This window comes from Sycon ciliatum, chromosome 3, assembly GCF_964019385.1.
Source record: "Sycon ciliatum chromosome 3, ocSycCili1.1, whole genome shotgun sequence".
Lineage (NCBI taxonomy): Eukaryota > Metazoa > Porifera > Calcarea > Leucosolenida > Sycettidae > Sycon > Sycon ciliatum.
In genome coordinates this window covers 10,767,066-10,836,331 of record NC_088645.1, presented here as the reverse complement: position 1 = coordinate 10,836,331, position 69,266 = coordinate 10,767,066, and the positions used below count along the sequence as shown (strand labels likewise).

The 69,266-nt window shown below is 47.1% G+C and overlaps 3 protein-coding genes across 3 annotated transcripts in view; 2 read left to right on the top strand and 1 right to left on the bottom strand.

Moving 5' to 3' along the window:
- The window catches only part of LOC135811410 (coiled-coil domain-containing protein 96-like), a 16,302-nt gene extending 4,914 nt beyond the window's left edge, over positions 1–11,388 (bottom strand). The window contains exons 1-10 of the mRNA XM_065324646.1: positions 10,777–11,388; positions 8,257–8,533; positions 7,277–7,371; positions 6,019–6,105; positions 5,521–5,599; positions 5,037–5,230; positions 4,308–4,361; positions 1,965–2,030; positions 1,434–1,532; positions 245–324 (exon numbers count right to left, since the gene is read on the bottom strand). Coding sequence (XP_065180718.1) covers positions 292–324; positions 1,434–1,532; positions 1,965–2,030; positions 4,308–4,361; positions 5,037–5,230; positions 5,521–5,599; positions 6,019–6,105; positions 7,277–7,371; positions 8,257–8,533; positions 10,777–11,169 — 1,377 coding nt within the window. The 5' untranslated portion in view covers positions 11,170–11,388 and the 3' untranslated portion in view covers positions 245–291. The remainder of the gene's footprint in view (positions 1–244; positions 325–1,433; positions 1,533–1,964; positions 2,031–4,307; positions 4,362–5,036; positions 5,231–5,520; positions 5,600–6,018; positions 6,106–7,276; positions 7,372–8,256; positions 8,534–10,776) is intronic.
- A 7,876-nt stretch (positions 11,389–19,264) lies between these two features.
- Positions 19,265–56,208, top strand: LOC135812841 (uncharacterized). The gene is made up of 12 exons (XM_065326056.1): positions 19,265–19,440; positions 21,095–21,130; positions 24,064–24,087; positions 25,533–25,562; positions 29,043–29,078; positions 34,587–34,778; positions 41,191–41,220; positions 43,094–43,117; positions 46,001–46,183; positions 50,256–50,291; positions 55,103–55,581; positions 56,197–56,208. The coding sequence occupies exons 1-12, from the start codon at positions 19,386–19,388 to the stop codon at positions 56,206–56,208; spliced, it is 1,137 nt and encodes a 378-aa protein (XP_065182128.1). The 5' UTR covers positions 19,265–19,385.
- LOC135812457 (uncharacterized) lies at positions 51,369–53,706 on the top strand. Its single transcript, XM_065325816.1, has 2 exons — positions 51,369–53,080; positions 53,179–53,706. The coding sequence occupies exons 1-2, from the start codon at positions 51,608–51,610 to the stop codon at positions 53,179–53,181; spliced, it is 1,476 nt and encodes a 491-aa protein (XP_065181888.1). The 5' UTR covers positions 51,369–51,607; the 3' UTR covers positions 53,182–53,706.
- Positions 56,209–69,266: the final 13,058 nt, after the last annotated feature.

Sequence of the window (69,266 nt, the reverse complement as noted above, 5' to 3'; positions counted from 1 at the left end):
TCTTCGCTTCTCTCTCTCTCTCTCTCTCTCTCTCTCTCTCGCTCTCTCTCGCTCTCTCTCCTCTTCTCTCTCTCTCTCTCTCTCTCTCTCTCTCTCTCTCTCTCTTCTCTCTCTCTCTCTCTCTCTCTCTCTCTCTCTCTCTCTCTCTCTCTATCTATCTATCTATCTATCTATCCATCTATCTATCTATCTATCTATCCGTCTATCCATCTATCTATATAACTCTCCCCTTTTCCCCACTGACCTGTACACTGGATTCCTTCTCGCGGATATGACTCATCGTGTTGACATTCAGGATATCTTGCCCTCTAGTCTCTTCACATCCTGACAGAAGACACAAAAGTTAGGACACAAAGTATACCTCGTTTTTCCAGGCAATCCGAGACCTGGCACTGCCCGCAACCTTGAAATGTTCGTAACTCCAAATCGCACACATTCTGATGGCGAAAGGCCGTGGATATGGCATACTGTAGAACGGGTAATTTTAGCGACTATTTATTTTAGCGTTTTCCCATTGTCAACCGGTAATAGCGACGTTTTATTTTAGCGATTTTCAGCGATTTTACTCACGGATCACCAGTGCACTACTAACTTCTCAACGGATTAGCGAGTTGAAACTTTAGCGAAAATGAGTAGATCGCTAAATTCGCTAGGGTTTTTACGTCGCTAAAATTACCCGTTCTACAGTAATGGCGTCATAATTTCCACAAAAAGTGACTAAAGAGTAGGGGTGAAACAATTATACCGAATATTCGAATACTCGTTTGGATTTTTTTTTCTCGAATATAATCACTCGGAATAAATCAGAGTGCTCGCTCATACACGGTACATACATTTACCACAGAAGTCTGCAGTTTCAGAGCAGCAGTCAGCAGATATTGATGTGCAGACTGTGTGGTGAACATTTGTACACGAGTAGAGAGAGCCCAAATGACCCACCGACCAATACACCCGAGAAAAGAACTGCCAATCGGTTCAGTCAGGGTTGTATCATGAGACTTTTGAGGCGGTTGGTGTGCGATTTTTAGGATATCAAGAATACTCGAATACTCGAATATTCGATCGGAGAAAATCAGAGTACTCGAACTCGGGATCTCAGTGCCAACTTTCACCCCTACTAAAGAGTAGTAATATGTCCACTCAAACTCACCCAAAGGGTACCCAGTACACTGAACTGATTGTAACTTCGGTGGTCCCTGTTCCAATCGAACAAATGTGGAGTTTTCGTGCCAAAAAGGTTGATTGGCAAAAAAAGAATCAATTGGATCCGTAGAACCCTGCTCCCCAAGGTGGTTTGGCCGGGTCAAAGTCCGTCAGATCCGAATCCGCATTCGACCAATCGAAAGTGTGCGAATCCAGTGGATCCAGTTCATCTAGATCCGGATTCTATCGATCGAACATACCCTAGGGGGATCGTAATGAGTCAAACTTACTGCCGATCTGCTCTCCGTGGTCTCAAACAGTGATGCATTCTCCACCTTCAGCTGCTCAAAGTCGATGATGTTGAGACAAGTTCCATCCGGTAAAACCTCCTGTCCGGCAGAGGAACAGACACACACCGCAGAGAGGGAATTCAACTTCATGCCTTCAGACATGTGGTAAAGTTATGGAGTTTGCAGCACGCTCATTGAAAATGTGCACTTCATCAGTTGTATGAAGCGTAGGAGCAGCAAAATCAGTAGCAGCAGCAGCAGCAGCAGCAGCAGTAGCAGTAGCAGCAGCAGCAGCAGCAGCAGCAGCAGCAGCAGCAGTAGCAGCAGCAGCAGTAGCAGTAGCAGAAGCTACCCTGGTTGTTAAGACGGTTCAATGACGTTGTCTTCTGTTTGCTCTTTCCTTTGTGTTGGTGATTTTTTTATCACTACTGATTACTCAGTCTATTTCTTTTTGCTTCTACAAGTAGCTTTGGCAGCAGCAGCAGTAACAGTGACAGGAAACACAGCTCAGTCCGAGCCGCTGATACGTACATGTTGTTGGAGTACAGCCTCACGCTTGGCCAACTTGATACGCTGACGGATGGTCTCTAACCGAATCTAAGCCAGGGAGAACACATGAATGTGGAATATATAAGCACACAATTACCAAAACGGACACATATGTACACACATACACATACATACACACAGGTATATGCATGCAAACATGCACACAGACACAAGCGCACACACATACGCACACGCACGTGCACGCGCACGCTCTAGCCATTCGCTGCGCGCTGACATGACAGTAAACCAGAACATGCTCTTTAATTCTTCATCAGCAGAAATGTCTTCTGGAAAAGCTGCTAGTTTGCCAGTGCATGGCTATTTGGGGTGTTTCAAGTGGCAGATCGTCACTACATAAGACTGGCTGTGATTGACTTGAACTGGACTGCCGTATTTCCTCGGATATAAGTCGCACCTTTTTACACAAAAAAATCAGGGTCAAAAAAGGGGTGCGACTTACAATCGAGCATGACTTACTACTGAACTCAATATATCAAAACGATATTGCTCAAACCTGAAAATGGGGGTGCGACTTATAATCGGGGAAATACGGTACATAGGACTGGCGCTGGATCTGATTGTCTTGGAACTAGACTCACACCGGTTCTAGCACTAGGTGTGGACATGGTAATATCTCTGGTACAGCACAACAGCGTAATCATTCTCACCATCCCTGCCCCTCTAAAAAAATGCGCGTGTGCACACACAAACACACCACACTCACACGCACATTCTGCGCTGAAAAAGGTGTAGGTCAAGGAGGGAAATGCACATTGTACTCTCGTGCGTGGTTGCTTGGTGATACTGAGAACACATTGCATGCAGTACAGTTGAACACCGATTATCCGACCACCTCTGGGCAGCGGGCCCTGGGAAGGTGTTCGGGTAATGAAAATGTCCCGGATAAGGAAAATCTCGCCACAGGCCGATACCTGTGTTCGGTATACAGTCGACTCCACTTATAACAAACTCGCATATAGCGAATTTCGTGATATAGCGAACCATTGTCAATGTCCCTGTTTGAACCCATACAAAATTGACCCTGTATAGCGAACAGGTTTCGTTTATAATGAACCAAATTGTGTAGGCCTGCATGTAAACCAAGTGCATTCATACTGTCATGGGTCACTTGCCAGTCATGACTTGCTGCTTCCATAGCGTGAGTGCATTTCTGTTATAACCAACTTTGGCTATAAAGAACTAATTCCCCTGCACTATGGTGTTCGTTATATCAGGAGTCAACTCCTTAACAGAGCACTGTGGAACATGTAATTTCGGGCGTAGTAACATTTCGGTACATAATATCAGGGACCTGCCAGGTGTCAGGTGTAATTAAAAATTAGGTGACCAGCGTTCCCTGCACCTGCAGTGTATACTCCAGTGCCATTTAGGTGTAATCTAAATTTAGGTGCCAGGTTTTCTCTACCGAAATGACCGAAATTAATGTTACACCAGGAAGAACGTGTTATACAGTGCCCGCAACAACAGTCATTTTCATGTCCAAGTTTTTGTAAGTTTTTGCAAGTTTTTCGTAAGTTTTCGTAAGTTTTCGTAAGTTTTTGTAAGTTTTTTTGTAAGTTTTTGTAAGCTTTTGCCTGTACAGGCTGTACACAGTGGTACAGGCAATGAGTGAGCGCTGCAGCAACTAACGTTTTGTGCAAGCTCCCGTACGAAAACGTGCAACCGGAGCCACGTGCGGTTCGAAAACCCATTCCGGATAATCGAGTGATCCGAGGTGGTCGATGTTCGGATAATCGATGTTCACCTGTACTTACAAATCTGTCACACCCGTCACACCCGTCACACCTTGATAGACTTGGTCGCCTAACAGTACTGTTAACAGAGTATACTGCCCAGTCGGAACGTTGGATCATCTAGGGTACTGGCCAGCGAAATCCAACCTCAGAAACGGAATACGCTGCCCTAGCACTACATACACCGTTCCGTGCAGTCGAATGCGGCGCTATTGTCTTAATGAGGTTGGCCTTCTCTGGGTAGGACGGTACACCGGTTTCCTGCCCCCCCCCCCCCCACACACACACCTACAAGTTGAGATGAACCTCCCTTTTCCAGAAGTACGGGTACCGCAACCACCGTAAGATATGACGTCACTATTTCCACAAAAATGTGACAAAGGAGTAGTATTGTTTTCACTGAATTTTGCCCAACGGATGCCCTCACTGAAATTCTCCCCACGGGTACCCGGTAGGCCGCAGTGCCCGTGATTTCGGTGTCTACATAACCGAGGTAGGAGTGTATTACATTAAAAAGTTTGCCCAGGGATTACAGGTTGGAGTCCATGTGATTTCGCAGAACTAAACTTACTCTGCGCACTTCATCCTCCTTCATCCACTCGTCAACTTCATAGGCCTCCAAATCCTGTGCACAGAGAGGAGAAAGGAGAACCAAACTCCATTGACGTGCACGGCAAGAGGGAAAGTGTGAACTTCATCACACCACATCGATAATAACATAAGGATGATGCAGTGCGTGTAGTACAAAAAGTAGTGTTGTAAAAAAATTGCGATGCCCAAGTTGAATCCACTTCTATTCACTGAGTTCTCACAAGGATATCACAATCGGTCGCACACACACACACACACCGTGAAAATGGGTGTGCCATTTGCCAAGCATAGGTTACGCACGCACACGTGAAAACAATACTCGTGAAATCGCAGGTTGGGCTATATAGAACACGTTGCCACACATGTGCAAAGGTACGGGTATATTAATAAAATGCTGTCTTACACCAGCATGGCCTGTGTGAATACACTATTGTTGGTCGCTGAAGAACTGGGGGGGGGGGGGGGGGTCAGCCTCCTAGCCTAGACTGTTGCTATTTTCATGTATTACAGACTATGGATGGTGGAGTCAATGTTCTTCAGCGCCCGCCTGTACTGTAACATGTGAGCAGCACGGGGGCATGTGCACCCCCCCCCCCCTCCGGGGCATCTGCCCTCCCCCAACCCCGGGCATATGCACCCCTCCGACATGTGCACCCCCATCCCCGGGCATGTGCCCCCCCCCCCCCCCCCCGGTGTGGGAAAGACTCACGTCCAGCTTGAGCGGTTTGCCGGTGGCGGAGCTGAAGCTATGCAGGGCAACGTATCTCCGCTTCTCCTTCAGGGCGCTCATCTCATCACTTAGCTGCGTTCGCAAGTCATGAACTTCGCTCTGAAGACCAAGCAGCTGTGCCTCATACAGTCGCTTCTGATGCAGCTGCGCAGATTTTATGTCTTCCAGCATCTCTGCACAAAGCCACAGCAAAAGAGACAGCAATTCCATTCGACTCAGCACCCCGAAGACTACAACTGGTGAATTTTCGATTTTAGGCTTAACTTCCCCTTTAACACAAGCTCACACCCAATATCCTCGATGAAAATGTAGTGATCCTAGAAGTATGGCTTTAGGGGCTGCATCTGCCCCTCCATAGAGGGCGGTGGCGTTCCTACAGTTGTGGAAAACTCGGCCTCCGGAAAAGATAGGCCTACAGCCGAGTCAAATGCAAAGCGAGAATGTTTTTAGAGGTACGACTTACCAAGGTATTTAATGAACCGTGTCGTTTCCTCAGTCTGAGAAAGCTGCTGTTGATGTTTTAGTTGCTTTCCATCGTCGCCCTGCATGGGTGAAAACAGAGTACCTCTGTGTTAATGTATAATCATGCTGTCATTCCGCAGCTGAAGTCAACATGTGGAGAGCCCAGGATACAGCACAGGATGTATTGGTGTGTGGGGGTGTACGTATGTGTACGTGTGTGTACGTGTGTGTGTGTGTGTGTGTGTGTGTGTGTGTGTGTGTACGTGTGTGTGTGTGTGCGTGCATGTGTATGGAATTATGTCAGTTTGTGTGTGTCCGTATGCGTGCGGGTGCATGTGCATTTGTTGAGTATAAAAAGCAAACATGGATCTAGCTAGGGGGAGAGACAGAGGAACAGACGGAAACCAACAGATACACAAACGGATAGACAGATAGACAATGAAAAAACCAATACACAACGCTGGAGGTTTTGAGTGCACACTCTTGCGCTGCCCCTTACGCGTTTCTTTGTGCGCAGGTATTCTGCAATCTTCTGCTGTTCCTTCAGACACAGGGTGGCCGCCATGTCTGCTTCTTGCGTCATATGCTGCACCACATACACAACAACACAGAGCACATGCAAATCATGACTTTCAGACGAGAAAGAATACCGTATTTCCCCCGAATATAAGTCCCACCTTTGTACACTAAAACTCAAGGGTGAAAAAGGGGGTGCAACTTACGATCGAGCATGACTTACTACTGAAGTCAATATATCAAAACGATATTGCTCAAACCTGAAAACGGGGATGCGACTTATAATTGAGTGCAATTTATAATTGAGTGCGACTTATAATCGGGGAAATACGGTAACTTGAAATAACTGATGTGGTGCAGGGACTTCAGCGGAAGCTAAACGAGAGAAAGAAAGTATTCATAAAACATTTCAGCTTGATTTGCAGTCTCATTAGTACCACACACGGCTCAATTTTACTGTGACTTTCGAATGACAGTTGTGAGTTGGTCAGGTACGAAAACTACAGTATTTGCCGGAAAGTAAAGCTGTGTTCACAACTGGCGCGTGTACGCGTGAAACCACGCGTTTGTGCATATTTTCCTTGGCTTTTGGGGTGTCATGCGTATGGAAACGCGCCGAAATTGAAATTCCAACATGCATTTTTCAGAGCGTACCAGGCGCGTACCGGCGTGAATGCCAGTCACTTTCACTGGCAGGGTAAAAAAATAGTACTCGAAGGCGTCACACGCACTAAAGACGACTCGAATTGCTGTTTTTTGCGAAAGCCTGAGCGCGTGTTAGGGCACGCATGAACCGCAAGAGTACCGCGTCCACCAGGACCATGGGATGCTATTTCAAGTCAAATGGCACTGGAGAAGGAGACAACCCGGTTACATAGACAGGGAATTTTCTAGAACCGCCCCAACCGGTTTTCGACTGGTTGAAATTGTTGGCGACCGGTTGAAAAGTTACAAATCAGTTCCAACCGCCCGTACTTTTCTGTGGGTGAATGGAGCTGCTTATATCTTTGCTACACTCCAGCACGAAGAAATCTGTTAAATTGCTGTCCAGTGCCATATTTGGGTTGTATTTTGAAAAAAAAATTCTGTCTTAGGCAAGTTTCACTGTACTGCAGTCTATGCACAGTTGAGTCACCGTGTATACATTGCTATGCTGTGCGGGGTGAAACCCCCAGCCTGTTTGTTTGTGGGCGCTCCGCTCCGTACTTCGGCGCCCAACAGTACTGTAGTGGAAATCTTACCATGATTTTCTGGCTAATCTCGTCTCTGTTGATGGTTTTGACCTCCTCCGTGGCGCCTGTCTGCTGTGCTGGCGGAACTGCGGCGTCAGTGTCCGCTGCCACATCAATGCAGGCAGCACACCGATACAGGCACAGACGGAGAGTCAAATAAAAAAAAAGGCAGACACACATACCGAGAGATCATGGTTAAAACGTGGTCTTGCCATGCGTGTAGCTAGTGTATAGTCAGTGTTGTCTGGTCATCACAGCAGCAAACACAGCCCTCATACAACGTACGTACTACACAGTCAAAATGGCGGCTGTGAGGTTTTAATTTTTTAATTTAATTTAATTTTTATTTCTTTTACTAGGGAATTCCCAACAGGCGTCATCGCCATTGTCAGTGCGACATGATCGCCACACAACGATGTGTGAGCTATGCCCCTGTTCGCTCATTTTAAGAACCTGATTCACGATGTCCCTCTGGGACAGCGACAAGAGGACCAGAAGAATGATTCAATCGCAGACTACCGTATACAATACCAAACGTCCAACAGGCTGGATATGACTGTGCAATTACATGTCCAGTTCTAAATCGCATGCGATATAGCCAGCCTTTTTTTTATCTCCCAACTGCCGACCTATCCAAGGCTAAGTCTATGGATATTATTATGCAGTTGCCACTAAAGCCCATTACGCCAAAATAGCACAGTGAGACTGCAATCGTCTCCTTTTGCTTTGTAATGCACAACGCAACGACTCGATTATCTTGGGAACTTAAGGATAGACTGGGATGGAGAGCCAAGGATAAATTTATAGGAAAGAAAAAAGGACCAAGACACTACAAGTTACGCTATAATGTCCACCAACACCGCCAGTTACTACACAATCAGCTCATGCGATAACATTGCACGACACTGACCGACGGTACTTACGTTCTACAAGTTAAATTCTTTACCATAAACTTAAGGATATTAGAAATTGACAACAGTGCAACTAACCTATGGGTTCTTCTTCCTTGCCATTTGCTTCTCCTTCATCACCACTCTCACCATCTTCACCAGGGCTTTTCTCGTCAGCGGCAGACTCTGTAGCACCATCTTCTGACTCGGTACGCTCAACTTGATCTTCAGCAGCGGCTACAGTGGCAGCATCTGAGTCGACACTCTCCGCTGCTTGTTGAGCTGCTTGTGGTGATCCAGTCGTTGCTTCTTCAGCACCTTCATGCTGCTGGGCATCCTCCGGTGCATCACCGTCAGGCGGAGAGGCAGCTGAGTCCTGCAGAGCGTGCGGCAGAGATCACAAGAGCGAGGTTACCGACTCTCCCTGCAATATTGCCATGCTATGTGATATCCGAGTAATAATGTTGGCGAGCAAATGCTAAGTGGTGTCATCAATGCACGGGTAATGACATGCACTGCACTCTGAGCAGTGAGTACTAGTACCTAGTTCGTCGCATGCAAGGTGGCTCATGCATGCAAGGTGGTTCATGCATGCAAGGTGGTTCATGCATGCAAGGTGGTTCATGCATGCAAGGTGGCTCATGCATGCAAGGTGGCTCATGCATGCAAGGTGGCTCATGCATGCAAGGTGGTTCATGCATGCAAGGTGGTTCATGCATGCAAGGTGGTTCATGCATGCAAGGTGGTTCATGCATGCAAGGTGGTTCGTGCATGCAAGGTGGCTCATGCATGCAAGGTGGTTCATGCATGCAAGGTGGTTCATGCATGCAAGGTGGTTCATGCATGCAAGGTGGCTCATGCATGCAAGGTGGCTCATGCATGCAAGGTGGTTCATGCATGCAAGGTGGTTCATGCATGCAAGGTGGTTCATGCATGCAAGGTGGTTCATGCATGCAAGGTGGTTCGTGCATGCAAGGTGGCTCATGCATGCAAGGTGGTTCATGCATGCAAGGTGGCTCATGCATGCAAGGTGGCTCATGCATGCAAGGTGGTTCATGCATGCAAGGTGGTTCATGCATGCAAGGTGGTTCGTGCATGCAAGGTGGCTCATGCATGCAAGGTGGTTCATGCATGCAAGGTGGCTCATGCATGCAAGGTGGTTCATGCATGCAAGGTGGCTCATGCATGCAAGGTGGCTCATGCATGCAAGGTGGCTCATGCATGCAAGGTGGCTCATGCATGCAAGGTGGCTCGTGCATGCAAGGTGGTTCATGCATGCAAGGTGGTTCGTGCATGCAAGGTGGCTCATACATGCATCGCCTCATTTGTTGACACAGTACATGCACATACCCACTTGGGTGTCGAACTAGGGACCTTGTGATTTGCAAGCAAGCCCATAACCACTTAGCCTACAACACACTGTTACTACTCATGGTCGTGATTCAACACATTACTCCAGCCTGGCCAGCCATGTCCATATCATTCTGAGAAATTCCAGGCTAGCCGTTCTTCGGCAATACAACATACTTGTACCATAGCGAACCTCGAGAGTAAAGACCTCGGCTATTACAACGCCTCGCGAATAACGACACAATCGTCAGGCTGAGCGACTATTCAACTGCAGACTTCGACCTCACGAATAACAACACAATCGTCAGGCCAAGCGACCCTTTGACTGCAAACTTCGACAACTCACAAACAACGACACTTTTCTCCTGCATAATCGAGGATCATTATTCGCGAGTTTGAGTGTACATGCATTGCAGTGGCCGTTGAGGGGCAGAGCTGCCATTGCTTTTTTTGTTTCTTTGTTTTACATGAAAACCATGCATCCAGCTCGTAAAAAAATGAAAGAAGGAGGGAGTGACAAAAACAACAGGCTAACAAGACATTGCCTGAATGGGGCTGCAATGCAAGGCAGCGGTGGCGATGGGGTGCTGTAGGCTCCGCTGATCAATGGTCTCGGCATCCGCGCCTACTTTACACATCAGACATGTGGATCATACGACGATGGCACACACCTGCTCACGACCTTTGACCGTGTCGTTATCCGTGAGGTCTGGCTGTTCATGAGGTTGAGAGCATGCTGCCAAACAGTCGAGACTCAATAGAGATTTGAAGCGTCTGTGTTGTTATTCGTGAGTCGTAGCCTATACTGGAGAATGGTATTCACGAGACTGACAGAACTCATACCCTACTATAGGTGCATTCGCTTATAAGCGAAAATTTGCTGCGACACAGATTTTTTTTGCTGTGTAAAACTGTAAACATGTCCGGGTAGAAGAAAAAGCGTTTATAAGTGCAATGAAGGTTTGTCTGTATCCTAATCAATGGTTTTATCACTATGCTTAGTGGTATATTCAGCTCACGGGTGTTTCAGCAATAGTGTTCACATATAAGCACATGTGCTTATAATTGAGGGGTGCGCTTACGTCCGGACATAAGCACATGCGCTTATATGTGCGGACGTACGGCAAGCTGGTCATTGCCTCAACATTAGTTTTCGTCTGCAGCACATCACTATTCTATATTTTCAAATGATTACATTTATTTCCAAATATTTCTTTTTTGAAACGAATACATTGTACATGTATTTTATATTCACGGACAGCATCCTACCTGCTGTTCTGTTGCGTTATCTAGTACTACGTCGATGGCGCTGGGGCCTGCGTCGTAATCCTCCGTAGCTCCCGGCGCAGCCTGCGCATCTCCAACATCGTCGCCCGCATCCGTAGCCGAAGCTCCATGCGTTTGCGACTCATTGGCGGCTGCTTTCTCGCCGCCATCCGCGCCCTGGCCCTGATCCGACTCTGGGTTCTCAGCGGACGTTGCCTCGACACCAGCGGCATCCTCGGGCTGAGGTGTTCGTGTCCCTGGCTCGGCGTTTGCCTCGGAGCTGGCATCGCCTGTCGCCGCCGCAATCTCACCTTCTGCTGCCGTCTCTCCGGCATTGCCAACCTCAGCAGCGTCGTTGGCAGCGATGTCCTCAGCCGCTGACTCTGGCTCACTCATAATAATTATTAGAGCTGGATGTCTAGGTCAGCAGCGCTCAGCTCCGAAGACGACACACAAATTTCTTCATTATCTGACTGTGAGGCTACCAGAACACGTACGTAGGCAGGACACGCGAGGATGAATGTCATCCAATGAAAATCGGAACAACAAAAAATTGAATAATGAACAAGAAGAATCGATACAGCAGCGCTGCCGAATGCCGATGCATGATCGAAGCTGTGCTACATCATGTAATGACATCGTAGAATCTACTCCACGACGCGACGATAGTATGACTCGAGTCGAGTGCGAGAATGAGTGATCATCTGAACCGTCGACGCGTCACTCATGCCTGCACAACTCACGATCACAAATCCCGCTCACCGTCGCCATGGGGTAACTAGAGGTTTGGCGTTGCCAAGGCAGGCGACGCGGTATGCACCAGCCTGACCAGGCCTGGCTGTAGTGCTAGTGCAGGGCAGGGCCAGGGAGTCAAAACGTCATCAAGGTCATTGCGAAATGACAAGTCAAAATGAACGTGCTAGGACATTTCAGTGCACGATTTTGTTGCCGCTTCATGAAGAAAACATTCGTTCTGTACGGTTCATCCTGGCAAAATGACATCTAAACGTGCGAGGAAACTTCAGAGCACGACTTTGTTGCTGCTTGATCAAGAAAACATTCGCTCTGAACGGTTCATCATGGCAAAATGGCAAATGAACGTGCCAGGAAATTTCAGCGCACGATTTTATTCTGAATGGTTTGTCATGGCAAAAAGACGAAATGAATGAACATGCAAAGAAACTTCAGCACACGATTTTGTTGCCGCTTCATGAAGAGAACATAATTCGTTCTGAACGGTTCATCATGGCAAAATGGCAAATGAACGTGCTAGGAAAGTTCAGCGCACGACTTCGTTGTTGCTTGATGAAGAAAACATTCGTTCTGAACGGTTCATCATGGCAAAATGACAAATGAACGTGCCAGGAAATTTCAGCGCACGATTTTATTCTGAATGGTTTGTCATGGTAAAAAGATGAAGTGAATGAACGTGCAAAGAAACTTCAGCACACGATTTTGTTGCCGCTTCATGAAGAGAACACAATTCGTTCGGAACGGTACATCCTGGCAAAATGGCAAATGAACGTGCTAGGAAAGTTCAGTGCACGATTCTATTCTGAACTGGACGCGCTAGGAAAGTTCAGTGCACGATTTTGTTGCCGCTTCATGGAGATAACATTCGTTCTGAAAGGTTCATTGTGGACAAAATGACAATAGAACGTGCTAGGAAACTTCAGAGCACGATTTTATTGCCGCTTCATGAAGAACGCCGTTCTCGCGGGAGAGAATGGCAGAACAATCCAGGAATGTTTGATGAAAAGTGCTAACAGTTAGGGGCGGATTCTGCCGGCAGAAAAATTGGCAGAATTTGGTACTGTTTCTGGTAAGTAAGTAGTTTCATGCATGTTTAGTATGTGGATAAAGAAATGGAGCAGAATTCGAGGAATTGCCCGCCATAACTTATGGCATTAGGTTTGTATGGCCTATGGCCTGGGTCTGCCAATTAATTATTATTTCACTGATTTTCGAGCCGAATCTGCCACCTTTTCGAGCATAATCCGCCGGTCCCTAAAAAGTGCATGTCTACTTTGCGAAACCTTTAGGTTGTGAACAGGAGATCCCGAAACGTGCTAGAGATGTCTATGAGATGTCTAGAGATGGCACGTTGGCTTTGATTCATATACAGGAACCTACGCGGCAACATTAGTCCATTGAAAAGTTTGCGGACTGGAAAATAATTGAGTACATGTACACCACCACAGTGGTTATACAACTCGATCTTCTCTGATGAAATCTCAATGACCGAAGCAGCTGTCAGAAAGATGCACAATGTACATGTACCGTGTGGTACATGTATAATTTCAGTACTCCGAAGGAACTTTACTGGTCCGGTATTGTGGGTATCATTGCAAAAAACATCCATGATCGTGCCAGGTGAAGTCAGCGCACGATCCGTTTTTGTTGACTCTTCAGAGAGAAACCGTGTTCATTATGAGACGGACTATGAACCATGCCGGGGTAGGAAACTCCATGTGAAAGCAATTTTAAATGTTGTTGTTGCGCTGACATTATGCAAACCATGTACATGTACATGTATGATTCTACATCTACATGTACAATGTACATTGTACAATCAAGTCATGTACACGTACAATGTACATTGTAGAAGAGTGCGTAACAGAGTTGCGGCAAGCGTGCCACAAGAAGGCAGCGCACGATTTCCGGGGGGCTAGAAGCACGCATGTACATATAAATGTGTGGAAAGGACGTCGATGATGGATCCCTATGTTCATTGCGTGAATGTACAATTATTATTAATTATTATTGTACTTGAACTACACTCTAGCAGCGCTTGAAAAGGTCGAGCTGGCGTGTGCATGTTGTTGCTCAATGAATCAATCTCTAGACAGCTTGCTGGTTTCAGAGATCTCGTCGACAGAGCTCAGACTCAAAGTGACTGGCCAAACTGACAGCAAAGTCAGAGTGCTCTACATAACAGTAAAACCAGTAACTAAACTAAAGACCACGGTGACTAACGACCAGCCTGATACTTCAGATCACTTTGCCAGGCGCTAGGCTAGGCGCAGACGGTCTCAAACCTCTAACTAAGGACCACCTGCCACTAAAGACCGCTTTCTATGGCCCCAAGGCCAAGGGGTGGTCGTTATTTACAGGTTTTACTGTGTATGAATTGCGATAAACACAGCGAGCCTAGCTAGCCCTACTAGTGTACATGTATGTTAGACTTTGGCGGATATTGCAGGCAGAAAAAAATTGGCAGTATTGTTTGGTACTTGCGGTTTGATGTTTCTTGCCGGACATACCGGATGTGAATCATGTGATCCGCTGTGGCCAGTGTGGGCTAGGTACATGACTGCACACCGCACAACCAGTCATGTACTTGTAATAGTTGTATGATTGTAGGGGTGTAGTGAGCTGCTTCCTACTCCGTCAACATGGTCAATGGGCAGCTACAATTTTATGTACATGTACATGTACACAGCCATTGCAGCTGACAACGCCGCCACTCGCATTAGCAATCAACGGGAATAACGCACTTCTCAATCTGGCAACACTTGAGATCTGGGAGTAGTACTACTCCCTGCTCGAGATGATTGATGACTAGTCGACTGGACATCAAGTCCAGGGCATTCAGGACGCAGAACGTAATAATATTCGCGGGATCCGCGCTAGCATCACTTGAATGTTCAGAAGCACACAAGATAGCCTTCGCAGAACGACGTACTAACATTTAAAAAAAGGTCCAAAAAGCAAAAGTAGGCTGACACTGACTGAGTCTGTTACACTGACAGCTACATTAGCTACACGTCACGTGCATGTGCTAAAAAGGGACAAACACTTGAAAAGGCTAAGTGCTGCGGCTATCGCCTATCGGACCGCTACACGTCAATCTGATGACTGGTCGCACTCACTCTGCCCAAGGGCAAGGCGGCAGCCAAGCCGGCATGAACCAGCCACCCCTGAAGTAACTGTAGTTATGACTGTACTGTACTGGTACTGGCAACTGTACTGTACTGTATTTAGTATCATGCGCCGATGAGGGGCTTTCCCTAAAAAGAACCATCCGTTGTGAACAGGAAGCCACGCACTGACTGTATGATTGTGTAGCAAAACGCGAACGTGCCACGACTGCGCTGAGGGAACTGCACATGCACGTTTTGTTTGGGAAAACAATAGAATAAGTAAGTTCTGAATCTGAACGGGATGGGGAGATTATGGCAGCACAATCTCTGAGCGTGTCAAGATAAATCACGGCACGATTTTGTTGACGCTTCAGAAGAAAACTGTCCGTTGTCAACAGGAGACCATTGGGAAATCAATGAATGTTCCAGGAACCGTTTAGCGCACGATATTGTCAGGTCGGCAAGAAACGTGCGAGGTCCAGCGCGATCGTGCGAGCAACTACATAAGTGTGTACCAGTGACTGGCTTCTTTGTTTGCACCTTCAAACAGTGGACAGAACGCTATTAAATTGAAACTCGAGGTTTCATGCAATCAGCAGATAACAATAGTTACACACGTACATGTACATGGTGTACGTGCACAATCGCACAAGTTGAGAACCCCCCTCGATAGGCTACCTGCCTCTGGGTCATCCTTCAAATAAAGATAATAACAACAACAGCAGCACTCGCCGGCACGGCACAGGCAGCATTCAGTTTTATTTAGCGCGATGGAAATACATGTATGCTTGGTTGAAAGTGCCAGTCAATGTCCGTATTTACATGTAAACGACCAAAGTCAATACCACCAGACATGGCCAAATGTTGGCTCCTTCTACATGTATTCCTGGGTGGACCTCGTCCCATCTGCTATGAGAGTTTGGTCCAGGGACTCTTCGTTGCTTGGATAGCGACCAAAATCGAAAAAATAGCCCTTTAAAGTATGCATTGAACAAAGGTGTACATAGACTCGGGTGGAGAGCCAAGGATTAATTTGTAGCTCTTTGGTCCTCTTTCCAGCTTACATGTATGAAAAAGGTACAAGAGCAAGGAAAAAACAAGAACAAGGGGCCAATGCTGCTCACAACAACACAGCGCAGCCAAACCAACTACAGCTTTACATTGTATGCTAGCACGCCGATCCGAGTTACCTACAATTGTAGTTACCTAGCTGTGGTCTTGAATCAAGATATTCACTAGAAATCGCTAGGGAAATAATCCTTTAATTTAAAAAAAAGATTTCCAACAGCGATGCAGTTGAATGCACTAGCCGAATCAGGGCCAACCGCGTGACAGCCCGGCAAAGCACGCAAGGAGCGTCTTCATAGTCTGTTCGCTAAGCTACCAACACTGATACTTGTATGTCATGGGAACACTAGGGTCCGGCGGATTCTGCCGGCAGAAAAATTGGCAGAATTCGGTACTTTTTCTGGTAAGTTTCATGCATGTTTGGTATGTGGGTAAAGAAATGGAGCAGAATTCGAGGCCCGCCATAACTTGGCATAAGGTTTGTATGGTTCTGCCAACTTCACTACTTTTCGAGCAGAATCTGCCACCTTTTCGAGCAGAATCCGCCGGTCCCTAGGGCACACTGAAATCCCTGCCCACGCAGAAACTCAGAATGAAGGCACCACGAAGTGTGACTTGCTGACCACTGGACATGTCGAGAAAGAAGACCTGGTCCACAACGACAAACTAGCAAGGTTGCAATAATTATTATAAACACCCTCTTTTAAGTTTTAGGCACCGGTGGATAATGCTAGTTACATGTACATGCAACAAACAAATAAACAAACAAACAAACAAACATGACGGAAATTGTGCTACTAGCACTGCTACTGCTAGTTATTTGCAGCGATTATGCTAGTTATAAGGCTAGTAGTGCTGATAGTGCTGCAAAATGGCAATCCTTGCGGTGGGAAATACTGACTTCCGTATGCAGTCACTCGCAATATGGCCGTATCACAGCAGGGCGAACAAGGTGAAAAATGCTTACACTTTCATTATAATTATCAGTACAGAGGGCTGCCAGCGTCGCAGGGAGCAGCAGTGTGTCTCTCTCCGCTCTAAACATAGCGCTGCTTTTCATGGTGGTGCCAAGAGACTGGACGTAGTGCTAATTTCACACATCAATTGTGCCAGACAAGGTCACATTTGGAGACTTTATGCTAGAGCAGTGCCGGTCTTCCCCACATGGGTCATTATGCTAGTTATTAGGCTAGCATTATCCGCCGGTGCCTACCTTCTTTGCGAAGGGTTTCCCAGCATGATGTCCATGTTCTCACCTACCCTTCCCCACCCATTGTACGACAGGATTCCCTGCACCACCCGTAGACTTGAACGACTGGGTCATCTCCATCATTGGCGTCAATTCAGCTAAGTAACAAGGAAGGTGATCATTTCGAACATACTGCCATGTGGAAAAAGGTCTTGGACGCAAACCCTGCAGTAAAACCTGTCAAGGCGACCACTCGGATAAGGCGACCACCTGTCCCAGAAGACCACTGCAGCCAGGACCAAGGGACGCTATTTCCAGTCGAATGGCACTGGATAAGGAGACCACATTTTGAAGGTCCCTTGCGCAGTCGTGTTAGACAGGTATCACTGTACATGTACATACACATGTATCTGTTCACATCAAAGAAGAAACATTTTTTTGTAGTCTGTTCGTGCGAGAATGACGTTGAAGACACCACTCCAGCTGTACTTATCGTTAATATGGTTGTAAAGACACACCTGGCGGTAAACACACGCCTGCCCACACACGCTCTCCAAGCAGCAAAGTTCTGGCACAGAGCTTTCCCTTCTCACCACCACGACCACCAACAGTTCGCGCCTGGCGCCTAGTCTAAGCTATGTCGGATACCGCCAACCATGCATCGACTAGGCGCCAGGCGCGAAATGATGGTGATGGTAGTGAGAAGGAAAGCTCGGTGTCAGAACTTTGCAGCTTAGAGCTCTAGAGAGCGTGTGTGAGCAGGCGTGTGTTTACCGCCATAATTATTATTATCAACTGTTCGTGCGAGTACTACAGTATGACCATGCATGCAGCATAGAAATAAATAAATAAATAAATAATAAATAAATACGTACAAATTTCTAGATCATAATTATTATGATGTAGATTATCAAGCGAGGTATATACATGTATGGAGGGCTTGATCAGTCACCAAGCCCGACTGTACGAGTACGTCCGGATTACATACAGACGTACACTGTAGATCAGAGTTGATTCGCATGAAAATTCATCTCGCCTTTTTTTCAGCCGAAGCTTGAGCCTCTTGTACGGCCAAATAATTTAATTTACACATTAGTTTTGTGATATGAAGCATCAACGCAATTACCGGTACATAAAAGGAATGATACAGACTCAGTACGATCACTGCAGGTTCACTGGATGCGTGCCTCGGCGCAGCCACCACTACTAGCAACGCAGGGGCCGAGGGGACTGAGCGCAGCGCCCGGGCCTGGGGTCACCAGTTATTTAGGTTTACGTCGGGCCCTAGTCGACGGCTACAATGGCCAACCGGACAACAAAGACGTCGTTGAGGCCAAAGAGGTACGACAGGATCCTAGGAGGAAACATGCTCTTTGAGCCACACAGGCACATGGCACCACAACAAACCAGGGCAAACCCAAGGCGGCAGCGCAGCAAGGAGACAACCCGCGCGTATGGCTCCTTGCTCTTCTCAGCCTAGCCATAGAGGCGATCCGAACCACGAGAAAATCGCATTGGCATGCTTGCCATAGCCACCAGAGGCAGAAAGCACAACGGGCCGGCACGAAGGAATTCATCTCGCCTGCTCTTTACCGTAGAGCTACATGGCTGAATTCATCTCTCTTTGGCCAACAGCGCTAAAAGCCATAGGCTTCTGCTGAATATACTGCATTAGTACCAGGTATGTGTATTGTGGCCTTGATCCTTGAAGGGTCGTGCTTGCGTTCCTTCGGATGAGGAAAACTCGGCCTCTAGCCGAGTCTGACACGAACCATGAATTTTTTTAGCCTGGGCATTCTCCGAGATACGTGTACTACATTGTGTAGTCTCCACCAGGCGCCATGCCAGCCCATTGACGACATGACAGCAACAACACACGTTCCCAGACGGCAAGCCACTTGTTTCGACTTGCCCAAAAAACAAATGCGAAATTTCGGATTGGCCGCTTCGAAGACCACGATGCACGTACATGAGTTTGTACGGGGTGCGGTGTGCAACATGTTAACAGTTACATCATGACATAATCATGTCGACATGATCCGGCCTGTGCAGCTAGCTGTGATACAAGCAATACTTCTCGTACAGTCGCGAAGATGTTGCAGCATTCGAAAATATTCCATTACAGGTGCCTTGGGTACTTATCTGGGGACGTAGTCGCCAGCGAGTGTCCAGCAAGAACTACCAATTTAGGAATATTACAGACGTTGCACCGTACACTGGTGTGTGCAGAAGGCACACGTGTACGGTATTGTGTGTAGCTAGACACCATTTTGGGCGTCTGGGGAGTGGAGAGCACAGCCATAACGAGTGCAAGTTGCGAGTCGTTGAGTGTTATAAAAATGTTGTTGAATTCCAGTCATATTCACAGGACGAACAGGTGGCGAAGTTAGTAATGAGTAACGCCTTCTTTGATTCACGAGTAAATTGACAGGACCGTTTCACGTTTCAGCCTCTGTGCATGTGGGATAGTATTTTCTCTGCCAACTCTCAGTATGGCTGCCCGGGTAGTACTTCTTCTGACTGTCCTCATCGGCGCTATCTATTTCAGTAAGTGGAACTCGGGTCGGACTTGTGGTTGCTTAGTTAGCTGTCATTTTCTAGTCTGAAATCCTTCTGTCTGTGTCAGACTAAACATTGGTTGAGATAATAGAGCTTTCATGTCAACATTCCGTTGAAGAGTTTCAGTCCTGTCAAAACCTAAGCCCAGCGAAGTGCTTTGCTGCTTGATCGCCAGTTCTCTGCACATTTCCATTCCCGTGCGATATGTTGATAAAACCTGCTCGCCGTGGCTGCAGAAGCCCCAAAGCAGTGACAAAAAGAAAAGGGATGGCATGTAGGGTGCTGCACAGTCTGCAGCAATGACATGGCCCACATTGTTGTCTTGATTTGAGTTCGCAAACCACACGGACACACGTGTCAACTGTCCAGTGGCAGGGAAGAGAATGGTTAGCGTAACATCAGTGATCACTATGCGACAAAAGACCTCAGAAGACAAGTGAGACAGGAGTGTAACGGAATCTCAGCCATTCCGTTCCCCGGGACGCAGGACACAAAGGACAAGACTAGTTTGTTACATTATTTATATTGACAAGACGGAAAAGCAAACTGCTCTGACAGAGACGAACAAGAAGACTGACAAAAGGACTCTCGACTACAAAATCGCGCATGCTCATATCACACATCCACGCGACTAGACGAGACAGTTTGGGGAATGCCATCACACAGGAAAACAACACATCATTTTACAACAGTAGAGTTTGTACAGTATTCGTAGAACGCTGAGGGGAGGGACAAGGACGTTGTGTTTGTGGCATGCAGTGATAGTGGGGGAGGCAACAGCGGTGGTGGTGGTACTGGTGCTGGAGGTGGTGGTGGTGGAGTTGGTGTGTTTCGTTCGACTTTACTCTTCACTCTGATGATCTACACCTAGTAGTGAAACCGGTCAGCCAAAAGTAAACTTTCAAAGAATGTCACACTTGTTTGTGCAGTTTGTGTCGGGGGTATCACTTCATTAAGATTTTAGCCAAAAGTAAACTTTCAAAGAATGTCACACTTGTTTGTGCAGTTTGTGTCGGGGGTATCACTTCATTAAGATTTTCTACCCACCTAGTGGGAGCATAAAATTGTGTTTCGTTCGACTTTACTCTTCACTCTGATGATCTACACCTAGTAGTGAAACCGGTCAGCCAAAAGTAAACTTTCAAAGAATGTCACACTTGTTTGTGCAGTTTGTGTCGGGGGTATCACTTCATTAAGATAAGTGTTTCGTTCGACTTTACTCTTCACTCTGATGATCTACACCTAGTAGTGAAACCGGTCAGCCAAAAGTAAACTTTCAAAGAATGTCACACTTGTTTGTGCAGTTTGTGTCGGGGGTATCACTTCATTAAGATTGGTGGTGGTGGTGGTGGTGGTGGTGGTGCTGGTGGTGCTGGTGTTGTTGGTGCTGGTGGTGCTGGTGGTGCTGGTGGTGTTGGAGTTGGTGGTGCTGGTGCTGGTGCTGGTGCTGGTGGCACTGGTGTGGGTGGACGCAGCTGGTCTCAAAAGGCACGATCGTGCTATATCCAGCCAAACTTTTTTGGCGAATTATTCAAATTAAAAAAATGGTGATCACTGATGATTGTGCCTTTTCGACTCTCTCCAATGAAGGAATAGCAAACTACGGTTATATAGATTCTTGATTTCTTTTTTGATGTTGCAGATGCCGAACCTGCAAAAGCTAGTCCTCATAATATAGGTAAGTTCTCTGTGTTCAGTGTATCAGATCAGACTTCGGCGTTTCTATGTAAGCACATACGGGTTCGATTCACCACGCGATACTAGTGTGTCCATCTGTCTGTCTGTCTGTCTGTCTGCCTGTCGGTCTGTCTGTCTGTCTGTCTGTCTGTCTGTCTGTCTGTCTGTCTGTCTGTCTGTCTGTCTGTCTATCTGTCTGTCTGTCTGTCTGTCTATCTGTCTGTCTGTCTGTCTATCTGTCTGTCTGTCTGTCTGTCTGTCTGTCTGTCTGTCTGTCTGTCTGTCTGTCTGTCTGTCTATCTGTCTGTCCGTATGTCTGTTTGTCTGTGGGCAGAAAGCTGAAACACACTCATACGCACACGCGTGCGCGCACACACATACACACACACACACACACACACACACACACACACACACACACACACACCTGCACAGTGTCTGCTCCAGGATTTCAAACAAACAGGGCACGCGTGTCCCTGGCATGACTCTCGCAACCGGGTCAGAGCCTGGTCCGTTCGACTGCGGCCACTGCATGTTCATGCACATGGACATGCAGTGAGTCTTAAAGTTAATATGTCACTACCGTAGAATACCGTTGATCCACCCCCCCCCCCCCCCACACCATGTCGCTTCCCAGCTGAGTTTTCGGCAGGAGGCGGAAATTAGATCAAGGCTGTCAAGTGCAGTACGATGTACAACAACGTGGAGGATAAGACTCGATGCGCTAAATTGTGCACACTTTCATCCTGGCTTGGCACGTACATGTATTGCATACAGTAATGCAAGCGTCGGTTCAACATAGTATTTCGTTGTATACGCCGAAGTCGCTTCACAAGTAGAAAATCGACTGGGGCGGGAATTAGAGAGGGGGCGGATCAACGGTACTTCACGGTGCTCCCTGATGTACTTATACGTATACATGTACATGACCGTGTACAGTCGACTTCGCTAATAACGACTGTGGATATAGCAACAATTCCCGAATAACAACAGAATGTCTATGCCCAGAGCAAAGTCCATTCTACCTGTATACATACAATGAGACTTCGGGTATACGGACACTTCGCGAGTAAGGACACTTTTCTGATGCCCGGCCGAATGTCGTTATACGCAAAGTTGACTGTACATGTACGGACAATGCGTGCTGGGTACTATGTCCTTGTGCACCTGCAGGCGTGCCTGCCGCCTGTCAGTGTGTACCATCTTGAAGTACAAAATAAGTACAGTCGAATGTCACTTATCCGGTCGCCAGTTATCCGAGCACGTCGGTTATCCGACAAGCCCGGGAGTGGTAATTTTATGACTCACAACAGTAAAATTCTAAAAAGAATTTTTTTGTATATTATACGGTGTAATAATTATTATGCATTTACTTGAAGTAGATGCGCTTAAACATGTTCAACTGTCTCATTTTGCCAGTTCTTCTATATAACTGCGCGCTATGGACTCTAACAAAAGCCTTAGAAAGCAAAATTGATGTATGGCACCGCCGTAAACTCAGATACATACTTGGAATCATCTTTCCCAATAAAATTTCGAATAATGCTCTTTATGCTAAAACTGCTCAATGCCCAATAAGTGCAGTCTGTAGACGCCGGCGCTTATTATGGTTTGGACATGTCATTCGTGAAGGGAAGGACGCTGTGTCGTACAAAGCCCTTCACATGGCAATGAATATAACAGATATAAAGAAGCCCAGAGGTCGCCCAGTGACCAGATGGGTAGACAACATTAGGAATGACCTTTTACTTCTCAATATGTCTCTTTTGGAAGCGGAGCAACTTGCCTCAGACAGAACGCACTGGCTCGGCGTTGTCGACAGATGCATGACCCTCATTTGATTTTTCATATGAGCTATATGCGTGCTGTATTATTATTTATTATTAGATGTGGTCAAGTATGCTAACATGTATGTGTACATGGAGCAATTCATGAATATGCATGAATATAATTGTGTACATAAATCAGTGAAATCCAGCCATGTATGCACATAAAAAAGGATATCAGTTATCCAACATATCCAGTTATCCGACATGCCTGATTCCCGAAGTGGTCGGATAAGTGACATTCGACTGTACTCCACATGAGCATGTGTACATGTATTATGTATACGCCTATCGGTACTGCGCTACGTCAGTTGTGGCAAGCAACATTAGAGGAACCCAGTGCGTGGTTACTCGTTAGGTTTGGAGATCTCGAGTGTGGACTTGCACACACCACAATAGGGCTTCCAACAAGCCAAGTTTAGTCATCACTTGCTCTTGGGGGGGAGGGGGGGGGGCAGTTCAGTGTGTGACCCAAGAACAGGATTTATAACCCCCCCCCCCCCCCCCGGGAGGGTGTGTTACCCCAGGGGTGGATGTGTAACCCCAGGGAGGGTGTGTTACCCCACGGTGGGTGTGTAACCCTGCGGAGGGCGTTTAACCCCAGGGGAGGGTGTTTAAACCCAGGGGAGGGTGTTTAACCCCATAGGAGGGTGTGTGTAACTGGGGATGGTGTTCACAATCGAAAAAAAAATGTGGGTCAGATGGTGGTGCTGGTGGTGACGGTGGTGGTGGTGCTAGTGTTAGTGGTGGTTGACGGCGTCCGCATCGCAAATCCCTGGTACTAGGAGCATATAGGGTAACCCGTAAGAAGGCCTTAGGCCTGTGGGAATGCCCTATTCAAAATGTAATAAAAAATAATAATAATTCCACTGTGCATGTAGTCTCTGATACACATGTAACCATACACACATGTGCCTCCCCCCCCCCACACATATACATACCCACACACCAATTGTTTCAATAACCGAATCGGGATGCTCTCAAAACGCTTGTGCAGGCAGCGTTTCCCGTTTTTGGTTAGTTCACATGTAGACCCAGAGGCTCAGCACAGAAGAAAATGATGTGTTCTAATTTGCGTTGCTTTCTGTTTTCTTCACTGTGATTACAGTGGTCAAGCAAGCCAGCCTGGCAAGTAAGTTATTTTTATTTTTATTTTTATTACGAGGGTGTTTCCACAGACCTATGGTCTTCTTACGGGAGCCCCTAGATAAGTTGTGCTCACAAGTTACCTCCATCCTCATGGAGCTGGGGATACATGTACATGTACATGTAATTACAAAAGCAAGTGTGCTGCAGTTCCCCCGAGTATACGCCGCACTGGAGTATAAGCCGCACCGGAGCATAAGCCGCACCCAAATTTTTTGTCACTAAATACGCAGAAGTCTACCATGTTTTCACCGTTTTTTATAGTTGGCTGTTGCAGTGTAAGCCACACCATCAATGTTTTTGGGTGAATCTGTGGTGTTTAAAGTGCGGCTCATACGCGGGAAAATACGGGATTACCAATAGTTTTTTTTCTCTCGCAAAACGCAGCACCCAACCACCCACCTACCTTTTCTGCAGGTAAAACGAATTCCAATAAAATTACGATGTCAATTTTCCACGCCCAGATGTAACTGGGCATTCTCCATCAATCACCCTTTGGCCCGTGCTTTTATTAGAGACGTGTCTTTGTTCTGTCCCCGGGGAAGATCGCGATTTCGCGGATGCAAAATTTTCCGCGATTTTGACGATTTCTAATAAATCCGTGATTTCCTCAAATTTCCCGCGATTTTTAACGTTTTGTTGCATAAAAACATCAAAAGACTGTCCTTGCATGAAATGGTGGAGGTCTTCTCTCTCCCGAGTGTACATGTGAGTAGCAGGCACATTATTTGAGGACTGAAATGAACGCATTTCATGGTGTAAAGTTCCTTTTCACTCTGTCAACCCCTCTTCTATAATTATAAAAGTAGGCAGGTTTCTGGTAGGCAAACCGGTAGATTGGCCAATCTACTTGCAAGTTTACCAAAAACGGTCGCAAACTTTTGACCGCAAGCTGTGCCGCGAATTTTCAGCCTTTTCTCCGCGATTTCCCCCAGGGACAGCGTATCCGTTACCGTGCTTTTATGATTTCAAGCCCACTTTGCTGTGCTCCTGATTGGTTGTTTTCGGGTGATCTTTTTCTTCATATTTCAAATAAATACCAGTGTCCACGGCAGAAATGTAGTTGCATGTGCCTTTGTTGGAGACTATCGCCGTTATGTGTTTCTATCCATGCGGGCAGTGTGCTTTTATTGGAGAAAATACAGTATTCAACATTTCGGCAGCTATTCAATTCAGCTATATTCTGCACCGACCGAAGACGCAGGGGGCGGGGGGGGGGGGGGGGGGGCGGGCAGGGTGTGGTGGCAGGAAGGATGGTGGTGCTTGTGCTGTGCGTAGGGGGGAGGGGGAGGGGCGTACTCAAGGTAATGGTTGACCCTCAGAGGTATACAGTTCCTGTTTTCCATCAGCGCATTCCATCAGCGGTTTAACAAGTATGGTGTTGACATGACTAGTAATAGCCGACTTTTTGTGTGTTGCCGTTTTTTTCAGGTCTTTATGGCAGTGTTACATTTAATATAAGTAAGTTGGTCTCCGTTAGTCCGTCCGTCCGTGCATCTGTCTGTCTCTTTGACTGACTGACTGTCTCACTGACTGTCTGTCTGTCTACATTTATGTGTGTGCATGCTCCTCTGTCTGTCTGTCTATCTGTCTGTCTACATTTATGTGTGTGCATGCTCCTCTGTCTGTCTGTCTGTCTATCTGTCTGTCTACATTTATGTGTGTGCATGCTCCTCTGTCTGTCTGTCTGTCTGTATGTCTGTCTGTCTGTCTGTCTACATTTATGTGTGTGCATGCTCCTCTGTCTGTCTGTCTACATTTATGTGTGTGCATGCTCCTCTGTCTGTCTGTCTGTCTGTCTATCTATCTGTCTATCTATCTGTCTACATTTATGTGTGTGCATGCTCCTCTGTCTGTCTGTCTGTCTGTCTGTCTATCTGTCTGTCTACATTTATGTGTGTGCATGCTCCTCTGTCTGTCTGTCTGTCTGTCTATCTGTCTATCTACATTTATGTGTGTGCATGCTCTTTTGTCTGTCTGTCTGTCTGTCTATCTGCCTGTCTGTCTATCTGTCTGTCTACATTTATGTGTGTGCATGCTCCTCTGTCTGTCTGTCTGTCTGTCTGTCTATCTGTCTGTCTACATTTATGTGTGTGCATGCTCCTCTGTCTGTCTGTCTGTCCGTCTGTCTGTCTGCACGTTCCTCCGTCTGTTTGTCTGCATGCACGTTCCTCTTTCTCATTTCTTCTGGGTGATTTAACCATGTCCCAGAGAAAGAAAGTTGCATAGGGTATAAAACTGGCGAATTTTAGGGATGGTGATATTCTAAAGATTTTAGCGAAAGGAGAGTTTTCGCTAAATTTCTACCCCACCAATCGAGATTTAGCATGTACAGTGCATTACAATGTTTTACAAAGAATCCTTCTTTTTGAACTCCGAAAATTGAATTGCTAAAATATTTTCATTGTGACTTGGTCCAGATACAGAAAACGCTACAAAATTTACCCGCTAAAATCGGCCATTCTACAGTAATTGTAGCAGCAGTGTTTCCCCCCTTCCTCGTCCTCAGCCACAGCACTAGTCCTGTAGGACTAGGAGACAAAAGACCCCCCCCCCCCACATACACAAATGACACCCCCCACCCCCCCCCCCCCAACACACAAACCATGTATACACCCGTTGCAAGGGGGACGCACGCAAATCTGCAAGTGCACTGGATGTGCACCCACACTCTTTTTTCGCTTATAGCAACGATAGCGGGCAAGGTGTGAATGAGACAGATCAAGAATAGCGTCAGATAACTGTTCAATCCACACAACCGGCGAAGCCATGTGAATCGACAACCAATGCACACCTGGTCTACACCACACGGAGTACAGCGGCATAGAACGGCCAAGACAGTTACCTATGCACACCCTGTACTTGCTGGGGTAACCAGTATAGACAGCACGCCACTTTGATAGAAGCAGACACTAGATGCACTGGTACCCAATTTCATGCGCACGCACACACACACACACACACGCACACACACACACAAACAAACAAACAAACAAACAAACCTAAAGCGAAGTGGGGCAGATGGGAGAGTGTGGAGTGGGGCAGACCCTCCCTCCTTAAAAGAACCCTCTGAGACAAAGTTACTACGTGGGCGGAGAGACACCTGGATCACACACGCACACGCGGACATATGCACAGCCACATTCACACGCACGTGCATGCGCACATGTACGCATACATACACACACACACACACACACACACACACACACACACACAGAAACAAAAACGCTCAGCTGCAGAAACACAACTAAACCCCAACACCCACTTACACGCACAAATGCACACGCACATGCACACGCACAAACGCACACGCACATGTACACATCACACACACACCACACACGGCACTGGCATTAGCCATGACAGAACCTCAATTCCGACGCTTGTAGAAACATGGGTAGAAAAGGATTTCTACATTTGGTCATTGCCATACGGATACAAAGCAGAACAAACGTTTCAAAAAAATTAATAAAATAAAGGGAAAACAATAGATCCTGTACAGCGTCAAGGCCCACTCACAATACAACTTGTTGCGAAACGAAAATGCGACATGAGACATCCGCGGCGAGCTGCGACAACGACACAGGGCTCACAATCTTGGTGTTTGCAACGTTCCTTTGTACTACTAGTGGTACTGTAGAGTATGTGCACTGCACGGGCACCCAGAGTAGAAACGGTACTCCATTTACATGTATATACTAAAGTTGAGTTTTCTTCAACTTCCGCGACAGGTACCTTGCGAGTGTACGCGACAGCTCATGATGGGCATTTTCTTGTCGCAACTGTCGCCAATCGGGTGTCGTGTAGAAAAAAGTTGTATTGTGAATTAGCCTTTAATGTCTTCATGGTCTAGCCAAAACTGCTTTCCGCGTTCAAAATGTCGCACAAGATATCAGACTTAAGGACTGATGCACCGCAAAGTGTTTGTCTGCACATTCAGTGTTGAATTCTTGGCCATGCTAGCTTGGTGAACATTAATATTTTATGCTTAGAGGATTTTACGAATGGTCACAAAGTGTAGAAGGATGCCTGAAGGTCTAAGAACAGTTACTTAGCTTGTCCTTCACTCTCAGCTGACAGCATCTGAAGAGCTGAGATGCAAGACTCGTATACGTGCCACATTTGAGAAAATCAGATTTTCACCTCAGCGTACTCAAAAGGTCTAGGGGCGCCACCAGCCAAACATTTCAAATTCAAAAATCTTGCCAGAACCGTTTCAAAATGGAAAGCGAATATGGATTTACACACAGACCGCACATTGGATGAATCCTTCCTCTTTGGCCGTTATCTGAAAACGGATGAAATGGATTTAGCGGGTTTTGAATTCCAGCTGTTCACTGATCTGGAAGCTTGCACTAGTGCGATACTGGATTGCTGCGCACGGAATGTAGTCAAATGATGCTACACGCACAGTATAGCCGCATCATTCTATCTTTATTTTTCTCCTCAGCTTCTTCTTCTTCATAAGCTGTTGAGGGTGACTCCCTCGATTTAGGCTAAGGCCTGTGGAGAATCCATAAATACAAAATACAAAATACAAATATCTGAGCGGAGCCCTGCAGCGCGGTTTCATTCTAATTCAGCATTTGACGCCGTAGGGACCACGCTCCGTTAAACCGGTTACTTTCGGTGTAATTTTAAATTCGTAGAAATACCGGGCACCTAAATTTAGATTACACGTGAACGGCACAAGAGTATGTTGCTGTATGTGAAGGTAATAATATAATATTGGTCACCTAAGTCTAAGTTACACCTGAAACCCATCAGGTCCCGGACACCGACATTTAAAATACACCTAAAATTACATTAATGTTTACATTTTTAGTAATTTTTTACGGTATTAGTTTCCCCATGAGTGTGTTTGTAAATGCGGCTAACACTCCGTGAAGCAAGATAACGGCATCTTCCTGTTTTTTTTTTTTATCGTTGTGTTCTCAGCTGGGTATGATCGATTCAATAACCCACAAGGCACAGGTAAGCGAGGTCAACAATGTCGATGTAGTCACTGGCGTGTATCTATCAATGCTGTTTAGTTGTTGTTTGTTTTACACATAATTTTGTCAGTGTTTCACGGAAATTGAAAGCATTGAAAGCATGAGAAAGCATGAGACGAGGATAATAATATTTATCCACCGTATAGCAGGACATTTTCAGATGGGAATATTTTCGGACAAAGCCGAATATGTAAAGAGAAAATGACCTATAAGCTATTAGTTATGACTAACAGTCCACCAAGGTAACCAAGGTAACCAAGGTAACGAGATAATAATTATACAGTCAGACAGTGCGACAATGAGGCACAAAACTGGCCTTTCTCTTCACATATTACTATTGGCTCAACATCCGAGCTTTTACAACGCCGGATTTCAACCTTTCGTACGGATTTTATTTTCGTACAGTGCTGCATGCTGAATGCACGTGTTCGCATGCAGTACGCGCGTCCCAAGTCCCATTGCATGCGTTTTGTGGCTAGCTAGCTGTATTATGAGCTGCAGTGTGCCACTACGCGTACGCACTAGTCCTGAGCGGGAGCCAATCGAAAAGTGGTGCACTGAGCTTCCAAGCACTGTATAGCAGAACATTGTAGTGTGGAATTAATTTTAGCACAAAAGAGGCCGTGTACGAAATCGTACGAGAATAAATTCCGTCCGAAAATTTCCTGTTAGGCCACCTAAAATTAATTCGTTGTTTCGGGTCACTTCACTCATCCGTACCAGGGTACCTAGTCTAGTCATGCACATTTGCATGCACAATTAAAAAAAAACATTTTGCGGTCGGGTGAAAAAAAGACGGTCGGTCGGGTGACCCGAAACAACGAATTAATTCTGGGTGTCCTTATACAGTATTTCATTCATTCACAATCAGGTGGCACTAGCCAATCAGGTGACACTAGCCAATCAGATGGCACTAGCCAATGTCGAAAAGGTGATGCGGGCCATAGCCAGCCATGGCGATAATAGAGGGAAGGAAGAAAAAAGAAAAAAATCAGACTTTCTACCGCTCGATCGGGCTCCCGAGAGCAAGAGAAAAAGAATAGGAAAGAAACTGAAAGAATAGCAGAACCTGAACCATGTCAACGTGATGATGCTGCAGCAGATCATTATGAACCACAACACGTGCCTCAGACATGCACGCCAACTTACAGTCATGAGTCATGAGAGTCAACCATAATAAGATTATCCTCGACTTGAATGTGGGGCACCGACATTACATACTATCTAGAATAAGAGCACATAACCCCCCAAGAGTGTGCAACTCTCACACACCCTGCTGTCCCGGCAGAACCGTCAGGCGAAATTACTGGTCAGTCGGCGACACGCATTTTTCACAGAAATTTGCGTTTCACCTGCGGGGAGAGTATGCGTGTACTCGAGTCTCATCCTGAGCACGTTTTTTTCTTCTTTTTTTTCAGCTCCAGTATAGCTGTATTTTTCATTGCAAAGCCGTCCTCGATTGTTGTGTTCGTTGTTCAAACGAAGTGGACATTCAATCATGAAGGCAGCGGACATAGGAGCCTGATTGGAGTTTCTCATGGCATAGGACGGCCACACAGAGACACTTTGGGATTTTCTGAATATAAAATACCGTACGCACGATGCTGAGATCAATTTGTGCGATATCAAATTGTTTGTGATCTACCACATCGAGCAGAACGGGATCCAAACACAAGCTTACCGACGGTTAGGCTGCCGACCTGACTGGACAAATGATCCCTGGCTTCACCAGATGCCAGAAGTCGGACACCATGTCCTTTGCCGCGACGTCCATCTCCAAAAAAGAACTCCATCTTCGTCGTGAAAAAAGGCTTGAAATACTCAATATTCAACCGAAATTCGCGGTCTCACCCTTTCTCAGATCGAATCATTTTTTGTTGTAGCAGTTGCAGGGCAGATCCCCGCCACTACATCAACAGAAGATGGCTCCAAAGCATGCCTGGAACAAGCCATATCGAGGTTGCAAGCCACCCCTCTCAGCAATTTTTTTGAAGAAATTCGAAATTTCAATGGTGGAAGATACACTATGGAAGAGAATTTCAAAAAGTATGTTTCGCGGAGCGATCGCTCAACCTACGTCATTCAAACTTTGCAGGATGGTTCAGACGTACATGCTAGGCATGGAACCACAGAAGATGATATCATAGCTGACACACAGAGTCACACACGCAGCAGATTCGTGTGCACATATATTAAATTAGTGGACGTCGTCATCTTCTTCCCGCTGATCTCAAATGTACTATGACGTGCTATTTCGCCTGACGTTCAAGTTGACGTCATTATTTATGGTGCAATGCTCCTTGCACCAGTGATTTGCAACATGTGTACGGGTGTCAACGCAGCACACGTTTCTACAGTCAACTTCGCTTATAACGACACTCGGCGGGGCATCAAAAAAGTGTCCTTATTCGCGAAGTGCCGTTATACCCGAAGTCTCATTATATGTATTACAGTTGGAAGGGACTTTGCTCTGGGCATGGAAATGCTGTCGTTATTAGCGAATTGTTGTTATATCCACAGTCGTTATAAGCGAAGTTCACTGTATTTGTACAGGCAAGGGTGCATAGTTGACTATTGGTACAGGATTACAGTCCATTCATTGGAAATTGGCCCCCTAACTTTTTGGTGTCTCCCACACATAGTTGTAGGTACTGTGTCGTGAAAACAACAGTACATCCTGCATTGTGTGACCCGTGCAATTACTCCTTGCCACATTTGAGGCCAGAAAAGTCCAAGAACAGGGAAATAGAAATTCAGCCAGGTTTTACAAAATTAGGACAGGTAGGCCATGGCAAAATGTATGGAGAAGCAGATCCCAAACCCAGATTTTTGAGATTTAAAGTGGGTTTTTGATCCTCAATTCAGCCCAAATCCCACTTTCAAAAGCCAGCCTGACAGTTTCCGATGAACGGACTGTAAATGGTCTTCGGTTCACCACACGTTCCGGACTCGTCTGATAATCCGTGTACAGTGTGAATTGCCGCCGAAGTCGCACCAACCGCTTTTTCAGTGCGCATTGCATCATAAAAATGATGTCAACCTGAAAATCTGTCAGGACAGCACCCATAGTCGAGTTGCTCACTCTTGGGGGGTTATGTACTCTTGATACTGTATCTGGTTAAGATACACAAATGCCCAATTCATGAGAAAGAACTTTGGAAGAGGAGAGAGAGAGAGAGAGAGAGAGAGAGAGAGAGAGAGAGAGAGAGAGAGAGAGAGAGAGAGAGAGAGAGAGAGAGAGAGAGAGAGAGAGAGAGAGAGAGAGAGAGAGAGAGAGAAAGAGAAAGAAAGAGAGAGGGAGAGGGAGGGAGAGGGAGGGAGGGAGAGGGAGGGAGAGGGAGGGAGGGAGAGGGAAGGAGAGAGGGGGAGGGAGCGAGAGAGAGAGAGAGAGGGGGGGGGGAGAGAGAGAGAGAGCGACAGAACAGCAGAGAAAATTTGTGAAAAGTCACAGATGTTGTACCCGGGTGCAGCAAGTATCGCGGTCGCTCGCCTTCGATGTCCCCAACTGACAAGCATGGAATGGATGTTAATGATATTCAAGGTGCATAGCTTTTGCTCCAGTGAGGGTGCCAGCAACACGGCAGAGGCAATGAGCAGTGAGCAGGCGACAGCTGAAACGCTAGCAAACTGCGCAAAAGTAAAGTTTGAAACATAGTGTCTCACATGTTTTTAGTGAGTCGAAACGACTGGTGTGTTGGAAGAACGGATGAACGTGTGTGTAGAGTGTAAGCGAATGCTTGTAGCCGTGAATAGAAATTTCAAAAACAGAAAGTGACCCCGGCCTAAAAGTCATTCGGCTGAAGGATTTTACGTTATACCAAGAGTACATAACCCCAAGAGTGTGCAACTGCCTGCACAACCTCTATGCTGTGCTGCGACGGCAGAACTTCTTATCACGTGACATGGTTCAAAAGGTTATGCTGGCAAACAGTGCAAAGTGACCACAAGAGAGTTGTACCCAAAGCTGGGCTGCGTACAACCCAGTATCTATCATGCACTAGAGTGCACGGGTTCATCACGAGATGTGAAGTTCTGCCGTCGCAGACCCCATAGCTGGAGTTGCACACTCTTGGGGTTATGTACTCTTGGTTATACCAAGAGTCCATAACCGCAAGAGTGTGCAACTGGGGTCTGGCTGCTGTAGGCCCACTGCACGGCTGAATTCCAACATTGCGCCATGCCGCTGAGGCACAGAGGACAAAGCTCCGAATTCCGCCGTGCTGGCAACCAGGGAGTAGTACAAGCGCAACGAATGTGTTTTTGACGTAACGTTGACGCGCAGACCCCCATGTACAGAGTTGCACACTTTTGGGGTTATGGGCTCTTGGTTAAAGTGAGATCTCCATGCGCATATGCCCGCATGATCAAGCGAACAGTGTGAAACCCTCAGAAAATTGGTACAATGGTGTTGCAGTTTGGGCAGGGACAATTCCTTTTCGTACACTATAGTCAGGGTCGTTATACTGACCTCCGTCGGGCCTGTAGTGAAAACTAGTGTACATTTTGCCACAGTTTAAATTAAATGGTGTGTGTGTGTGTGCGTGTGCGCACGCGTGCGTGCGGGTGTGTGTGCGTGTGCCATATGGTGCAATGGTATGTGCAGCGATTTCCAATCGAGAGGTTGCGGGTTCGATTCCCGAAGAGTATGGTTACACACGCCTTTCTTCTCCTTCTCCGACTTCTCCTGACTTTTCTTTTCTATCTCCTGGGTGGTTACCAACAGCCAGTGCATGCCAGGGTATGTGGTGTGATGTGTGAACGGAAAAAAGACTAAAAAGTAGGGATTCACTGGCCAGGAAAAGTCATTGCACAGATGTGTGGTGTAGACCAGGCTGAATAGTGGTGGTCAATTCTTCAGCCTTGCAAGCTGTTGAATGGTGCAATCCCAGCACAAGTTGCTATGGCTTCTGCTGTAGCATCGCTATCATCGCCCCCGGCGATGGGCGTCCGATGGTCAAAACGGTGTGTGCGTGTGCGTGTGCGTGTGTGTGTGTGTGTGTGCGTGTGTGTGCGTGTGTGTGTCCCATATGGTGCAGTGGTATGTGCAGCAATTTCCAATCGATAGGTTGCGGGTTCGATTCCCGACGATTATGGTCACACACGTCTTTCTTCTCTTTCTCAGACTCTTCCTGACTTTTCTTTCATTCTCCTGGGTCGTTACCAACAGCCAGTGCATGCCGGAGTATGTGGTGTGATGTGTGTGCGGGAAAAAAAGAAAGAAAAAAAATGAAAAGACCAAAAATAGGGATTCACTGGCCAGAAAAAGTCACTTCAAAATAGCTGTATGGTGTAGACCAGGCTGAATAGTGATGGTCAATTCTTCAGCCTTGCAAGCTGCTGAATGGTGCAATCCCAGCACAAGTTGCTATGGCTTCTGCCGTAGCATTGCTATCATCGCTTCCGGCGATGGGCATCAAAGGTCAAAGGTCAACGGTGTCTACTGATCCGGCCAATCTTCTTGGCTCGTTTGTCTGTTCTTGACTCCTAGAAAAGTGCAACACATACAAGTTTGACAACGGCACATTAAACTCTACACTCGCTGGTACAATTGCCGATCCAATTTGCGACAGTGGCTACTCACCGGTACCGGGCTTGTACGGAACCTGTGTGGTATACTATGGGAAACATGGTCACGTCGCAGTACATGGTTGGGCCTTGCCCAAGGGAACAATCTGCTCAAGTAAGGTTAACATTCACTGAAATTATGTTCGTGTGTCTATTAACTCAAAGAAATATGTAAAGCACGCTGCGCATTCAACACACACACACACACACACACACACACACACACACACACACACACACACACACACATACACACACGCGCACACACATGCACACACACACACACACACACACACACACACACACACACACACACACACACACACACACACACACACATACACACACACACACGCACACACGCACACACACACACACACATGCGCGCGCGCACACAGACACACAGACAGACAGACAGACAGACACACACACACACATACACACACACACACACACACACACACATACACACACACACACACACACACATACCATTCGCACAGATGAGGTTTCCTTGAACTTTTTCGTTGCCATCGTTGTGTGCGTATTGAAGGCGCAACTTGCTTTACTTATTGCGTTGATTTCAGTTTTGTCAGCACGAAAACTGTTTATCAATTTTAAAGACTCAATGTCTGTAACGAGCAAATATCACCCGACATGGTCAAATTTCCGATTTCGCTCAAGTTGGCTCCTTTTTATCCCTGAGTGGACCTTGTTCGCCCAATATGACAGTTTGGTCCTTGGATATTGGGCAAAATAATAATAAATCGACTGAAATACGCACCGAAATAAGGTACAAGAACGAGAGGTCACTGCTGCTCACAACAACGCAGTTCAGCTGAACCGACTATGTTTGCACATATATTCAAGTTTCCTAGTAATGTTTAGCCATCCAGCTTTCGATTGGCATGTTGCTGAGTCCCTCGAACAAATCGATCAATTCAGGCTGTCCGATGGTGGCCATTACGAAGGCCATCTTGAAGGGCCAGTAGCAACGGGGTTGCGTCCTGAAATTGGGGGTAGACCACCACCATAGTCTGCTATAACATGTCCCCAAGCGCCAACAAATGGTCTTGAATAGCGTTATTAACTAAAAGTCACTTGGGGGAAATAATCAAATTTCGAACTCTCCAACGACCACGCACGAGCCGAATCCAGCCTCGTAGCGGCAAAGCACACACAGATCGTCTCCATACACCTTTTCGTTACGCTACCAGCACTGAGATATCATGGGCATAATCCCTTCCCTCGCAGAAACACGAATGAAGCCGCTACGAAGCGTCACTTGCTGAACAACAGCCCACCATGACGAGAAAGAAGAACTGCTCCACAACAACAAATCAGCAAGGACTGCAACAGCAGTACAAGATGGCCCAGATTGGTCCAGAACGATCTCTTGTGCTGGGCAGCTAGTGCACGTGAGTTTCACATGCTTGCCACACTCACATCAAAAATTCAAAATTTCTCCCAGGTTTCTCTGAGCCCATGTTCTTCCTGTGCATGCTCGGTTACATCATGCATTTTCAGGTACCGGAGGGCCGCGGCTTTTCCCCAAAGAGAACTTTTTACAATCAATTCTTGATTTTCCAACTGCAATGCATACCTGAAATCTTTGAATGCCCACCTGCTGTTTTGATTATCTACTTGTACGACGAGGTATCGATGCACACGTGAAACTCGCGTGCACTGGCTGCCCTGTACAAGAGAATAACTCATCACGCACGTATAGAAATGAGCATAGGCCACTGTACAAACAGCTATAACTTGGGTCTCCCTTCTTCAAATTCAACATATCACGGCTCATTGGAAAGCTTTGAACCCAGCCAACGATGTATCATTCGATAAAGAGCGAAGTAAAATACTCAAGCGCCGAAGCTTGAAGCTTGGGAAATGGGTGCAGTTGAAATGTCAAGCATGTGACTGACGCACTTCATGCTTAAGTTGACGAGGTGTTTGATTACGGGGATTTCCCCGGGGAACAGCCCATGTGTGACATACACCAAACTGAGCGCTAGAACAGCCTGATTCTGCTGGTGTTTTAATCGTCGCTGTACGTTGAGTGTGGGCAGCAAATCGAAAGAAATTGTCGCTGAGTGTAGAATAGCACTACAAAGGCGCATGGGAGCGGCTTTCGAAGTGTTTATAGGCCGTTCTCCTGTGCCTACAGAGCGGTGAGCACCATAAATTGACAGGGTAGATCCTCATGTTTCCATAGAGCCTAAAGGCCGATTCATACTTCATGTTGCGTACGGGAAATGCATCGCGAAAAAGTGGATCTGAGCTCAAGAATTTCGCGTACGGGAAACCCATTGTGCGACGGTCGCACGATGGGTTTCCCGTACGCGAGATGAAGACTAAGTAACGGAGTTTCATCATTTTAAGCCTGATTCATAGTCTTCGACACAAACGGGAAAAGTCTGATGAAAAAACTGACTGTCACCACCAGAACTCGAACCAGGGTGAGTGAAATGGCGATATTTTTAGTGCCCAATGTGAACATTGCGTGTAGTGCCAGCGTGCGTGCTGGTCAACAGTGTATTAAGTGACCTGGCACTGAAAGGGTTAATTTTGTACACATATCTACTACTATCGAGAAAAGGACCAATAAGTTACTAGTTATGACTAACCGTCCACCAAGGTAACGAGACAGTGCGACAACAGGGCACACGACTGACAAGGATATTGGGACATTCGACGACCTGGCACCTAGTTCCAACACATCTGCAAACCGCAAACCAACTACCTTCCAACTTGGAAGGCTCAGGTGCGGAAAGTTCCAACGAGGGGAAGGGATGCGCCACGAAGATGTGCACGAGCTATGTCCCTCGGCAACAAAGAATGTCGAACATTACGGGATGATGATGACAAGACTAGTAAGACCAGTGCCGGGACAAGCCGGTCTAACTACAATTCCAACTAGGATGTGGAGCGTTACGGAATAGAGAGGTTAAGTTACACGTTTTTTGCTCTTTTTCAAAACGCGGTGCAAATCTCACGTTACGTATAATTTTTAGAGGTTAAGCTACACGTGCGACGTGACGTGAAATTTTGCCTGGCAGGATTCGGATTTAGTTTGCACAAATATCAAATCTTCCAACAAACTTGATAAATCTCGATAAAATTCCGGAAACTCACACAAATTCGGTCGTGATAACCAAGCGAAACTTCCAAAAACTCACGTCATGAACTTGCGTGCGGGACAGTCAACTCACGTAAAACACGTCAAATTTTACGTGAGTTTTTTCACTTTTTGACGTAAAAGTGCACGTACGTAAGACTTTTACGTGAAACTTAACCTCTCTAATGATGTTGACCATGATGATGACAAGACTACTGGAAATGAAACTAGCTTCTCTCTTGTGAATGCGTAGCCAAAATCCGTGTCTCAGTCTCCGTGTAAGATTTTGGCTGTGTTTATCCTTCTCTTCTCGATAGAGTAGAAAGAAAAGGTGTTGGTTGTGGCAGCGGTGTTGTTTCTAGTTTATGGTTTCGGTTGGGGTGGTTTGGATGTTGGTTATGTGGTTGTTGTTGGTGGTGCTGGTGGCCATGGCTGACTCTCCAAGGCATGGCAATCCTGTTCTCTGTGAGCATTCTCACAGATTTGTCACATGACACAAAGTACACGAGTACACAGGTTTGTCACATGACACAAAGTACACGAGTAGTACACAGGTTTGTCACATGACACAAAGTACACAGGTGTGTCACATGACACAAAGTACACGAGTTGTACACAGCGCCAAGGCAGTGCCAGGCCCGCTTACCCTGGTGTCGGGACAGAATTTCTATGTTGACGTTATTTTCTCATGGTGCAATGCCAGGGGCAGATCCAGGGGAGGGGGTTCACAGAATCCCCTAAAGTTCGCAAATGTTCTATTGGAAACTATAAGTATGCCTGTACATGTACATATAGCAGCTATTCAGTTTTGGTTGATTGTAGAGGTCTCTGGATCTGAATCTCTGAATGTTCCTCACACCAATGGTTTATGACGCTTGTAAGAGGTGTCAACCACAACACACGTGCTTCCTTGCACTAGCCAATACCGCAAAAGCCATTATTCTAACTCTGGCGCATATCTAACGATTTCCCAAAAATTGACCGGTTTACGTGTACCAAAGGTAACGATTCTCATCCATTCTCAACGCTCAATAGGACAGTATAGGTATCGATTTCTGTACAACGATTACTATTTTAGCGACAGATTTCTCCTTGTTAACTCGTTAGAATTAGCACTTCGTTATCTATATATGAGCCAGCACAAGCGAAAAGGGACCTTATCCGTTTTTTGGGCATTTTGAGTTAGCAACGGATTCTTGTAGCCAGAGAACGTATGAATCAGATAAAAAAAAACGAATGAAAATCCATCAACATATAGCAAAGTTACGGACGTTTAAATCAACACTGTTTTCACCAAAACATCGCACATATTCACGAATAATCTTTGAAATGCGTAAATTGCAATAATTTGGCCATAGAAGCCTTACAGAAGCCTTCGAGTCAGCAGCAGAAGGGCTGGAGGATACAGTATACACACACTACTGGGCAGTTGGCATAAGTTTCACTGTGATTGAATTTATAGTGCCAAGCGTGACGTCTGATGGGCCATCACGTCCTTCCGTACCACGCAGGCACGCCGCATTTTAGATCTAACAACAAGAATAATAGAATGTTCTGAGGCATGTAGCTTTGACACAGCACCAGACTCTAGCAATTATCAGGCTCAAAACGTGTGTTGCACTACGCAAGTTTGTCATTCCTCCGGCACAGGCGGACACAGCTCATCCTTGTAAGGGTCTGCCACAAACGGCCGGATATCCTTGAACAGGTACTTCTGGCGTTCTTGTGACAGACCTGCTGGGGGCAACACTTGGGGAAGGCCTGCTGCTCTCACCTGCTCAGGTGTGGTCTTCAACAGCTGAACATGGTCAGTCAGCTGATGCATGCAGTCGTCTTCTGCTCCTCACTCCCAGCCGCCATCACGTTGCGCCGCAAGTCCTCGCACACCGGGCAAACATCCATGCGAGCCGTCATGAACTTAATATGCGGCAATGTCTGGTGCCAGATGGAGCGGAACGTCGACAAGGATACAGACTTCTTACCCTCCTTGTGGCAGCAGTCGCAGAAGTCTGCATGCACGGACTTGTACGTTTGTGACGCTAGAAGGAAGATAGGTGGCGTGTCGTCTCTGCCACGGAGTGGCGCAGGATGTGGAATTCCAAACACTTCCGCGTGCCGAGTGATGTACTCCACGCAGTACTTCACACCAGCAAACTCCAGGACATTGTGTGGCCGTTTGCCTGTGTTGCCGTGCACTAGTGGCACAAGCCCATTCTTCTCCAGGTGGCTTCTGTACCGTTTCAGCCTCTTGCTAGACAGTGCGTACACGTGACGGAATGCACCCACACAAACAGTCAGTCCTTGGAATTTGTAGGTAAAACGCTCCCTCTTGCGCTTCTCTCCACTCTCAAAAACTGTTTCAGGATTACTCAAAGCTTCAAGAAGGCCCAGGACCACCAGCTCACTCTCGTGCGACTCCATTTCTCTCATGTTCAGGATCGACGTCTCGATGTCAGCTGGGTCAAATTGCTGCAAGCAATTTTTTGAACATCCGCAGTTCTCTTTTTGACGAACAGTGTCGTCCTCCTCTGCCGGCGCAACGGTCACTTCACAAGCTGCTGCGGAGCTAGCCTGCGGAGGTTTGGGCTCTGCCTTTCCGACAAACAGCTCTGCTGCTGCGTCGACATCCACTCGCTGCTGAAGAAAGTGCCGCCGTCGTCAGGTTGAACCGAACTTCACTGGCGTCTGACTCGTCTTCCTCACCAAAAACTTCAGCCTCATCTCTTCCAGGAGAGATTTCAGCGCTTCGTTCACGGTGAAACATTTACGAAGGCTCATAGTGAACAGCTACGCCGACCAAAGGACTTAGCAGAAAGCGAAGACGGCAAGACAACTGCGCTGAAACTGTGAAAGCAACTCTTTGTCTTTCCGCTCGCGCGTGCGATTTTATTCAGCGGAGGTGTCGACGTTTCACCTGGTCACGGTCGATCGATTTTGATCGCCGATCGGTGGTACGTGGGTCGATTTAGCCAGGGTTTTCTTCTACAGGAGCTGCAGGATACTGGCTCTCCAATACAAAGAATGACTGAGCTCCAAAGAAGTCGCGTATCGCCAAAAAACGAACAGTTTCAAGTTCGATCCGAACGTGACAGCTGAGAATCAGCTGATTCACTTCAAGTGCGGTTTTCTCAAAATCACGTGCAGCAGGATAAGGTCCCTTTTCGCTTGCGCCGGCTCATATGGCTTTTACAGTATAGGATCAAGTTACGGATTTGTCCATCCACCCCAGGTCTAGGATATGGCTTATTTTATTTTTACCACTTGCAATGAATCACAAGAAATGGCGGCAACTTGAAATTCTCTAAACGTACTGCACTTAGCTTTAGAGCTGCGCACTTTTCCGGGTTATGTAGTCTCGATATTAAAGGATGATCCTGACACAAGTGGACATAATTTTCTTTTTCTGCAGAACTTCTCGGCACTGTTAAATACAGAGATGGTAAGGTCACTCTGATGAGCATAATACTCGGCATCTGCCTGTCTTTCTGTCTGTCTGTCGGTCGGTCGGTCGGTTTGTCTGTCTGCATAATACTCGGCATCTGTCTGTCTGTCTGTCTGTCCGCCTGTCTGTCAAACAGCTGCAGTTTCTGTCCATGCAAAACCCGAAAAGTCCTCGATGAGGATACTTAGCCTTTATCATCCTGAACACTCAAGGAATTAGCAGAATCAGCGAAGCGGACATTGGACGTAGTCATGAACAAAAATAAAAGATGGATAAAAAGTTGGATAAAAGGTTTCCGAACACGCTTTCTAGAGACATTCATCAGGAAAAATACGTCTCAATACTGAAATCTAGGAATGAACAAGGATATAATACGTGGAAGAGTACGAAATGCAGTATGTGAAAGAAAATAGGAGAAAAAGAAGGTGAAGTGTGAAACTAATAACAGAGGTGGGGAGATGAGAAATAATAACAATGTGAGACTCAGAGAGGGTGAAGTGTAAGGAGTACGCGCATGGGTATGTGGGTAGGTGTATGTCCGTGTGTGTGTGAAGGCTAAGAGAATAGTCTCAGTTTAGTGACATTTTCTGCTTATTGCCTTATCAAGGTTATTGTCTCCGTGCCGCTTATTCGTATAACTCAAGGAATTGTCCTTTCATTACGAAACTTCCATGCAAGTCTATTTTGGTTGTGTCACCGACTTGTCTAACCCAGCTATCCCTGGTCCAAATTAGAAAGTATTTTGACACGTCGGTGACAAGGTATGTTACCATATGGGAACAAGATCATGGGCGCATAAAAATAGCCAACTTGGACGATACTATCGCGAGTGATTGGATTCAACAAAGCGACTCTGGAAACCAAATTGATTGGCGAGAAAACACTTCCCAGTGCTGGACGACATCCCTTGTGCCAAAATAGCCAAACGCATTGTTCTGGGTTCATATACATGTACATGTAGGAACAATGAATGACAAAAAGGTACTAGCGACCAGCCTTGTACTACCGATCGCTTCGCCAGGCACGGACGGTCTCACATGCAAAATTCACTGTGACTAGCGACTACCTGCTGAACGCGACCAGCGACCGCCTTTTCTTGTCCCAAAGACGATTTTTGACCCGTAACTAGTGACCGCGACGTAGGAAATCAAATGTTGCTCGAAGCTCCTTCTAAAAATTTTGATGATTTTCCGTGGTCCCGAAAGGAATCTTTCGATACCACAGCTGAAGAAATGAACGCAGGTCATTTTGACTGTGGAGTGGGTGTGGACTGCACTACACCTGTCAGAATTTCAAGCGATGTCAAGAATAGACATGATAGGGAACGCGCATCGAAAGCGCTCTCTGATCAATGTTATACTACTCGGAGGAGAAACAAAGACTGAGCGGCTCTGTCACCCCCGTCATACAGACGAATTGACAACAGCATCAAGGAATCTAGAAACAAAGCAGCACCGCAAGGTCCTGTTGCTGAAGGATCGCGTTCAAGCAATCGAGAAGTCGCAACAAGGACAGTCGGTATGATTGATCGCATGAACAAATTTGAAGCCCAGCGCAAAACGAAACTTCCACAGGGAACGTTTGATTCCTGGCTTCAGAAGTAGGAGCTGAATTTGATGTCCGCAAAAAAATTAATCTTCTCTCTCTGTGTCTCTCTCTATCTCTCTCCGTCTTTCTCTCCAAGTGTTGTTTGACCTGAAATAAGAATGACATTGCGCAAGTCTTGGGGAATTGTTTTAGCTGCATTTTGATATACATATCATATAATGGGATCCATATATGTTCGCGCGGTGCAAACCTCTAACTAACTCATAACTTGTGAGATTTTTGTCCGTCAATATTTTTTGTATATTCATCCTTGTGACCACAGGAGACAATGGTAACAAAACATTCGGTGAGTATCTTTTCGATGGTTACAGTTTTACCCACCGCAGGTATTTTTGTCAGTGTTTTATGCATCTGCCTGTGTTTTAGCAGTGCTTTTTTTCTATCGGTGTTTTGCGTATTTGGCTCTGTGTTGCGTATCTTTTCAATGGTTTACGTTACGGGGTTTTACTCCACAGGACTCTACTTTTGAAATGCACAATAGGACCAGGTCATGCCTGGACTTACAGTCCATTTCAAAAGCATTGACAATCCTGGTGAATGCCCGGGGAGTTTGCTGTCTTTCCGCTTGTAGTGCCCGGGAAAACTCGCTGTGAGCGCGAAGAAATATTCCGCGCGAAAGCATGGAAGATTACAACTCGCGCACGCAGGTACATGCACGTCTGGTTTACAACAAATAACTAACTTCTTGCTCGTATCGATGTAGAGGACAAGTCGAAACCGTGGTAAATGTTGAAGCGCGGCATGAGTCCCAATTTGTTTCGTGACCAAATCGTTTCTTTGAGCTGCGTCCCTGCGAGTGCGCGATGCAATTTACTCTCACCATCTGACGAAAAGGACATAGACACGGACTCATTCTCCAGGTGCTAGGCCATGACTTGACAAAAACATCGATCCGTGTGACTTCGGCGACATTTTGAGAAAAGCAGACGCCTGTGGAAGCTGATAGGAGACGTCGCCGACTCCTAAATTTATATAAATTGACGATCGTGAAATACTAAAATAATTCTCAACAAGAAGTCAATCGATCGATGTGTCTGTATTCAACTCGTAGATACAGCGCAATGACTTCTGCTCACTCACCCAGTTTCAGTGTTGTGTGTATGATCACATGACGCGAGCCAGTCAAGTGTCAGTCAGTCGGCAGGAAGCGCGAACTCCAACTACAACATTCAACAAGTCGTTTGGAGCAGCCACCTTCGACTTGACGCACCAAAATAACGACGAAAAAAGTTCGAGTTGAAGATAGGATGGGATTCGAACCCACAACTTCATGGTCAGCAGACAGCATTCATACCCACAAGGTCAAAGAGGCTAAGATATAATTATTGTGTTTTTGTTTTGATGAAAATCGCTACTGGCTTCCTGGGCAACGTCTGAACCAGGGTAAAAGGCCAGAAACCTGGCCGAAATCCTTAACTCCTTAACGGCTGGTCCAGTTGTTCCGAAACCTTCACAGAACAATTGGCCATGCCCTAACAAGCCCTTCTATGTACAGTCAAACCGCTTTAGGATGAACATCGAGGGACCGATGATATTTGTTCGCAATAACGGGAGTTCTTCTTATCCATTACGTTTTACCCAGTGAATACACAGGGTCTTATCCAATACAGTTACGAATACTAGTTCTTCTTAGGCAAACATTTGTCTTACGCGTGTTCTTCCTAACCAGGTTTCACTCTACTTAGTTTTCTGATTTTCCCTTATCTTCATACTTTTTAAGACCAAAACCTGATTGTCAATGTTTTTGAACTGGACTGTAGAGCAGGTAGTGTAGGAGTAGTGCTGGACACGGACGGCCGGCTTTTCGGGTGGCCCTGCTCTGTGGTGTGTACAGCCAGGCGTAGCAGTTGTTTCCTTTACACGTAACTCGCAGCGGGAAAGGCTGGACCGATGGAAGATGTGTAAGCCGCGTGCCTGTGGTTTGTAAAACAAATTACTGGAAAATACAGTAAAAAAAAAGTTCAGCACGCTATGCAGACATGCATAGCAAAAGAAAATGCCTGTGCGCACCAATTTTCACATGGGTCCTGCCCGGGAATCTCTATTTTATTTTGATCTCGCCTAAAATACTATTCTTTTCCAGAATTGCAATTTTCGTGTTCCGCTCATCAGTGGAGGATAGAGAACTGAGGTACTCATGAGCTGAATATTTAGTAACTGGTGGTGTTAGTGGACAGCCTACGGTATAGCGTAGCTTGTAGTTCCTTGGTCCTTTCTCTTTTGTACTATGCATCAGTGGAGAATTTATCAATACTTTCCGCGAAGAGTGTGATAAAACCAGCATGAACGAGTTGAACGTTGATATCCTGCTCATTTTGTTCTATTTTCGTATTTTTCTGTTTGGCGCGCATGAGCAGTGCTGAAACCGAGACCCCTGGTCGGTCTACCTGCTTGTACAGCACCGCTTCGGCTGCCATTCCTATGTGTATCTCTGTGCGTTTTTGCCGGCGTTTGCACCGTGATGGTTTGTGGTTATCTTGTAAAAAAAATTAATAAAGTGGCACAGAAAAATTTAGTTTCGGAATATACTTTCACAGAAAACAACATCGGGTGTTATGGTGCTTGGTGATGTCTGCATCCTTTTCATACTCTTTACACCTACTGTAGTATCTCGTGTTAAAGCCTGTCTCAAATAGAAGCCGTGTAGTGAATGGGCGCCTGATTTTCAAGGTGCACTCTCCCGGCACACGAGCATGGTTTTACCGTTGGCATGCATAGAAATACCTGTCATGTTACATAACCTGCAAACTTTCCCCGGAAGAGTCATATAAGCTGCCGCGGCTTTGATACACGACTTCACGGCGTATTAAACCAAGGCATATTAGTACTTTTAACGCAAAAATGCGAAAGGACCACTGAGTTACTAGATATGATTAATCTCCTTGTGATGTAACTCTCACTATATTTTGTCCGCAACCCATCGGGAGAATAATTTTTTTTTAAACAGCATTGACGACGACAACGGCAACATCAACAAAATTGGCACACTCAATTCGAGACACAGGTGCTATGAAACTTGGTAGCAGGGAAGGGTGACTATAGGTCCGATGTACTGCAGGGCAGGGGAAAGGCGTGTGCAGAGTGCTACTGCCCAAGAGTCTATGATGCGTACATGCTTGCTAACACGGCCAATGCTCTCGACTTGTTTGTGCTTTCTCCGCTATGCTAGTTCAATGCAACAAATACAACTTCACGGGTGGCCACTATGTTGCTGCGGGGGCTAATCAGTCAGTTCTTCCAGTGTGTGAAAACAAATATATACGTGCTGACAGACATATTGCAACCTGTGTCCACAATAGCCACAAAAACCCCGGCGCTGGTTGGTTTGTACCAGAAGGACTTCCGTGCATCCGTAAGCAAACTTACTAATCTCTCATCATCAGTGTGTGCTGCGTTCATCATCAGGTGTTCATCACCCCCTTCCCCGCAAACTTTCAAGTAGAAAGTCTCCTGGTTCGATCCGACCATGATCAGGGTGTTTTCTTCCATTTACTGTAAAACCGGAAAGTTTACCAACCAAAATTTTTTAACATTGGTGACCCCACTGAAAGTACGACAATTTTTACTCACCTTCGTATAACATCCACTTTCGCTTGTATCTCTGCCAAACATTCACCGATTTTTACAAACTTGCCACTGCTGGAAAGGTATTTCCAAGGCCAAGACGAAGCGACTAATACCACACTTAAGACAGCTACCTGCACGGCCTCTGCTCTTCGTGGCCTAGAATGCCGCTCAAAACAGCAGCCGTGCGCGAATAGCTCCAGCAAAGTTCAAACAGCCGCCATTCCATTCTCCTTCATCACATCGACTTCAAACAAACTACAGCGGAAAGCTTGTTTCAAGTGCAACATTTTGGTGTGCTGCATGCTTGAGTACGAGGTAGCACTCCGGGGAAAACTCCTGCCAAGTGCAGTGTGAAAATTTGAATTTTTCGATCAGAGCGAATGTTTCAGTTCTCCTCGGACCTCGAGTCTCACCAAGGCGGCATCGTACCTTGTAGAGTCTTCGGATAACTTTGAAGTGATAGCCAAGATTCCTCTTGAAATGTAGATGTTTCGTTTATGAAAATGGGTGAAGGAACACCAGAGATATAATTTTTTTAGTGCCACTGTATCGATCGATGGGGTCCCAAAGGGTCGTTTTTGTAATTGTGGCATGATAACGTGCAGAACATTTAAAGGGGAAGTTAAGCCTAAAATCAAAATTTCACCAGTTGTAGTATTCTGGGTGCTGAGTCGAATGGTCTTGGTCCGAGGAAGCTGAGATGCCCCCTTCCTCCTTTATTCCCAATCGAACTCGCGAACTTCTACCGAAACTGGGTGACTGCGCCCTACTAGATGGGGATTTGTTTGTAAAATGTCGCTAAAAGCGCCATTTCGTTCTTACAAAAGCACGGATGACTGCGATTGGAACATATTTTGTAGTCTTTTGGACGCTGAGTCGACTGGTTTTGGTCCGAGAATGCTGCGTGCCCAAGTCACCTGGTCACCGCGCCAACAGGCGACAACTTTCACACCAAGGTTCAACTCGAGTTCAACTCGAGTGACAGGACTGCACCTCAAAAAGGTCAAACAGGCTGTAAGTTGTACCCTGCGGGCACGGTGACCAGGTGACTGGTGTCTGCAGGAGCACAAGACCGTTTGTTCAACCATGTTCGATTCGGAATAAAGGAGGAACGCTGCATCGCCGCCTTTTCGGACCAAAACCAGTCGACTCAGAATCCAAAAGACTACAACATATGAGCCAATCGCGGTCATCCGTGCTTTTATAAGAACGAAATTGCGCTTTTAGTGACATTTTGCATACAAATCCCCATCTAGTAGGGCACAGTCACCCAGTTTCGGTGGAAGTGCGCGAGTTTGATTGGGAATAAAGGAGGAAGGGAGCGTCTCAGCTTCCTCGGTCCAAGACCATTCGACTCAGCGCCTCGAAGACTACAACTGGTGAAGATTTGATTTTAGGCTTAACTTCCTCTTTAACGATGACTACGTGGCCAGCCATCGGGCAGCGAGGTTTCCATATGTACTTTGGTACGTTTTACCGTGTGGCAGAACCTCGCTAATGTATACGGGCAGCAGCGGTACAGGCCGAGAACTTGATGCGGCCGAAACGGGTTTTAGGCTCTAGCCCTGGGAGGCCAAAATTTGAATGAGCCGAAAATTTGTAGGCTTACAGTATCATCTGCACGTCTGCACAATAAAAACTACACATCCATACTAAGGCCATGTCAAATATATTGATTGTTTATCGTCAGCTTTTCCTAAGAAATTGGGGCGGAAGGGAGGTTTTTCATTTTCTTTTCTTATTCTGCATGTAGATGTTTATGTGTGGTTGTAGGGTAGGTGTTCGCAACCCCAGGCATGCCTTTTTCTTCGTTATATTTTAAGCCATTTGGCACAGAACGATGAGGTAAATCCATGTGATGCAGATGAATCGTTAGCCATGAATAACATCTTGCAAGACAATTTTGAGGATTCTCATAAGGAAAAGTGCAACAACCAACGTAGAAAATGAAGAAAATCAGGCAGCTGATAACCAGTTTCACTTCTCAAGCACGTCACAATTAATATATTTGTATTTGTATTTGTATATTTTTTATTTAAAGGATTCCCCGGAGGCCGTTTATGCCTATCGATGGAGTCTCCATTCTGTACAGTTAGGATGAGAACATGAAATGTTCTCATCCTAAGCAAGTAGAGAAGGAGAAATAACACGACGAATAGGACAACTGTCTCCATTCTCCCCTGTACAAGGCCCTTCATTACTTTAATCGCTTGCCCACCCAGCTTCGTGAAATCCCTTCTCGTACTCTCTTCAAATCCTAGATATCCCTGCTGTTGCACAACTCTGTATGCTCAAGTAGCGACTACCACTGCCCGTACACTGAAGTAATCATTAACCCCCAGGCTCTGCCCACCCAATTCTTCCTCACTCTTTCTCCTTTCTTACACTATTATCTCTTATTGGCCACTGGCTATCGTGAGAATAAATATTTGAAACTGGAAGTGAGCAAATCAATGAGGAAAACAAGGAATATCAGTGAATACCTTTGCAGTGAAATTGAAACTTAGCCATACTAGTATGCAGTTCTCTTTTAAACTCAGCAATATTTATGAGGGAGGTTATGGTAGGGGGCAGACAGTTCCTCAGAGTGCCTGCCTGAAACTAAGTTATGCTTCATTCTGTGGACTTGACCTTTGAAAATCTACGGTCATGCTGATTAGAGGCCGTAGACTGCAGTACATACAGCGTATTTACCAGTACTAAATAAATTAACCCTTTACCGGCAAGTTACTTTTGTATGTGAAATCCATAACATTTAGATGGATGCCAATAACTCACAACGAGGCCACATTTTGTATGTGCAAGTTATGTTTTATTGGAAGTCTAGTACAGTAAGTATCGTTTATAAAGTGACCGGATATAATGATATTTACTGTACTACTTCTTGACCATGGAAAAAATTATTTTCTCATACCACACACATACGCTGCTAAATTGGCACCTCTACGTCTAAACACGGAAATTGTACACATGCAAATCGTCAGAGTTCCGACATCGACATGATACTACCAAAACAAGTCGACTTCGGAGCGGAAACAAATGCCATAGCCAACACAAACTTCATTGGCCATGCTTCGCTCGCAAAAGAGAGCAGCATCGCCCCAGAATCGCTGTCGGAAAGCTCCGGACGGTCGCACGCACGCCGCGCTGCGCTGCCGTCACTCAGGTACGGAGAAAGTCGATGGCCTAAATTCCGTCTCTGGGAGACTGTCGACACGGGGATCGCTCTCCATGGCTTCCCCACCATAAGCACCATCAGCTTCTTCCAGGTACATCACGACGACATCGTCTTCAGCGGCTGGCGCTCCCCATATTTGCGTGAGAATTTACTTGGCGTGCGCCACGCTCCGTAATTTGAAATTCGCTTGCATCGGCGGCTGGAACGAAGTATTTATCTATCTGTCGTCGGTCACAGAGCGAAGGACTGCTAGGTCCTCGTCGGAGAAGTCATCCGAGGACGATAGGAACTCACTGCGCAAGAGAAAATGCACCTGACGATGTTTTGACGGAGGGGGACGGCATTGTCGGGGCGCACGTATTTCCGTAAGTTTTCGATCGCGCAGTTCTCAATGAAATCAAATGGGACACGCGTGGATCTCTTCAGCTACCGATAGGATCATACCTTGGCTGTGTGAGGGCCACGGGAAATCGCCGTGGGCTGATGCTTCCCGTCACGCCAGGCATGGTTTTGCATGCATGTCGAATGCGTCAACGTTGACGCATTCAAGTATGGGGCTGCCGGTAAAGGGTTAAATAGTTTGGCCAGGAGGGTGAAAATTCGGGGCGGACCCGAACGATAAACAATCAATTTTCTTAACTTGGCTAAAGGGAAATGTGCATCTCTTTTTTTTTTGCAGCACTCAAAGGCAACACCACCACACCTCGCGATGACAGTAAGATCACTTTTACTAAAACACCAAGTCTGTCTGTCTGTCTGTATCTCCCTCTCTCCCTTTCTCCCTCCTTCTCCCTCTCTTCCTCCTTCTCTCTCTCACTTTCTCTTTCTCTCTCTCTCTCTCTCTCTCCCTCTCTCCATCCCTCTCTCTCTCTCTCTCTCTCTCTCTCTCTCTCTCTCTCTCTCTCTCTCTCTCTCTCTCTCTCTCTCTCTCTCTCTCTCTCTCTCTCTCTCTCCCCCCCTCTCTCTCTCTCCCTCTCTCTCCCTCCCCCCCTCTCTCTCTCTCTCTCTCTCTCTCTCTCTCTCTCTCTCTCTCTCTCTCTCTCTCTCTCTCTCTCTCTCTCTCTCTCTCTCTCTCTCTCTCTCTCTCTCTCTCTCTCTCTCTCTCTCTCTCTCTCTCTCTCTCTCTCTCTCTCTCTCTCTCTCTCTCTCTCCCTCCCCCTCCCTCCCTCCCCCTCCCTCCCTCTCCCTCCCTCCCTCCCTCCCTCCCTCCCTCCCTCCCTCCCTCCCTCCCTCCCTCCCTCCCTCCCTCCCTCCCTCCCTCCCTCTCTCTCTCTCTCTCTCTCTCTCTCTCTCTCTCTCTCTCTCTCTCTCTCTCTCTCTCTCTCTCTCTCTCTCTCTCTCTCTCTCTCTCCTCTCTCTCCTCTCTCTCGTATCACACTCCTGGCCAAGGGGGAGGTGTCTGATGATCCTTCGAAATTCCGACCGATTGCTCTAGCAAACACGTCCGGGAAGATCTTTTTCACCTTAGTTGCAAAGCGCCTCTTGAAACATATGCTAGGCAATAGGTTCTTCGATGGTGACAACCAGAAAGGATTTATGCCTGCAAAGGCTGGGTGCTTAGAGCATACATCACTTTGTTATGAGGCGATGCGTGATGCAAAGACGGCAAAACGCCAAATTTGCATTGCGTGGATAGATTTGAAGAATGCATTTGGTTCAATGCGCCACAATCTGATACAGTATGCTCTAACCCACTACAGCCTTCCTTTGCAATTCAGGAAATTAATTTTTTCCTACTACGACGGTCTTTGCGCTTTCGTCGTACAACCACACACTCCCACCTTTAATTACAACATTGGTGTTTTCCAGGGGTGCCACTTGTCCCCGGTCCTTTTCAATATTTGTTTCCAGCTTCTGCTGGACTCACTTGCAGCCCCTGAATTAAGTTGCCTCTCCTATGATTTTAAATCTGCCCCTTTGCAAGTGTCCCAAACAGCTTTTGCTGATGACTTAGGCCTCTATAGCAAATCTAGTGCAGGTTGTCAAAAACTCATTGCGGTCACGGAGGACTTTCTCTCGTGGACCCAATGTATGCAGGCGGCGCCGCACAAATGCAAAAGCAGTGCAGCAAAGCTTGTAGATGGAGGGTACAAACCTTACGATCCCTGCCTGACGATGTCAGGGAGGAAGATCGCTTTCATTGACACTGCAGAGTTCAAGTTCCTGGGGCGAAGGCTGCATGCTGATTGCTCTGAGCAGACCCAGCGGGAAGACATCCGTCAACTCACTGTATCTCTCATGCAAAAAGTAGATGGCTCTTGGCTTCAAGACCATCACAAGCTATGGCTTTACCACCATCTTGTAGTGCCCAAGCTTTCTTGGTCTTTCCAGGTTCTTGAACTCACACAAGGTTTTGTACGTGAACTGCACTTTATGTGTTTACCATTTCTGAAGAAATGGTCAGGCCTACCTCGATGCGCAAACTCTGCCATTCTTTTTATTGGCAGTCGCAAACGCTTTGGCTTATGCCTCCACTACCTTCCTACGGTGTGGAAAAAGTGCCAGTCCATCAAATGGCACATTCTTCGATCGAGTGGGGACGCGCGCATGAGGGCGCTGTACACTCTGCGTCGGAGTAAGGATGCGAAGCTGACAAAGCGATATGCGGCGACAATAGAGCTGGAGTGTGCAGAGGCATCAGTAGGTTCAGGGACTCTCCGTCCACCGTCATCTTCAAGTCATCGTGCAGGGTTGGGTGCTCGTGCTCCGAAGCAGCATTCCAAACCCCCGAGGAAGGATCTCCTTCAAACATTTGAGGAGATCAACGCGCAGGAGCAGATTTTGAGGCTGAAGACTCTTCAGGTGCAAGGCAAGTGGTTGGAGTGGACATCGGTGATGTGGCAGGACCTCTCGTGGAAATCCCTTTTGTACGGTGGTACTGGTAAGGATTTGAAATTTCTTCTCGCATCAACCCTCGACATGCTACCTTCTCCGACGAACCTACGCCGTTGGGGAAACACCGTAGTGGATCCGTACTGTAGTTTGTGCCGTGCCTGGGCCTGTACTACGCGCCACGTGCTTGGCGCTTGTCGCGTAGCGCTGGACCAGGGACGTTACAACTGGAGGCACGACAACGTACTCGGGGTCATCGTCAGGAACATGCGTGAGGAGATTCGAATCCGCACTGCTGCAAACACCGTACAAACCGAAAATTCAAATGAGCTTGACTTCATCTCGTTTTGCAAGGCGGGAGAGAAGCCAGTTCGCGTTCAGCCCAGATGGAAGTTGGTTACGACTGATCTCCTGTCAGCGGCCTCAGACTGGAAACTTCTTGTCGACTCAGTTAGTGCAAAGATTTCTTTCCCTAGCTGTGTTGCACTTACCACCCTAAGACCAGATATAGTTCTGTACTCTACGAGTCGTAGGATTGTATTCTGGATGGAGTTGACAGTTTGTGCTGAGGACAGATTCAGTGTCAGTAACTCGCGGAAGGACAGGCGGTATGCGGATCTGGCCGATCAATGCCGAGCAAACGGGTGGCAGGTCGTTTCTTTTTCGGTTGAGGTAGGTGTGCGTGGTTTCATCCCGGACTCTCTTCGGTGGGCTCTGAAAGCGCTTGGGTTTTCTAATCGAAGAATAAAATTTATTTGTAATTTGTGCAGTAAGACGTCTCTGCGAAGCAGCCACATCATCTGGTTGCGACGTCAACAAAAACACTGGTCGGAAGATCCACTTTTCTGAGGTACTGTATGTGGGGCTCCGTTTATTGAGGTGCGTTGAAATTTATTCTCTTTATCTTATTATTTCTTTTCTATAATTTCCCCATATGAGTTCCTATCAGTTGCTGTGAACACCTTGAGTGGAGAGCGCTTGCTCGAGCGTTGAACCGGGTTCTTAATCCACAATACCCAGTTCGCAAGGCTGGGCGGGGTTGTGAGCAGGCTTTCATTTCATCTTTTCTTATTATTTCTTATTATTTCTGCTTTTCATCTCATTACAAAAATTCTGCGCTTTTTCTCCATCTGCGCATAAAATCTAGACTGACAACCTGCTTGTTAAATCATGCACCTGCTTTCAGGCGTAAAAACCCTGTTGTAGAGGTCTCAGTCCTCATTTGTTAGACTTACCTGTCTTTATAAATGTAACTTACTCTCTCTCTCTCTCTCTCTCTCTCTCTCTCTCTCTCTCTCTCACTCGAGCACCAACAGCTAGAGGCGTGAGAACCGTCAGTTGCAGGGGTGGTGTAGGTAATCCGTAATGGTTGTGCAGTCTGTGGGTGCGTCCTGGGTCGGCCTCGCTTCGGTCTTTGCTGTTGTGCGCTAGGTGGCAGTGTTGTGTGTTGTTTGATGCATGCGTTCACCGGGTGTTTACAGTCCTACCAGCATACCGACTAACACACTGCCGCCGGCATTCAAAGTTATAATACTGTATAAGACGACTTAGGTGGTGGGTTAACAGGACATCTTTTAGCACCGTGACCGCACACCAGGGTGTAAATACAGGCACGGAGTGTACTGCGTAGTATGTTCGACGAACAATGGATTTAACTGCACTACAAACGTTAATCGACTCCAGCCCTTTCCATGGCAAACACAGAATAGACAGGACAGTGAGCAGGACCAATCAACGGGACTTCGCTAGCGTGTTCGACCGACAAAAACTTCTGCAACAAAAACTCCGTGCAACCATTCTTCACGAAAACTGAGCGGGGAAATCAAGTTCCTCTTGTAACTTGCCGGACGAACATATACGCTTCAAACGATCTACAAGGATATCATCTTTAATAGAGAGTACCATGACCATTGCCCGGCTTTGATACACGACATTATGCTATTCTATGCCCCACACCTGTCACTACGAGTACATGGAAGTACAATTATGCCCATGTATGTACATCATGTTCGTAAGCCAATCCAATTATGCCACGCATGTATGCCACCTGGCTCTAAAGCCCACCCAGCTTTAACGCCCGCTGTTGCTTGCACCGTGGGGGGGGGGGGGGGGGGGCGGTCGCTTATACCAGCTTGTGATGCACTGTAAGGCAGGAGAAAGTCGTGTGCATAGTGATACCGGCCAAGAGTCTGGGATTGGTGTAAGGTTGCTAACAGTGATGCAAAGGAATATTCGCATATTCGCAATATTCTAGAATACCGACACCAGAAACCAGAAACCAGAAAGAATATTCAAAAGCAGGCAGTGCCATTTGAACACTCTATTACCCAAACATTTGTGCTGCGTTGCTGTAATATGCAGCTCCGACCATGATCTTCTCTGTAGTATTGCGGATGAGAGGGAAGAAATTATGTTATGAGAACTGTGAAGCTGCTTATTCTCTGGTCAAATTTGCTCTTTCACCAGTGGATATTTACTATGCACGTGATCTGTAAACAACATGACTGTTGCATCTGATTGAGTGACTGTTGCATCTGATTGAGTGAAGTGACTGAGCCGCTTCAGAAGAATATAGAATATTCGTTCGGTCGCCAACGCAATATTCGAGGGAATATCCGTTCGAAGAAGACACCATTTCTTGCATCAGTGCTTGCTAATCTGGCAAATGCTCTCCACTTCTTTGTGCTTTCTCAGCGCCTACACCACAATGCCTTGAGTACAGTATTCCGGGTGGCAAATATCTAACTTCAAATTCAAATGCCAATAAGGCGCGGTACTCAACATGTGATACAGGGTATACCAACCATCCGGGAATATCGGCAGTGTGCACTACATTAAAGGACGATGATTACGCCAAATTCGGTTGGCTGCTCCCAGATATATCATCGTGCTTACGTAAGTCAGGACAACGTACCTGTGTTTTTTATTATTATTCCCGACTGTGTATGTTTTACTGCCTCATAATGCCGATCCTTCTATACAATTGCGGATTGTGGACTCTGTCCAAATTGCTGAACGACAAACTGGACAAATGGCAACGGAGGAAGCTACGCGTACTGCTGCAGATTGTCTACCCGCAACGCATCACCAATAACAACTTATACACAGAAACAAAACAATCTCCAGTTAGTGCCACATGCCGGCGACGCATGCTGCTGTGGTTTGGCCATGTGGTGCGAGAGGGTCCGGAATCCGCCTCGTTCCAAGCACTGGAGCTATCAATCAACACAAACGACATAAAAAAACCCGTGGCCGTCCGCCATTGCGGTAGATAGATACGATTCGGCACGACCTGAAGGCAGCGGATCTCTCCGTGGAGAGCGCTCTCCAAGCTGCAGGAGATAGCCTAACTTGGCTTGACACTGTTGACAGATGCGTCGACTCTGCTCCTGTCTTACAGGTTCAGGGAAGATGCGAGCTGTTTATTATTATTATTATTATTATTATTAAATAGTGGTTGCGACTTCGGCGATGATTTGTAAGAAAGGGTTTGCTCCCCACACCGGAGCTCACGCTATTCCGCCGACTTTACTTGACACTTGACTGACTCACGACTGCCATCCAGAACACACGAGAAGTCCATCGAACCTTCGACTCGGCAAACCTGCAAGAATGCACCACTCCCTGCTCAATACACAGTGTTTCGGGGAATTCACCCCTCATCAGTTGAGCTTGAGTAGGCTGAGGAAGATTGTGCCTGAAGAGCACCACTTATATAGCACCACTTATATAGCACCACTTACATTGTCTCTGTAAGTTTGTATCCCTGGTGATGTTTGTGCCTGAAGAGCACTATATAAGTGGTGCTCTTCAGGCACAATCTTCCTCAGCCTACTCAAGCTCAACTGATGAGGGGTGAATTCCCCGAAACACTGTGTATTGAGCAGGGAGTTGTGCTTTCTTGCAGGTTTGCCGAGTCGAAGGTTCGATGGACTTCTCGTGTGTTCTGGATGGCAGTCGTGAGTCAGTCAAGTGTCAAGTAAAGTCGGCGGAATAGCGCGAGCTCCGGTGTGGGGAGCAAACCCTTTATTATTATTATTTTTTTAATTTTTTATTATTAATATTATTATTATTATGGGAAAGAAGCCTCTTGTCCGGGCCAATAACACCAAAAAAGCAGATAGATGTGAGCTCAAAAATGTAACGAAAAATAGCAAATAGAATCAAAACTCACGATGGAATCAAACTCACGATGGAATCAAACTCATGATGGAAACTACAACCCAATGAGTTGGAAAACCAAACACAGAATTAGATATTGGGAATAGAGTCAGACACAACAACAACCGAAATCAGTACACCAAAAATGTGTCCTACAAAAAAAACAAAGGAACAAGAAAAACAAGAAAGACGAAGTACAAAGAATCCCCAAAAAAGAGGGGAGAACGGGATGAAAGAGGACCGGAGAGCGGCAAACCCCAGGAGGACTTAGCGTCACGTAGTGGCGGGAATGCGGGCCTCCACAGAAACAGCATCCACATCCGCCGCCAGACCAGGTGCACGGAATGCAAGGCGACTCCCACGAACCATCAGGACGGAGTCGCGGACAAGGCTGAAAGCCAGGTCCATCCGCAGCTTTCCCATCACGAGGGGATACGGCTGCGAGAGCTTGGTGGAGAGCTTCGTTCCGAGCAGCTTCAGGAACCGGGTGGCCTCCTTCGCCAGGGCACCAGCAGAAGACAGGACGATCGGGGTGAACGACGCGTGCTCAACTTCCCGGATCCGGGCACCGTATGCCGACTGCTTCTGACGCTCGTGCCATTGGAACACCTCAGCCAGCGGGCGAGATCGGTACGACTGTGCGTTGGGATAGAACACCCTTACATCAAAAGATGCATCAGTCTGTACCGACCAAAACCCCCTGGCCTTGATGTCCGGTCTGGCGTCGTCCGCAGTGAGCAGGGCAGGACCATGGTCAAACGTGCGGACCGTCGGTAGAGGTTGCAGCGGTGGCTCCAGCTGCACATCCTCAGACACTTGAGAGAGAAGTTGGCCCAGGTAGTTGCGGACATGGTTGTGCCGGTGGATGGGATAGCCGCCCAACTTGCAGATCATTGCGTGGTCGATGGTGAACGGCCGGCCGCATGGACACTCGGTAGGTGAATCGTGGATGGTGAGGCCATACCGAATACATAGGGCATCAACGAAGGACCGCCGGTCGAGGGAGTATCCATGCTCGCGAACAGGAAGACAGGTCAGCCATGCACCTGTTCCCTTGGCCTGGAGGTGCTCCAGAAGCATTGGTGGTAGGGCCTCTGGACCAGCTGTCTGCAGGACGGTCTTGGTAGTCACAGACTGGGCTTGCTTGGCAGCAGGCTTGGCGGCGTAAATGGCTGCTGGGTCTACGCTGTAGAGGGAGGACTGGTCTGCGATAAGTTGCTGGAGACTGCTCGTGATGGACAGAGATGCTGTCCGCTGTTGCGGGGCAGCCTCAACTGGATTGAGCACTACAAGGCCACCATGACGCACAGGCAGAGCAAGGAGGCTGCGTAGAGGGGCAGGGACGACTGGCACACCCAATAGAGCTGGCAACAAGACGGAGCGAAGAGAGGACTCGAGAGGCTCGAAGACGTCTGGTGCACAGCTCGACACGCGCATCAGGAATGTCCAGCATTATTATTATTATTATGGAGTTGGCTTTATTTCACTCACGTTGTCATGACATGAGGTAAGAACCCCATCACCGGGCCAAAAGAGACCAAGGGTAATGAGAGAAAAAAAATAGATAAATGGCCAACGCAATGAAGACCGAAGCAAAAAGGATTGTAAAAACCAAAGCAAAAATATTGAAAGCCGACGCAGAAACTGAGAGACGGACAGAAATAAGCAGTACGATGGAGGATGCCAGGACATATTCGAATACAAAAAGATGGAGGAGGACAGGACATAATTCGAATACAAAAAGAGTAATCACAAAAATGGACTACCAGTACAGGAATAGACCTGTAGAAATAGAGGAAGAGATGAATGCCGGACATACTCAAATGGCAAGAGAAAAATCAGGCTGTGAGAACCGTCATACTGCACATTCATGGATGTCAAAGCAAATGCGGTATTGGAGGTTTATACAGACTAGCTCTACCCGTAACATGAGGAGCCTAATGCCGAATGCCAAGAACCGACTTGATGATGTTCAGCGTGCCCAGGATAGCACATTGCTGAGCCCTTTCAATGCGCAGAGTGCCTGCCAATGCCAACACAAAGTGTGAGAGGGACACACCAGTCAGTCCACCAAGCGCCCCAACAACCAGGGGCACAACGCGGACATCATCCACATGCCAGATGCGCCGCAGCTCTTGGCAAAGGGGAGAGTACTTTGTTATTTTTTCGGCGATTTTTGTGGGCACATTCTGGTCCAGTGGAACACTGACATCCATCAGCAGCACCTGTGTGCTGGACCCCAACACCAGGTCTGGGCGGTTGTGGCGCACTTGCGTATCCGTTGGGATATTGAACTCCCACAGGAGCTTCATGTCAGGATTTTCCGTGACAGGCACAAGATGATGCTTCAGCGGGTTGCTTCCCGGCTGACCCAGACCATGCCGCTTGCATAGTGCCCAATGCACCAACTTGACGAGCGTGTCATGCCGTTCGATATACAGTGTTTTGGCTAGAGCTGGGCAACAGGCCACAATGTGATCAACTGTTTCTCCGCGAGTGCCGCAAACTCGACAAATGTCCACAACGTCTCCCCGTCCAATGACCGTGACCTGATAGTGCCTGGTCGCAATGGCCTGATCCTGTACAGCCAGCAAGAGTCCCTCTGTCGCAGGCCTGATCGTTGGCGATTTCAGCCAGCGAAAGCTCAAGCCCAGGTCCAAGCCAGCATCAGAAGCTCGTCTCCAGAACTGGCCATGGAGAGGCTTACCTTGGATAACGGCCAGGCACCGGAGAGCAACGGCCTTCTTGACAATTACTTTTGTGGCAGTCTCCAAGTCGGGTAGGTCAAGTTCACCCAGAAGTCTGGAGGCTTGACGTGTAACTGATTTTGACGGTGCCACATCATTGTCGTGATGGCGCTTAACAGCAGCCAACAGTGGCACGTTTGGGTGGGCTTGTAGGTACCGCGCCACCCGGACACGGGTTCTATCCAGGAGATCCCGGAATGATAGAATTCCTCGACCACCCATGTCACGAGGCAGGTGGACCCTGGCGGCAGAGTCCTTGGGGTGGCGGGCGTGTGCTTTAAACAGTGCTTGGCGGGTCTGTCGGTCGAGTTCCTCTATCTCTGCCTTTGTCCACTCAACGATGCACAGAGAGTAGAGGATGACTGGAATGGCAAAGGTGTTGATGGCTTTGACCAAGTTCCTGGCGTTCAATTGAGACGAGCATATCAATTGAAGGCGGCGGCCGAACTCAGCCTTTGCTGTGGTCTTCAATTCGGTGGCGTGAAAATGTGCTGATTCCGGGACACCAAGGTACCTGTAGGACTCCTCCGCCTGCAGCTTAGCAATAGCGTGACCCTGGAGTGTCTGGAGAGCAGACTGCTGATCGCTCTGGGCTCTTCCCCATTTCATGGTGAGCCAGCTAGACTTTGATGGGTGGAATCGCATACCAATGCAGTCGCCCATTGACTCCACAACATTGGTCATGGAGAGCAGATTATTGTCGTTTCGGGCGAAGAGCTTCATGTCGTCCATGTACCACAGGTGCGATACAGGGCACACCTGGGCCGGTGGGCCACAGCGGTAGCCAAGACCCGTCCTGGTCACCTCGCCACTGATCGGATTTAGAGACAGGCAAAATAGCAGTGGAGAAAGGGAATCGCCCTGGAAAATGCCACGGTGGATAGATATTGGGCGACTGAATGCACGGGGTGTTTGACCAGGCAGTACCATTTGCGTTTTCCAATGATCCATCATGCTTGAGATGCATGAGACAAGATTGTCTGCAAAGCGGTAGATCAACAGGCATCTCCGGATCCACTGGTGAGACAGGCTATCGAAGGCTTTGCGGAAGTCCACCCAGCACGTCGAAAGATTCCGACTACGGGATGCTGCATCCTCTAGAACCATCTTGTCGATCATTAGTTGGTCAAGGCATCCACCACGCCCTGGAGTACAGCCAACTTGCTCATCTGCAAAGATATCCTCTGAAGATAAATGGCGCCACATGGCAGCAGCGAGTAAGGATGTGAATATCTTGCTAATCGTTGGCAGGCATGTTATTGGGCGATAATTCTCGGGCCTAGAAAGGTCTCCTTTCTTAGGCAGTAGAGTGGTGATACCAAACGAGAACCAGGCCGGCGACTCTGTCTCTGCATCCAGGATTGATTGAAAGGAGACCACAATACGCTCGTGGATAGACGAAAACTTCTTCCACCAAAATGCATGGATCTTGTCCCGTCCTGGGGCTTTCCAGTTGTTTGATTTCTTCAAGATGTCCCTGAGGTCCTCCAGTTGAAGAATGACACAGTCTTGTTGTTGAATCTCCTCACAGTCCCTCTCCAAATTATCAAGCCAAGCACCGCCACGCAGCTCCACGGGTTCTTCCAGTATAGATGACCAGAACTCAGTAACAGCCTCAGCCGATGGATGCGCAGCAGCCTGGTCGACAGGTGGCTGCCCAGGCATTTCCGTAGACTTGGTCATATTGCGGTAGAACTGACGCTCATTCGTGACGAAAACACGATTCTCCGACCTGCGTGTTGCCTCTAGCTTATAGCGCCGGATCCGTGCGGCTGTTGCTTCTAGCTGCATTTTCGTATGCTCCAGTAGCTGGCGGGCCTGATCCAAAGTCTGGACTTTATATTGCCGGTGGATCCTGTGCTGCTTGATGTTGGTGTTAGAAAGGGATCCATCACGCATGAAGCTGGTCAGCCGGGAGACGTCAGCCCTCAGTGCACAAACACGTTTTTCAAGGCGTTGTCGCCAGGCAGGCAAGGAGCATTTTCCTCTAGCTGTGTCAGGGGTACCATCGGTATTGATATCCAGCAGTGAGAGTACAAGCTTGGCCCCAGCATAGACCATGTCACTGATCTGGCCAAGCGAGGTGGTGTCATCTCGCAACCCACGGTCACACTCCAGAAGTCTAGGGAGTATCTTGTTCACACGGGCAGTGGCAGAGGCCAGAGACTTCCTGGCCACGTGCCTAGGTACTGGTAGGCTCGACCTGGACTCTGGAGTAGTTGCACCGCACTGTTCGTAGATTTCAACAAGTTTGGCGTAAAGTGGTGTACTGTCTGGCTCGAACGCACCCAGGGTGTCACTAGCGTTGGTGCCAGTTTGCATTGCTGCGCCAGTGCCATCACCCGAACCACCTGATGTAACTGAGGTGTCAGGACTAGCTCCACGCAAACCTAAATCAACAGGAGTGTCCAGCAACTCACTGTGGGTGGCCTCAGCAACGTCTGGGCTAGTCACCATGCCGTCACACGAACCAGGCACCAAGATCGACGCACCAGACTCACCCAAAGCATTCGCCTGCGGCAGCTCCGCAGGCACAGCGTTATCAGTGCCAGCCGTCACGAGCAATCCGTCCCTTCCGAGCCGAGCCTTTATCTCATCAAATTCGATGTCGGTAATCTTTTTTGTTCTTTTCACAAACCTTAGCTGGTCCATGAGGTGCTGCTTAGACAACGGTCGGTCGGGGCGCAGCTGAGTCCATTCCATCAGCATCCGGTCTCCGTACACACGTACCGTACCGCCGACTGAGGCTATAAGATAACATCTTGCAACATCTTCGTTGTCCTGTCGGCTCCATTTCAACCTCCTGTTGGCTGGCTCGGACATACACTAACGGCAAATACTACACAAAATGATAGACAAGGGCTACTTGACACGAGGAATGCAACAGTGGGAAAAGCGAAAAGGAATAGGAGCGGGCAGTATGTGGAGAAGCCCACTCTGCCAGAGCTCCTATTTTTCAAACTTGCTTCTGCATTATTATTATTATTATTATTATTATTATTATAATAAAGTAAAGTCGGCGGAATAGCGCGAGCTCCGGTGTGGGGAGCAAACCTTTCTTACAAATCATCGCCGAAGTCGCAACCACTACTTCGTCTTGTTGTGCCCAGCGCGGGCTTGCGACTAGTTGGTTTGGAGGTGACAGCGTTGCGAATGACCGAGGGTCCTCGACGTCTGTCTCACCGTCCAGGAGCGACACTGACTCACGCTGCTATCTGGTGTTCACGAGGTGTTTATCGCGCTGGAAGCGGAGCGTCTCTGTAAGTCTGTATCCCTGGTGATGTTTGTGCCTGGAGAGCACTATATAAGTGGTGCTCTTCAGGCACAATCTTCCTCAGCCTACTCAAGCTCAACTGATGAGGGGTGAATTCCCCGAAACACTGTGTATTGAGCAGGGAGTGGTGCTTTCTTGCAGGTTTGCCGAGTCGAAGGTTCGATAGACTTCTCGTGTGCTCTGGATGGCAGTCGTGAGTCAGTCAAGTGTCAAGTAAAGTCGGCGGAATAGCGCGAGCTCCGGTGTGGGGAGCAAACCTTTATTATTATTATTATTATTATTATTATTATTAGTAGTAGTAGAAAGGAAAAGGACATAATTATGGAAACGAGTTAAGAGAAACGAGTTAAGAGTAACTCTCCACCACTGTAACTAGATACTATATACAGTCAGAAAGTGCAATAACTAGGCACAAAACTGACAGAGTACTGAGACATTCGACGTCCTGACACCTAGCTTCAACACATCTCCGTAGCGCTAACCGACAGCCTTCCAACTTGGAAGGTTCAAGGTTATGGAAAGACCAAAGAGGGGAAGGCAAGCGCAACGAAAACGAGCACAAGCTACAGTCTCAACGGAACAAAGAATGTCGATAGTTTCTCTTTCTGACTGTATATAGTATCTAGTTACAGTGGTGGAGAGTTACTCTTAACTCGTTTCCATAATTATGTCCTTTTCCTTTCTACTTTTATTATTGGCTCAATACCCGAGTTTCAAATTATTATTATTATTATTATTATTATTATTATTATATCTCCTTTATTCACTTCTTTCGAACGCGATAAGCCAGACCCACCGGGAAATATTTCCATGGGTGGGACAGCAAAAAGAAAGTGAAAAAACAAACAGAAATAAATAAATGTAGAAAGGAAAAGGACATAATTATGGATACGAGTTTTAAAGAGTAACTCTCCATCACTGTAACTGGATACTATATACAGTCAGAAAGTGCAATAACTAGGCACAAAACTGACAAGAGTACTGAGACATTCGACGTCCTGACACCTAGCTTCAACACATCTCCGTAGCGCTAACCGACAGCCTTCCAACTTGGAAGGTTCAAGGTTATGAAAAGACCAAAGAGGGGAAGGCAAGCGCAACGAAAACGAGCAAAAGCCACAGTCCTAACGGAACAAAGAATGTCGATTGTTACTGGACGATGACGAGACCAGTACGATATTTGACAAAGCGGTCTAACTACAATTCGAAGCAGCAAAGCAGCACACCACCCAACTTGGGCGGGTCATAAATATCAAAGATAAGTTACTCTAAAACTCGTATCCATAATTATGTCCTTTTCCTTTCTACATTTATTTATGGCTCAACATCTGAGTTTCAAATTGCACACCTGATGAGCCGTCACGAACCATACGGCGAAACGTACGTCGTGTGAAACAACTTGTTTTGTAGTCAACTAGTCCATCACAATTTCCTGCATGAGGAGTACTGTAAGAGTTTGGCTTTCGGCTTGTACAATTCGTTTTCGCAAAGCTTCCCCTTTCTTTACTTATCTTTGATATTTATGACCCGCCCAAGTTGGGTGGTGTGCTGCTTTGCTGCTTCGAATTGTAGTTAGACCGCTTTGTCAAATATCGTACTGGTCTCGTCATCGTCCAGTAACAATCGACATTCTTTGTTCCGTTAGGACTGTGGCTTTTGCTCGTTTTCGTTGCGCTTGCCTTCCCCTCTTTGGTCCTTTCATAACCTTGAACCTTCCAAGTTGGAAGGCTGTCGGTTAGCGCTACGGAGATGTGTTGAAGCTAGGTGTCAGGACGTCGAATGTCTCAGTACTCTTGTCAGTTTTGTGCCTAGTTATTGCACTTTCTGACTGTATATAGTATCCAGTTACAGTGATGGAGAGTTACTCTTTAAAACTCGTATCCAGAAATAAATAAATAAATAAAACCTAAAAACCAAAGGGACAAGAAATAGTTGAAGGAAGAGGAAGAAAGGAAAGAAACTCAATCCGAACTCCAACATCAAAACAATAATAAAGAATTTGCAGCGACAGGCAAAATACATCAACCAATGAAGGGAGTAACAAAGGAAATATCAGTCTTTATCAGTCGTTATTCAAGTCTCTTAGCTATTGAACATGCAAACGCAGCAGAGGTGCATCTACAGTCCGTTTCAAACAGATTTACAACCCTGGCGATCGCCCGCGGAGTTTGGCGTCTTACCGTATGAGCACTCGAGCGCTGCCTGGAAAAACTCACTGTGAACTCGAAGAAATATTCCGCGCGAAAGCAGGAAAAATGACAACTCACTCACGTTGACACAGTCATGGACGTACGTCTGGCCCACGGTTTACAACAAACGAGTTCTTCCTCGTATCGATAATGGAGTCAGAGAGGACATGTCGAAACGAAAGTGTTGTAAATGTTGACGAGCGGCATGTGTCCCAATCCGTTTTGTGACCAAAATAGTTTCTTTGAGCTGCGATGCAATTCACTCACCGTGTGACGAAAACGACATCGACACGGACTCGTTCCCAAGGCCATGACTTGGCAAAGCTATCCGTGTGACTTCGACGACATTTTGAGAAAAACAGACGCTTGTGAACGCTGATAGAAGACGGCGTTGACTGCTAAATTCAAATAAATTGGCGATCTTGAAATACTAAAAATAAATCTCAAAAAGCTACAGCGCGATGACTTCCATATTCACTCACACCATTGCAGTGTTGTGGGTGTGTTCACATGGCGTGAGCCAGTCAAGTGTCAGTCAGTTCGGCAGGAAGCGTGACCTCCAACAACAAGTCGTTTGGTGCAGCCATCTTCTTTGTCGTGTACCAGCTTGATCACCAAAACAATGAAAAAAAAGTTTGACTTGAGGATAGGTTGGGATTTGAACTCACAACTTCATGGTCAGCAGACAGCACTCATAACCACAAGGCCAAAAAGGAAAGGATAAATCGTGGGTTTTGATAAAAATTCGATACTGGCTTCCTGGGCAAATTGTAAACCATGGGAAAAGGCCGGAAACCTGGCCGAAATTCTAACTCCTTAACGGTTGGTCCAATTGTTCCGAAACCTTCACAGAACAATTTGCCGTGTCCTAACAAGCCATTCTATGTACTTTGTTGTCCAAATTTCCCTTATCTTCATACTTTTTAAGACCCAAACCTGATTGTAAATCTTTTTGAAACAGACTATACATGTTAAGGATAGTTCTTAGTATTTTAATCGAACCTTGTATAGCCTCCTGTTGCACAATAGCCAGGTCTCCTCCCTGCACAGTCCGAAGGCATTGAGGAGTCTCCCTCACCAAGCCTCCCAGGGCACCGACAACCACAGGGACCACGTCAACCTGGGTGAGGGACCAAATCCTCGAAACCTCCCGCTTCAAATCATAATATTTCGAGCGCTTTTCAGCCATTTTCTTATTGATGTTGTTCTCACCAGGAACGCTGATGTCTATAATGTAGGCGATGACATTATTATTATTATTATTATTATTATTTGTAAGAAAGGGTTTGCTCCCCACACCGGAGCTCGCGCTATTCCGCCGACTTTACTTGACACTTGACTGACTCACGACTGCCATCCAGAGCACACAAGAAGTCCATCGAACCTTCAACTCGGCAAACCCGCAAGAAAGCACCACTCCCTGCTCAATACACAGTGTTTCGGGGAATTCACCCCTCATCAGTTGAGCTTGAGTAGGCTGAGTGTGCTCTGAGTGTGCTCTGGATGGCAGTCGTGAGTCAGTCAAGTGTCAAGTAAAGTCGGCGGAATAGCGCGAGCTCCGGTGTGGGGAGCAAACCCTTTCTTACAAATTATCGCCGAAGTCGCAACCACTACTTCGTATTATTATTATTATTATTTGTAAGATAGGTTTGCTCCCCACACCGGAGCTCGCGCTATTCCGCCGACTTTACTTGACACTTGACTGACTCACGACTGCCATCCAGAGCACACGAGACGTCCATCGAACCTTCGACTCGGCAAACCTGCAAGAAAGCACCACTCCCTGCTCAATACACAGTGTTTCGGGGAATTCACCCCTCATCAGTTGAGCTTGAGTAGGCTGAGGAAGATTATGCCTGAAGAGCACCACTTATATAGTGCTCTCCAGGCACAAACATCACCAGGGATACAAACTTACAGAGACGCTCCGCTTCCAGCGCGACAAACACCTCGTGAACACCAGATAGCAGCGTGAGTCAGTGTCGCTCCTGGACGGTGAGACAGACGTCGAGGACCCTCGGTCATTCGCAACGCTGTCACCTCCAAACCAACTAGTCGCAAGCCCGCGCTGGGCACAACAGTACGAAGTAGTGGTTGCGACTTCGGCGATGATTTGTAAGAAAGGTTTGCTCCCCACACCGGAGCTCGCGCTATTCCGCCGACTTTACTTGACACTTGACTGACTCACGACTGCCATCCAGAGCACACGAGACGTCCATCGAACCTTCGATTCGGCAAACCTGCAAGAAAGCACCACTCCCTGCTCAATACACAGTGTTTCGGGGAATTCACCCCTCATCAGTTGAGCTTGAGTAGGCTGAGGAAGATTATGCCTGAAGAGTACCACTTATATAGTGCTCTCCAGCCACAAACATCACCAGGGATACAAACTTACAGAGACGCTCCGCTTCCAGCGCGACAAACACCTCGTGAACACCAGGAGCGACACTGACTCCATGAATGAAGAAACAAAATTCTGCAAACAGAGAGGAAGCCTTCTTGCTGCCGACACGGCGACAGCGACTGTCACAAGGACTCGTCAGGTGCGATCAGCTGATTCGCCTGGCCGTGAGAATCACGGCATGCGTAAGCTCGCGCCTGAGTACTCATCTGAGCGAGAGTGAATCTGACGCGAGCAGCGCTGAGATGAACAAACCGAAACTGCGATATCGTGGAATGGGAATTGCTGCTGCTGGCGTATCGCCGATGGCGAGGTGTTGGTGTTCAATGGCGGTATTGTAGAGAGCCTACATTTCTTGTAAAGACGTAGCCCTTACCTGATTGTTTATCGTACGACTTCAGCTCCATCACGAACTTGGTATGCCCTTCGTGCTGTGATATTCGTGTATTTCATTCGCAATTGTATTTTCTCTCAACTTGAAGGGCTACCATGGGCCCTATCCTTGCCTGGACCTAGTCATATTTGAATTTTCTGGACGCGTTCAGGCATACAGATTTTGAAAATATATGGTTTACCCATACCTACATCACATGGTTCTTGAGTTATTGCTGGTTGTGTGTACATGTATTTGCGTGACCACCCCTCACATACATTGAGTTAGACCGGCAAAGGGTTAAGCCTTTGCATGCTGGCCTGTTTTCCCCAATACTCTGGCACTCCAGCGCACAGCCTCTCCTGGTGGAGTTTGGGCGCACTGCTCCAAACGAAATTTATTATCATTTCAGTTCACCTGGATGGAATTTCATCATCCTGGGCTTGTTGGAAGGATCAGGACAGCGTTGCACTGTCGTCTGTCAGTGCTCTAACATCATCTAGCAAAGACAACAGTATGGTTTTGCTGCAGACTGCTAAAGCTATGGTCGCACCAAGCATACCAGTCTGAGACAACCGGATCCCTGTGAGGGTGTTGTTCGACGGAGGGAGCCAGCGCTCATTTGTGACACGTGATGTGCAAATGCGGCTGGACCTAAAGACAGGCAGACAGGAATGCTTGAAAGTCAATGCCTTCGGTGATGGCTCTGGTGGGGACAGTGGTTTGAGAGATGTGGTGAATCGGACCGTACAGAGTACGGAGGGAGACCCCCTGCAGCTGGAGTGTGTCGTGATTGATTCAATTTGTGCACCAGTCCAGAACCAGCACCCTGCACAAGCAGTCCAGTGCTGCGGTGCGTTACAAGACATCACACTGGCAGACGACAGCGACGGCACAGCCACAATCGATGTATTGATTGGAGCTGATCAGTACCGACGACTCATGATGGACAAGACGATCACGACGGTGTCTGGTGTGACTGCCATCCATACGCGTCATGGCTGGGTCTTGTCTGGTCCTGCATCAGGCGCAACAGCCAGTCACAGGTACATGGCGACAGCGCAGGTCCTTGATCAGTAGCTGCAACAATTCTGGGAGCTGGAGTCTCTTGGGATACATCCAATAACGGAGAATCAGCTCCAAGTGGCATTCAATGAGACGGTGGCGTTCGAAGACGGATGCTTCACCGTACAACTCCCCTGGAAGGAAGTCTATGCAACGCCACCCGACAACTTCCGAGTCAGCAATATCGAGGAAGTCAAGGACCCGGAATTTGGTGATGTGAGAGATGTACACTATGTGCCACATCAAGCCGTTGTTCGAGAAGATAAGACCACGACAAAAATTCGTGTTGTGTATGATGCGTCATCCCACTCAGGCAAGGGCCCGTCGATCAACGCCTGTCTCAACGCGGGACCCCATCTGCCAGAGAAGCCCCCCTGGTGGGGCGGGTTCTTTGAGAGAATGGTGAGATGTGTCGAGGGTTGTCTCAAGAAGATCCTACGCCTCTAAATGCAATATCATAAGTGTTAGTTGTGGAGCTACAATACCTGCATTCGTACAGTCTTATGTACCCCGACGGAGGGAGTGTTAGATATTGTACCGCAACGGAGGGAGTGATAGATATTGCATGCGTCTTCACTTTTTACATTGTCTCTGGTTTGACAGCTGCATGCATCTCTAGTATTTATTGCTACTGTGTGTTGTAGCCAT

Coding starts and splice junctions, on each gene's coding strand:
- LOC135812841 (XM_065326056.1), top strand. CDS start 19,386: ATGGCTGCCCGGGTAGTACTTCTTCTGACTGTCCTCATCGGCGCTATC. Junction 41,221..43,093: donor CACTGTTAAATACAGAGATG/GTAAGGTCACTC, acceptor TTGTGACCACAG/GAGACAATGGTAACAAAACA. Junction 46,184..50,255: donor AGAAGGACTTCCGTGCATCC/GTAAGCAAACTT, acceptor TTTTTTTTGCAG/CACTCAAAGGCAACACCACC.
- LOC135812457 (XM_065325816.1), top strand. CDS start 51,608: ATGCAGGCGGCGCCGCACAAATGCAAAAGCAGTGCAGCAAAGCTTGTA.